Source organism: Mercenaria mercenaria, chromosome 9 (genome assembly GCF_021730395.1).
Source record: "Mercenaria mercenaria strain notata chromosome 9, MADL_Memer_1, whole genome shotgun sequence".
Classification (NCBI taxonomy): Eukaryota; Metazoa; Mollusca; class Bivalvia; order Venerida; family Veneridae; genus Mercenaria; species Mercenaria mercenaria.
The window spans coordinates 32,684,715-32,756,803 of record NC_069369.1 but is presented as its reverse complement, the minus strand read 5'-3'; the positions used below and the strand labels follow the sequence as shown (position 1 = coordinate 32,756,803).

At 35.8% G+C, this 72,089-nt stretch overlaps 1 protein-coding gene and 1 long non-coding RNA gene across 2 annotated transcripts; both read right to left on the bottom strand.

Annotated features, from left to right (window-relative positions):
* Positions 1-18,803: 18,803 nt before the first annotated feature.
* Positions 18,804-66,055, bottom strand: LOC123546867 (CDK2-associated and cullin domain-containing protein 1-like). Its single transcript, XM_053551170.1, has 9 exons — positions 65,851-66,055; positions 59,915-60,041; positions 59,218-59,326; positions 58,355-58,450; positions 56,598-56,700; positions 53,513-53,602; positions 42,304-42,445; positions 33,562-33,650; positions 18,804-25,669 (listed from the first exon to the last, which is right to left on the bottom strand). Exons 1-8 carry the CDS (start codon positions 65,960-65,962, stop codon positions 33,599-33,601), a joined length of 831 nt encoding a protein of 276 aa, XP_053407145.1. The 5' UTR covers positions 65,963-66,055; the 3' UTR covers positions 18,804-25,669; positions 33,562-33,598.
* On the bottom strand, positions 63,712-65,339 carry LOC123546868 (uncharacterized). Its single transcript, XR_008372378.1, has 3 exons — positions 64,985-65,339; positions 64,201-64,392; positions 63,712-63,940 (listed from the first exon to the last, which is right to left on the bottom strand). It is a non-coding gene; the product is annotated as an uncharacterized LOC123546868 (long non-coding RNA).
* Positions 66,056-72,089: the final 6,034 nt, after the last annotated feature.

Sequence of the window (72,089 nt, the reverse complement as noted above, 5' to 3'; positions counted from 1 at the left end):
TGAAGAATATCAGAATAATAATTTCATATCACTTAAGTCTCCACATTTTCATTCATATAATTTTGTTAAGCAGCATTACTGTCTTCTAAGTAAATTACATGCAAGAAAATGATTTAATTCACCACATGAAAGAATTTGTTGTCTGAAGATAATTATTTGTGGCATATTCTTTGTGTAGAAGACCGCCATGAAAGCCTGAAATATATTAATTTATTTTCACGTATAGAAAACTAAATAAATATGAAACAAATTAATAGAAACATGCGGCTTTGCATTATCATGTCTGTGATGATTAATAACAAAACATGTTGTTTTTTTGTTAAAACTGATACCACTATACAGTGGAAGTCCGCTATTCATATGTAAATATGACTGTTTGAAAAAGTGTCTCATGGTAAATTTCCACTGTTCTCCTAAAATGAAGTTTTGGATTTCACATAGGTAGTAATAATAAGCAGTCTGAATCTGACTAAACCAAATCATTCCTGCTATTATTTCACTTGTTTGCATTATAGGCGTCAAAACGGCTAAAACAGATGTATAACAATAAGCCAAGTAACGGTAAATTGAATTTTCCGTATGTCTCGAAGTAACGGTAAATTGAATTTTCCGTATGTCTCGAAGTAACCGGTAAATTGCATTTTCCGTGTGTCTCGAAGTAACGGTAAATTGAATTTCCTGTGTATCTCAGTCTTAATTAAAGTTTCAGGTTTAGTGCTAATAAACTTGCTATAACTCTTCAGTGTTGGTTTTACTTCTGACACCCCAACGCAGAGCTCCTCATGTGTGTTCGTTTCTGTTTATTATATATTTGTTTTGTATACAGTCTGTACGTACGTGTTTTATTACTATTTATACTAAGGTATACAAAATCATTTTATCATTTGATATTTTATCAATAAAAGTAGGGCATGGAGATGCTATTTTGATGTCTGTTGTCCTCTAGCTGTTTTGTCTACATGTGGTTCTGGGGCGATCTGTATATGAAAAGAATTGGAACCACTGCCTTACCCTTGCATGATCGTAAGAGGCGACTAATAGGGTCTTAACACTTGGTTTTGCAGTAACTCTGTGGTTCCAGCAGGTATGCAAATTTTGATTCCATACCTCATGTTTTTATTTCGATGTTAATGAGATGTGGAACCAACATTTGTGGTCCTGATTGGCGTCATATAACCTATACTGTGTTGGTGCGCCGTAAAACCCAAATAAATAAATAAACAAAGTGTCCACACTATGTATGTTCACGTAGATAATTTTGGCATATTCATTATTCTAACACGATCAGCAAATAGCCTATATACACATAGGAGAAAATCAATCAACGGTTATTTTGCGATAACCCATATGTGTGCAAAGTATAGAATGACCCAGGTGCGTAGCACGAAGTGTAGTTCATGTCGTAAAAAGTAGTTACCAGTTGATACTAGTATGTAGTTAGAATAGAAATAACGGGTTCCCAAGTGTGATTTATCGCAGAATAACCAGAGTTTTTCGTTCTTATGCGAAACAATATATCACTCAGACCTACGACCTTCGTGTTGTATTCTTGCGCAAAAAAAAAAAACTCAAAACACGGGTTATTCTACGATAAACCACGCTTAGGAACTTATTTCTTAAATATTCGTGTGTTTTTTTTTTTATATTTGGATGATATCCAGACAAAAACTTACCTGATTTTGATTTCGGGTCTCATAATTCAACATTCAATTGGCCTACGATTTATAAGCAATGTCTGAAAAACCGTCATAGCTAGTAGTGCTCCACGATGAATAAAAATGACATAAAACTAGTGAAACAAAACAATGTATACAATTTTGTTTCAGCTTAAGTTCCGAACGCGCCGACCATCATTTTTGTTTATTTCTAATATTTATATTCTCGTGTTTGATATGAACCAGCGTTTGCCTTAATATATGCTCCATAGCAGACAATGTTAGCATTATTTATATATTTAAACTATGTTTTTTTTTTCGGAGTCACATATTGCAAACGACACTTTGTACAGCAAACATGAATATTTCGTAGACAATTAAGTTCGCGCCAAAGGTTAATTTCTTCTTAATAACGCGTTGCCTTCTATCTAATGAAAGATGTAGTAATAAAATCACATGCGTTTCTCTACATCGACAAAAGATATGCAAAATTTCATAAATGGTAAAAAAATGACGTAGCATTTAACGGACTAGAATAGGTCAAAATACAACACTAAATAACGGTCAATTTTGGTGAGTGGATTTTACAGTCAGCAATTACTGGCTACTTATACGGAGCCTGTAACTCCCAGATAGACAATATATAGTTATCGAAGTAGACTTAATTATAATGATATTGACGATAATTGGGAAAAAAAATGAATATTAATAGTATTTCCTCGTATAATATGTACCAAACAATAACTGAACCAACCCATTTTACCGAATATTCAAGCTCTTTATTTGACTTCTGCATTGTTAAAACATTAGCAGTTAAATATGTAGTTTTGTAGCTGACCCGTTTAAACCTGATTTTAGTAAGATTTCATTACCCAGCCGTTCTTGTTCCTTTAATACATACGCGCACGCAACTTGTTAGAGAATCAATTTTTCCTTCCGTCATCCGCGATTGGAAAGCGCTACCCGAGCATCTCATTTTTTCTCTCCATTTATTCTGAATGATTTCAAGCGTAAACTTGATACGAACTGCCATAGAGTATATGGCAAATCCTTAATGGCCGTCTTTGTCTAGAATGCAGCTCCTTGAAATATGATCTGTTCAGATAGCCCGCATTGCGTATGTGGAGAGATTGAAACAGTGAACCATTTTCTACTAGCATGTCTTCTTTATAACGCACATAAACAAACATTCTTTTCAAATTCACCGTGCCCCACAACCTTTCAAAATTTCATTCATGGTTCCAAAAACTTAAGCCAATCTGAAAAACAATGCCGTGTTTTGGCGCGTCCAATCACATCGTTGTCATACCACATTTCACGACATGATTGCTTATTGTAATTTTAGGATTGTCGAATCGGCCTTAGGATGATTGTTGATTGCAACAAATTTCATTTCCTTTGTTCTCTTTGTTCATTTCTTTTCTTTTACCTTTATTACTTCGAAAATCTCATATTATGGTACCTTATAAATACATACACATATTACGTCAATTTCAGATCAACGCCATTCAGCTTTACAATCTCAAGGAAACAAATTCATATTAGTCTTTTTCGAAGACTTGTTTTCAAATCATATGCTCATATGAAGTTCATTTGTATGTATGTATGCATGTATGTATGTAGTATGTATGAATGTATGTATGTATTGAATTTAAAATAAATACTGTTTAAACCAAATGAAATATTGATTGAAATTCATAAACATCATTAAAATTGTTCTTAGCATATTGTTCTAAAAGTCTGTAAAAGGATCCTTTCAAAACTGTACATCAGAATTTAATTTGTTTTGGAAAATATTAAACGTTGTTAGAAGATTTATTAAGTTTATATTATATTATTTCAAAGATTGTAACAACGTTGTGCTCACCTTTTGCTCACACTGAGTTTTTATTTCAATATTATGATAATAATGAATTGTAAGCTGAATGCATGAGATGCTAAAAAATCCAATGCCGTGTCAAAAAGAGATAATGTTTTCATAAGTGAAAACTATGGGTGGAAAACGTACTTTTGACATCATTAAACTTTTTTTTAATTTGATAAAACTTTGTCCGAAATTGTGAAAATAATTATTTTTTGAAGATTTTTGCAATTTAGGCAGGATTTTTTTTAGAAATGGTCATCACAGAAAACTTCAAATATTACAAAAACTATTTTTTACTAGCTACATGATAAATGTCTTAATATAAGAATAAATCATGTAAATTTATTATCATAACTGTGTAAAAAAGACATTATTTTTACCTGAACTTAGCAAAAATAGCTATTTTTTGTTGCAAAATGTTGTATGCTTATATAGACAGCATGTTTCTTGTTTATGTATTTTGTATTTTGGCAAAAGTATAGATTATGGGAAATAATATTTGGATTTGGGTGACAGTTCTCTAAAATGGCCGACAAGTCTGTCGTCTTGGATATTACAGTAACTTCCTTTTGTTTTCATTTTCTGAAAAATAGAACCTATTAATATTTGTACCAAGTTTCATGTTTTTCTCACAAATGGATCACTTTTATGCAACTCAGTCACCATATGACAACACTATAATATCCTCTTTGTCTTGTAGGCGCCTCCGTGGCCGAGTGGTTATGGTCACTTCCTTCGAATCATTTGCCCCTCATCGATGTGGGTTCGAACCTCGCTTGGGAAGCTATCCAGCTGGCTTACGGAAGGTCGGTTGTTCTACCCAGGTGCCCGCTCGTGATGAAATACTGCATGAAAGGGGCACCTGGGGTCTTCCTGCACCACTAAAAGCTGAAAAGTCGCCATATAACCTATATTTGTGTCGACATGACGTTGAACCCAACAAAATGAATCTATGAATTGTGCTAAATAACTTCATTCTTATAATTCAGCCTTTCATTTCAAGTGCAGATTCCCATTTAATTGTAAAAACAATTCAAACTACTTATTGCTTGTAGTTAAATCTTAACGCATCCAAAGTTATTTTGATTTATATTGGTTAGACATTTAACGAAATCTCCAGAAATATCAACACGCATACATAAACTCCTCAAAATGGCAAAATATGTTTCCTCTCTCACAGTGGTTAGTATATTATTTGAGTTATGTTGGGCTGCAGTTCGCAGTTCGCGAATCGAATTGCGAACTGCAAACTGGTCTGAAGTTCTCGATTCAAATTTCAAAGTGCAGTCTGATCAGCACTGCCCTTCGAACTACGGACTAGAATGCATTTCACTATTCGAAGGTCATAGCTTTGGAATCAAATTGCAAACTGCAGAACAATTTAACTCAAAGTTGCATTGCTCAGAGCGGACGCAGTGCTTCAGCGGTATCACTGTTGGACTGTGGAACCGGGGTCAGTCCGTCCACCCTCTCATCTATCTAAACTATCTGATGATTAATAATATCGGGATACGGGTCCTGTAATCTTCTCCTGCTTGGTAGACAGGACAGTAAAGCTCGATTATGCGCTAAACATCCTTTCCTGCTTGGCAGACAGGAATGGTACAGCTCGATGATGCGGTGATAATCTTTTCCTGCTTTGTAGACTGAAGTAGCTGGGTTCATTCACGCGATGATAATCCTTTCCTACTTGGTAGATAGGAGTAGTAGTGCTCGATAATGCGTTGATAATCTTTTCCTGCTTGGTAGATAGTAGTAGTGGTTGATCATGGGCTTAATGTTTTCTTTTATTTATTATGCTACTTCGAGCACTTTTAAAAATACAGTGTCTATAAAGTTTAAACTTATTATTCGGAAGCATCTCCGTTTAAAAAGCCTGGTTTTATATTCAGGTATCAGCAGTGCTAGTTTATGCGTTGATAATCTTTTCCTGCTTGATAGACAGGTGTAGTAGTGCTCTTGCATGCGCTAATAATCTTCTTCTGCTTCGAAGACAGAAGAAGCACTGTTCGAGTATGCGGTGCTATTTTTTTCCTGCTTGGTAGACATGAATAGTACGTGCTAATTTATGCGCTGATAACCTTTTACCTGCTTCGTAGACAGGAGGAGTAGCACAGCTAGATTATGCGGTGATATGTTTTTCCTGCAGCGCTCGATTATGCGGTGATCTTATAATGCGGTAATCTTGTCCTGCTTGGTAGACAGGAAAAACAATACTAGAGTATGCGGTGATAATCTTTTCCTTCATGGTAGACAGGAATATTAGTGCTTGATCATTTATTTATTATGCTACTTCGAGCACTTTCAAAAATACAGTGTATAAAGTTTAAACTTTTTATTCGGAAGCATCTCCGTTTAAAAAACCTAGGTTTACATCCAAGTACGTTATTGTTGAAACAAATATTTTCGTATCCATGTCGTTTGTGTATGCAATTGGGAATTCGCAATGCTGAAGTTCACATTCCTATGGTTTTAGTTTCACTAATCTATTTGATGCTCAGTTTACCGTTATCATATTTCACAAATAAGACGAAATGTCTTGATATTGTATGAACTTTACCATACTGTCCTAATATTTTAGAAGTGAGCTTCATCACCTCTTACAAACACATGTCAGCAAAATATACATCCACACACTTTTGACACTTTTTCTGCTCGCCAGAGCCTCGTTACCGCCAAAAGAGTTACCCTCGAACAGGATATTCCCATCTGCATCTTCAGCTAGTGACAGGGCATTATATTCTGTTGCATCTCCCGTTGATGCAAAATCATTAACATATTCCCTGAGATATTAGGGGATGAAAATCCCCGAGACGGTAACGTCCGTATATAGTTATTCGTCTTTGTTGTCTGCATATACTGAGGCAAATTTTTCGATGTTTTCCGGTTCCGGTTTATGTACACACCGCAGACTGGTTGTCTGCATGAACATCCGAGCACCCCGAATCAGTCACAGAAATTCGTAATCCGCGCCAATATGATTCTTTTACTTCTTTTTCGTAATGAAAACTGTACATGCAACTGAAAAACACTTTTTAAAACAGGCCGTCAAGTTTCTGCGTGGAGTGCAAACAACCAAAGGAAAATCCTAAAGCCAGTGCGAGAACGCCACCGTCACGGCTTCCCGTAAATTTTGCCAAGTATGATACTCGCTGTAAGAGGTATGATGACACTAAATGTAAACTTCACTGTTTATAGAGAAGTTTCACTTTCTTTTGAGTGTTGAATATTATTTTGTAAGTGGATATATAAAAGATAAATCCCAATGCTAGGCGGTGCCTTAATTCATATTACCTTTAATTTGGTATAAAATAAGTGTTCTAATGATCATTCAACAAATTAAAGGGCAAGCAAAGCTTGACAATAAGCAAATTTTACATGAAAGCCATCCTTTAAACCTTTCATAATGCTGAAGGAATTTTTAAAATCGGACCACTACTGAAAAAGATATAGCAGTTTGAAATTTTAAAACATGGCTGATCATGGAGGCGGCCATTTTAGTGTGTTTATAACGTCATTTACACACTGCTGAATTCTTTATTTAGCAAATAACCTTTTAAATATATTAATTTCATGTTTCTTAAGTGTAAGATGTAAAACATGGTAATTTCTTTCATTATTGCTGGAAAAAGTAGATATTTTTTTTTGACAGAAATAAGTAAATACAGTTCAAATATGTATTTTGAAATTTAATAAATCCGCAATTTTGTTTTGTGTTGCCATGGAAATAAAATGACCGCAATTTTGATAAAATATAAAAATGCTCATAACTTTCTCATTCTTAAACCGATTTTGAAAATTCTTTCACTTCTTTAAATGATTTAAGTAATTCTAGCAGAGGATTTAACATGTGAACAGCATTGCCATTCCCTTTTTAGCTCACCGTAGCAATGCTCAGATGAGTTTTTGTATTTCTGAATCTTCCATGGCAACATTTTCCAATTACAGTTAACTTTATTAAGATGTTTTATTGGAATCCTTCAAACCATGGCCCAGATATAACTTCAAACGGGCAGAAAATGGAATTAAAACACTAATGTATTTATGTAATATGTAATATATAATTATATAAAGTACAAGGGGCAATAAATTTTATTTTCTTCAAGTAATCTGCCTGAAATTTGCGATTCAGAGCAGCAAATATTTCTACTACTATTGGTCCGAGAGCTCACCGACTTTTATTGCAACGATTGTTTATTTATTTATTTATTTGGGTTTTACGGCGCACCAACACAGTATAGGTTATATGTCGCCAAACAGGACTACAAATTTTGGGTCCACATCTCATTTACATCGAAATAAAAACATGAGGTATGGAATCAAGATTTGTATACCTGCTGGAATCACAGAGTTACTGCCAAACCAAGTGTTAAGACCCTATTAGTCGCCTCTTACGATCATGCAAGGGTAAGACAGTGGTTCCAATTATTTTCATACACAGATCGTCCCAGAACCACATGGGGCTTGCAACGATTGAGGCCAAAAGAAGTTTATACTTTTGTTTGAAACAATATGTCATATTATCCATGAAAACCCATTTCTTAAGAGTCAAAGCCGTGCCTATCTATATTTTGTTCACTTATGTTTGTGATAGGGGAGATAAAATTCACTTGTAAAAAATATTACGGGGTAGAGTAAAGTTTACGTCTACCAGTTTTTTCACTGTTTAATTACAGTAACTATCTGATTGTCAATAAATGTATATATGTCAAACAATGACAGCAATAAGAAATTCATCAAAAAGGAATGAAGGGCAAACTGGATATTCAAGGTCAAATTTATGTAAAAATCACAAAAATTGCCATTTTTGAAATTTATTTTTATTCTTAAAAAATAGTTTGTTATCATAAGTGACTCGTCTTTATTTATGTAATGTGTATATATCAGCCAAAATCAGAAATACAAATATTATTCAAAGAAAGTCAGGGTCAACCCTAATAATTGAAGGTCAACGTTCATTTTCATGCAAAAATGTGAAAAATGTTACCTTTATATTTTCTAATCTGCTTAAAATACCTTCACATTATTAGTCGCTGAAGTTAATTCGTTTTAATGTTTGCATGTCAGGCAAAGTTAGTGCAGGTGTAACCCCAAAACTGCCCAGGGTAAAGCTAATAGCAACGGACAAAGGTCAAATTTGTGTGAAAAATCGCATGAATAGCTTCCTGAGTGAAATATAACAGATACCTTTTTTCCTTATAAGAAACTGCTCGTGATTTATTTTAATGTATGTATGTCCCACAATGTCAGTTATAAAATATAGTCTGGAATGAGTCAAGTTCGAATGTGATATTAAGGATCAAAGGTCATTTTCAAGTAAAATAATGAAAAAAAATGCTCTTTAACTTTTCTCTTTGTTGATAATAATGTGTCGATATTAGTCAATGATATCAGTTCATTTTAATGTATAAATGTTAGGCAATGTCTGGTATGCACATATAATTTCAAAACATTCAAGGTCAACCATAATATCAAAGGTCAGAAGTCAAAAAAGTGAGTAAAATGTTGCAATAATATTACCTATTTGTAATAATTTTTATTGTTTAAAAGTATTTGTTTTGTCATTTTAGTAGCTGATCGTTGTTCATTTTACTGTATATATGTCAGCCGATGTCATGGAAGAGAAAATAAGTCAAGGTCAAACCTGGCTTTGGAGGTCAGGGGTCATTTTTGTATAAAAATCACAAAATGTAGCATTCTTACTCATTACTTTGTTCAAAAATAGCTTGTTGTTATAATTCACTGTTACCAATTTACTTTAATGTATACATGTCAGTCAAGGTCAGCAACGTAGGTGTTATCCCGAAAGGTCAAAGGCAAACCTATTATCAAAGGTCAAATTTATGTACAATTCGCTAAAAAAGCATTTTTGCAATGATTTTCTTTATTGTTTTATGGTAATTTTGTCACTACTTGTAAAACTGATCATTATTCATTTTAAAGTATCTATAACAGACAATATCACTGTTGAAATAATATGACAAAATAGTCAAGGTCAAACTTGACATTAAAGGTCAAAGGTCATTTTCATGTAAAAATTCAAAATACAGCGTAGATCTATTTAAATTTTTCTTCGTTAAAAATTATCTTGTCATTTTTTTTCATTGAAAATAATTCTTTCTTATGTATATTTGTAAGGCAATGTCAGCAATGCAGATCTAATATCAAAATCTGTGATTGTTAAAGCTTATATCAAAGGTAAAGGGTCAAATCTGTGTCAACAATGAAGATATTATCAGACATGTGTCAAGATCAGCCCTGATGTTAAAGGTTAAAATACATTTTCGGGTATTTTTTTTCTTTGTTCAAAAATATCTTGTCGTTATAACTTGATGTTAATTCATTTTAACGTTAACCTTTACTAACTCACTTACTGCGTTCCATCTTTTTATGGCCGTTTTATATCTTAAGATTAGATGCGGCAATGAACTGCACCGTACTCTTCTCCCCACAGCTTGGTCTCAAATGAGATGTCTGTGGGCCAAATTTTCTGGTGTGCTTCTTCCTGATATAAAAATAGCTCTGCAGGATGTGGAATGGTGTGTGTTCCTCTGATCCGCACTGACATTTAGCTGTCTCTGCAACACCCAGAATCTTCATATGTTTTCTCAGGCCACAGTGTCCAGTGCGCTGACGGAGGATAGTTGTTTGGCTGTGCCTGATTAGCTTGTGTAGACTGTCATGATCGGGCAGGTAGTCTCCGTTCATGTTCTTTCAGTCTGACGCAAAGCTGTTCTTCAGCAGAGTCTGAGATTCTCTGTATGAAGTTGGAAGATGGGGTTGTATTTGCTTGGTTGCTTCCTTTGCAAGTTTGTCCACAGCTTCATTTCCGCCTATACCCTCATTTCCAGCAGCTGTCTCGTTAAGATATCTGATTGACCTGTTGAGAGAGCCTGTAGAGCAGACTTGGAGTCTGTTAGGAAAACAATATTTTGTCCCTTTTCTCCTCGCTCATACAGTTGGAGTGTCGCGGATGCGAGAGCATGCATCTCGGCTCTTAAGTTGGGGCATCTCTTGCCGACTGGATGAGTGTGAGAGTAGAGCTGTCTGGAAATTTGATGTAGGCACCACTCCCAGCATTCTGAACTGCTTTTTCCACTGATCCATCAGTATATGCTTGGATCCAAGAATGTTCTGAAAAGTGGTCATTGACCATTTCTAGCGTAAAAGATTGTTGGTGAGCCTGATGTTGTTTTCCCTTTTCATCTACTCCTGGCACCTCCAATCTTGGGAGCACATTGTCTAGGAACCCATTCATCGGGCACAAGAGGCGGCTCTGCCTCTGTGTCCAGTGCTGCTGCTCTCCCTTTCTGCAGTTCTTTGACGATATGGTTGAGACTCAGTCGTTTCAGTCTGTTTCTGGCTCTGCTCTCGAGTTTTGAGTGGAGTGGGTGTAATGGTAGTCTCTTTGCCTTCTCTGCCTGCACATGGGCTTTGCACTCTCGTCTTGTCTCTAATGGCTCAAGGTGGGCTGTCTTTTCCATTTCTTTTATTGGAGTTGTTTTCATTGCTCCGAGAATTATCCTCCGGCCAGAATTTTGAACCTCGTCCAGTTTATCTTTACTGGTTTTGGAAGCAGTCACCCACGAGGTGGATGCGTACTCTGCTATGGGCCGAACGGTGCCTGTGTAAACTTGCCGTTGGGTGTTTTCATTTGCTCTCTAACTTGTTCAAGCCAGTTTTTTTCATAATGGCGAGTTTCTTGAAGACCCTCTCTTTTGACCTTTAAAGTTAGGTTTGACCTTGACTAATTTTTCATAATTAAGGAAGAAAGATATCATCTGTTAAGGTGGTATCACATTTTGAATTTCCGGTGAATAACAAAAAAAAAAAAACCCAAAGAATATTCAGTTCTTTCCAAAAAACCGTTATGTTAGTATTCAACCAAATAGTTTCCTTTGTCTACCAAAAAGGAACAATTCTTATATCTTATATTGAGGTTTGGTACCTTTATAACAGACAATAAACTACAACAATAGAAATTCTTACGTGACTTCGGTGAGCTCAACAAAGCAATTTCAAGCACAAATATTAATGTGGAATGTAAAGTAAGTTACACACTACAATATCCTACCAAGATACTTACAAAAACAATGCATTTGCAGAATGGAGAGATAAAAATAATTTTGACAGTTCGTGAAAACTAATGACAAATTTTGACAGGTATATGATGACTCATGACCTAATTAATTTTTTTCCCGTTATTTCTAACTTCCAGTTTGATTTTCTTAAAAATGGGTCTTCGATATTGTAGCTTACAACTCGTGAATTAACACAATATAAGAATATATTGTTACTTTACTGTCGTTTTGTCTATCCAAGTCACGTACGAATTCCTATTGTTTCAGTCATTTGTCACTACTTAGAGCAACTCACAGTGTTGCAATCATAAAAAACACACCCCTTATTTTCACATAGATATTGAGGTTTTATCTAATGAGCACATGTATTAGAAACACAATTTTAATACATATTGTGTATTGCAATAATGCTAAACTATCTCAGCCGTGACGTGTCCTTAAATATACTTTAAAATGAATAATGCTCAGATACTAGTTTTGAAAAATACCCTAAAACAATAAAGAAAAAGAGGGCCATGAAGGCCCTGTATCGCTCACCTGACCTATTGACCTAAAGATCATCAAGATCAACATTCTGACCAAGTTTCATTAAGTTATGGTCATAAATGTAGCCTCTAAAGTGTTAACTAGCTGTTCCTTTGATTTGACCCGGTGACGTAGTTTTTGACCCCACACGACCCAGATTCAAACTCGACCTAAAGATCATCAAGATTAACATTCTGATTAAGTTTCATGAAGATACAGTCATAAATGTGGCCTCTAGAGTGTTAACAAGCTTTTCCTTTGATTTGACCTAGTGACCTAGTTTTTGACCCCCACCTGACCCAGATTTGAAAGTTGACCTATAGATCATCAAGATTAACATTCTGACCAAGTTTCATTAACATATGGTCATAAATGTGGCCACTACAGTGTTAACAAGCTTATCCTTTGATTTGACCTGGTGACCTAGTTTTTGACCCCAGATGACCCAATATCAAAAGGGTAACATTCTGATCAAGATTCATTAAGACTGGGCCAAAATTGTGACCTCTAAAGTGTTAACAAGCTTTTCCTTTGATTTACCCTGGTGACCTAGTTTTGACCCCACCGACCCAGATTTGAACTTGACCTATAAATCATCAAGACTAACATTCTGACCAAGTTTCATTAAGATTGGGCCAAAATTGTGATCTCTAGAGTGTTAACAAGCTTTTCCCTTGATTTAACCTGGTAACCTAGTTTTTGATCCCACCTGACCCAGATTTGAAGAATCTGAAATATGGATCATCAAGATTACCATTCTGACCAAGTTTCATTTAGATTTGGTCTTAAATGTGGCCTCTAGAGTGTTAACTAGCTTTTCCTTTGATTTGACCTGGTGACCTAGTTTTTGACCCTACATGACCCAGATTCAAACTGGACCTTTCGATCATCAAGATTATCAAGTTTCATGAAGATATTGTCAGAAAGGTGACCTCTACAGTGTTAACAAGCTTTTCCTTTGATTTGACCTGGTGACCTAGTTTTTGACCCCAGATGACCCAATATCAAATTCATCCAAGATTTTATTAAGGGTAACATTCTGACCAAGTTTCATTAAGATTGGGGCAAAATTGTGACCTCTAGAGTGTTAACAAGCTTTTCCTTTGATTTAACCTGGTGACCTAGTTTTTGACCCCAGATAACCCAATATCGAAGTCGTCCAATATTTTATTGAAGGTAACATTCTGACCAAGTTTCATTAAGATTGGGCCAAAATTGTTACCTCTAGAGTGTTAACAAGCTTTTCCTTTGATCTGACCTAGTTTTTGACCCCAGATGACCCAATATCGAACTCGTCCAAGATTTTATTAAAGGTAACATTCTGACCAAGTTTCATTAAGATTAGGTCAAAATTGTGACCTCTAGAGTGTTAACAGTCGATTGTTGATGACGGACGGACGACGGACACAGGGCAATCACAAAAGCTCACCTTGAGCACTTCGTGCTCAGGTGAGCTAAAAATCATTGCAAAGATGCTATTTTTGCGACTTTTCACACAAACTTGACCCTTGACCTTTGATAATAGGTTTAGCTTTGACTTATTGGGGCTTATTGGGATAAAACCTACATTGCTGACCTTGCTTGACATGTATACATTAAAATAAATTGCTAACAGTGAATTATAACACCAAGCTATTTTTGAACATAGTGATGAGTAAGTATGCTACATTTTGATCTTTTACACAAAAATGACCCCTGACCTTTAATACCAGGTCTGACCTTTACTTATTTTCTCTTCTATGACATCGTCTAACATATTATACAGTGAGTTGGGTTTTACGGCGAATCGACACAAAATGGTCATATATCGCCGTGTTATATATACAGTAAAATGAACAACGATCAGTTACTAAAATGACGAAATAAATACTTTTAAACAATAAAAATATTTCAAATAGGTAATATTATTGCAACATCTTACTCACTTTTTGACCTTTGACCTTTGATATTATGGCTGACCGTGAATGTTTTGAAATTATATGTGCATACCAGACATCGCCTAACATTTATACATTAAAATGAACTGATATCATTGACTAATATCGACAAGATATTATTAACAAAGAGAAAAATCAAAGAGCTATTTTTTTTTTTTACTTGAAAATGACCTTTGACCCTTAATATCACATTTGAACGTGTCTGAATTCAGACGATATTTTTATTACTGACATTGTGAGACATATATACATTAAAATAAATCAAGAGCGATTACTAATAATGATTAAAAAATATATGTTATATTTCAAACAGGAAGCTAATCATGCGATTTTTCCACGCAAATTTGACCTTTGATATTAGCTTTACCCATGGCAGTTTTGGGGTTACATCTGCACTGCTGACTTTGCCTGACATACAAACATTAAAACGAATTTACTTCAGTGACTAATAATGTGAAGACATATTAAGCAGATTAGAAAAAGTAAAGGTAACATTTTTGCATGAAAATGAACTTAGACCTTCAATTATCAGGGTTGACCATGACTTTTTGCAATAAGATTTGCATTTCTGACTTTGACTGATATATGCATATTACACATAAAAACCAGTGACTTGAGATGAAAAACTATTTTTAAGAATAAAAATAAATTTCAAGTACGTCAATTTTTGTAATTTTTACATGCATTTGACCTTTGACCTTGAATATCCAGTTTGTCCTTCATTCCTTTTTGATGAATTTCTTATTGCTGTCATTGTTTGACATATATACATTTATTGACAATCAGATAGTTACTGTAATCAAACAGTGAAAAAACTGGTCGACGTAAACTTTACCCTACAACCTAATATTTTTACAAGTGAGTTTTACCTCCCCTATCACAAACATAAGTGAACAAAATATAGATAGGCACGGCTTTGACACTTAAGAAATGGGTTTTCATGGAGGATATGAAATATTGTTTCCAAAAATGTATAAACTTCTTTTGGCCTCAATTGCTGCAATAAAAGTCCGCGAGCTCTCAGACCATATGTATTATTGAAATTCATACAACCATGTCTGAGATATGACTACGAACAATGGACTATTTGTGTACTGTAAGTACAAAAGGCCATAAATTTTGTCTTCCTCAAGCAATCCAACTAAAACTTGCAGGGCCTCATTCCATTTCTTTATAGCTGTTAACTTTTCTACCATGTTTTATTGAACTAATTCCGAGATATGACACCAGACAGACAAACAAGAGGGCCAAGATGGCCCTAGGTCGCTCACCTAAGAAACACACCATAACAGTGTAAAACATGTCTGACCTAGTGATTTCATGGAAACAAATATTCTGACCAATTTTCAATAAGATTGGACCAAAAAATTGGTCTCTTGCGATAAAACAAGCATTTTCTTAGATATGACCTAGTTTTTGACCCTAGATGACCCATGTTCAAACTCGACCTAGATTTTATCAAGGCAATCATTCTGACCAAAATTCATGAAGATCAATTGAAAAATACAGCCTCTATCACATACACAAGTTTTTTCTTTGATCTGACCAAGTGACCTAGTTTTTGACCTCAGATGACCCATATTCAAATTCGACCTACATTTCATCAAGGCAATCATTCTGACCAAAATTCATGAAGATCAATTGAAAAATACAGTCTCTATCGCATACACAAGATTTTTCTTTAATTTGACCTAGTGACCTAGTTTTTGACCTCAGATAACCCATATTCAAACTCGACCTAGATTTCATCAAGGCAATCACTCTGACCAGATTTCATGAAGATCAATTGAAAAATACATCCTATATTGCATACACAATGTTTTTCTTCGATTTGACCTAGTGACCTAGTTTTTGACCTGAGATGACCCATTTTCGAACTCGGCCTAGATTTCATCAAGGCAATCATTCTGACCAATATTCATGAAGATCAATTGAAAAATACAGCCTCTAGCGCATACACAAGGTTTTTCTTTGATTTGACCTAGTGACCTAGTTTTTAACCCGAGATGACCCATTTTCGAAATCGGCCTAGATTTCATCAAGGTTATCATTCTGACCAAAATTCATTAAGAATAACTGAAAAATACAGCCTCTAGCGCATACACAAGGTTTTTCTTTGATTTGACCTAGTGACCTAGTTTTTGACCCGAGATGACCCATTTTCGAACTCGGCTTAGATTTCATCAAGGTTATCATTCTGACCAATATTCATGAAGATTAACTGAAAAATACAGCCTCTATCGCATACACAAGGTTTTTCTTTGATTTGTCCTAGTGACCTAGTTTTTGACCCGAAATGACCCATTTTCGAACTCGGCCTAGATTTCATCAAGGCAATCATTCTGACCAATATTCATGAAGATCAATTGAAAAATACAGCCTCTATCGCATACACAAGGTTTTTCTTTGATTTGACCTAGTGACCTAGTTTTTGACCCGAGATGACCCATTTCGAACTCGGCCTAGATTTCATCAAGGTTATCATTCTGACCAATATTCATGAAGATTAATTGAAAAATACAGCCTCTATCGCATACACAAGGTTTTTCTTTGATTTGACCTAGTGACCTAGTTTTTGACCCGAGATGACCCATTTTCGAACTCGGCCTAGATTTCATCAAGGTTATCATTCTGACCAAAATTCATGAAGATTAATTGAAAAATACAGCCTCTATCGCATACACAAGCTAAATGTTGACAGACGACAGACGACGGACGACAGACGCCGGACATCGAGCGATCAGAAAAACTCACCTGAGCATTGCTCAGGTGAGCTAAAAATTGAATGAAAACACTATATAATGCATTATATATACATGTATAATTGCAAAGGACCATATATCTTGTCTTCCTCAACTAACCTAAATGAAACATGCAGGGCGGCATTGCTCCATAGCAGTTATTATTTCTACCATGTTTTATTTATGTCCGAGAATTGACTCCGAATGAACAGGAAATGGAATAAAACATTATATTTTTATATGTACAAAGGCCCATAAATCTTCTCATGCAATCTGACCCAAACTTGCAGGGTGGAATTTCCCCAGAGCATTTAACATTTCTACCTGGTTTTATTAAAATACTCCATACCATGATCGCTCAAGCTGTTCACGAACTGAAGTTATTTAAAGGTTTTTGTATATTTAAATCTTATGGCCCCTAGAAGGGGTCAAGTGGCACCATTTGACCAAACTTGAGAGAGGACCTTGACAGGATGTTACAGACCAAGCAGTACTGTAGTTTCAAGGAGAAGATGTTTTAAATTACGTAAAATTGAGAAGAAACAACAATGGACAAGGGAGCCAGACCATCCGCCTATAATAATAGCTCATTCTGACCCCTTCAGGTTGGTGGGCTAAAATAAACAAGAGGACCATGATGGTCCTGAATCGCTCACCTCTTCCCACATGACCAAGTTGATAAACATTCAGACCAACTTTCATACAGATCCCATGAAAAATATGGCCTCTAGAGAGGTCACGTTTTTTCATTATTTGACCTACTGACCTACTTTTTGAAGGCACGTGACCCACTTTCGAACTTGACCTAGATATCATCAAGATGAACATTCTGACCAATTTTCATGAAGATCTCTTCACAAATACGGCCTCTAGAGATGTCACAAGGTTTTTCTATTTTTAGACCTACTGACCTAGTTTTTGATGGCACATGACCCTGTTTCGAACTTGACCTAGATATCATCAAGATGAACAATCAGACCAACTTTCATACAGATCCCATAAAAAATATGGCCTCTAGAGAGGTCACAAGGTTTTTCTATTATTTGACCTACTGACCTAGTTTTTGACGGCACGTGACCCACTTTCGAACTTGACCTAGATATCATCAAGATGAACATTCAGACCAACTTTCATACAGATCCCATGAAAAATATAGCCTCTAGAGAGGTCCAAAGGTTTTTCTATTATTTGACCTACTGACCTAGTTTTTGAAGGCACGTGACCCACTTTCGAACTTGACCTAGATATCATCAAGGTGAACATTCTGACCAATTTTCATGAAGATCTTGTGAAATATATGGCCTCTAGAGAGTCACAAGGTTTTCTATTTTAGACCTACTGACCTAGTTTTTGATGGCACGTGACCCAGTTTCGAACTTGACCTAGATATCATCAAGGTGAACATTCTGACCAATTTTCATGAAGATCTTGTGAAATATATGGCCTCTAGAGATATCACAAGGTTTTTCTATTTTTAGACCTACTGACCTAGTTTTTGAACGCACGTGACCCAGTTTCAAACTTGACCTAGATATCATCAAGATGAACATTCAGACCAACTTTCATACAGATCCCATGAAAAATATGGCCTTTAGAGAGGTCACAAGGTTTTTCTATTATTTGACCTACTGACCTAGTTTTTGAAGGCACATGACCCAGTTTCGAACTTGACCTAGATATCATCAATGTGAACATTCTGACCAATTTTCATGAAGATCTTGTGAAAGATATGGACTCTAGAGAGGTCACAAGTTTTTTCTGTTTTTAGACCTACTGACCTAGTTTTTGATGGCACGTGACCCAGTTTCGAACTTGACCTAGATATCATCAAGATGAACATTCTGACCAATTTTCATAAAGATCCCACAAAAAATGTGACCTCTAGAGATGTCACAAGGAAAAGTTTACGCACGGACGCACAGACGACGGACGCTGCATGATCACAAAAGCTCACCTTGTCACTATGTGACAGGTGAGCTAAAAAATTCATAGTAAAACCATAGCATTCTTATACTTTATTTCAATTCATATATAATATGTACAAAAATGCACATTGAAGTAATTTAATGCAATATACATTGTAACAGAGAAATAATAAACAACTGTTCTTGCATCATAGCACTTTTTCAGCAAGATGAAATAAACCAAATACATGAATATATAATAAACATGTTAATACAGTCAAAAACCAAAATATTTTAAACTTCACTGAACAATTTTCCCATAAACTTAATGAATTTCCAATCCTTTTTTACAACTGTCTTACCTTATAGCATTGTAACATGTGCTTAAATTAATGATAATCATACCTATTAAAGTGTTACAGATAGTTCATGAAATATACTTTCTTGTTGTATACCCTTGTGTCACTTTTTGCGACTTCTGCTTAATATCAAAGACAGTAGTAGTTTTAAAAACTATATGAACTTTACACTATACATACACTTTGCATTGAAATGCTGCAAATTAATAAAAATAATTTAAGTTTTAGAAATTTTTTTCAGTTTATCACTGACATTGGATGATTTGAAATACCAACACTGATTTTTACACACATACCTTTGTACATTATTTAATTACAGTTGTTACGGCTGAAAAATGAATTATACTGACAAAAAAAAGTATAAATATGCAAAGTGCTATAAAATATGATAAATAGGTTGAAGTTTATAGGTAAATTGTTTTGCGAACTTAACATTAAATGGCACCAGACAACTGAACATACATATCTGTCCCATAAAAAAAGCATAAAAAATTTAGTGCCCACATTTCATACAATAACATAAATAAAACACCATAAACATCAAAACCAACTGTTGATTTTCAATGTTTAACTTCACCTATATATATTATGTCCGAGATATGAAAGTTTCCTTTTCAATTAGCTATTAAGTGCAGGCATCATCCATCTTTCAACACTACAATGGAAGGTAACAACAAAATCTGTAAAAAGATCCTTTGGAAGCAAAGATTGCAAACAGGCAAAATAATAGCAGACTCGGTTTGACTGAGTCTGTTCATGAGACGTTATAAATTCTGCAATGAAAAACCTTCTGATGCCCCAATAAGACACTTGAGTTATTGACAACACAAGTTCAAGCATTTTAATTTTAAAGTAGAAGAATACACCCACCATAAAGAATGAATAAGCTACAAAATGCAGATCAAAGGCTTGGTTCTGTCTATTTTCAAAGTTTGAATTTCTTAGATTCTCCTTAAAATTTATACAGTCAAACATGTGTTACTCAGCCAGCCAAGTGAACAAGCTACTCTCACTGTTTAAGGCAAGTGGCTGCTTAAGACAAGTTGAAATTAGAACAGAATGACAATCTGGGAAGATAGCTGAATGACAGCTTAACCCATACCCTGCTAAATTTCTGTAATGAACTTGTCCATCTTTCAATTTGGACAATACCATTAACTGTTAAAAGGGGTGCTTACCAAACAGATACTGACTGAATGGCGAACAGTGAAGATCTTGATCAGACTGCACGGATGTGCCAGGTTATCATGATCTGCACTGGTCACAAACGCTGAATCCACTGTTTCCAGCTTGAAGGGTTAAGGCAAGTGGCTGCTTAAAAGAGATGACCATTTATTAATTGGTAGATTCAACCGTACTTTTGCTGTAAAAGAAACTTAGGACTTAGTTTACTTTTAAGTTCAGAAAGTAACTATGAGAAATAATCAGCTGAACCCAACACCAGACACATTTAGTAGTAAAACACCAAAATACTGATCTGTTTGTAAGAATCTTAACTACCATCTTTTTTTTGTTTATAAAACCCATTTCTTTGGGTCATATTTCCAGGTCAACAAGAGGGATGTGTCTTATAAGCACATACGGCAAGAAAATTAAAGAATTCTTTTTAAAAATCTCGAGTTTGGAGTGCCAGAAAGGCAGTAGCATAAATTCACTTTGTCACAGCTAAGCAGGCAAACAGATAAGACAAAGTCAGTATGACTCTCCCTTAATTAAGTATCACTTTCTCCTATGATAACAAGTTTCATACTGATAAAATGAAGTAGCCGAACCATCCTAATCCTCCAGCTAATGTTGGCATACATGGTTTTCAACCAATAAAACATGATATGAGCCGTGCCATGAGAAAACCAACATAGTGGGTTTGCGACCAGCATGGATCCAGACCAGCCAGCGCATCCGCGCAGTCTGGTCAGGATCCATGCTGTTCGCTAACAGTGTCTCCAATTTCATTAGGCTTTAAAAGCGAACAGCATGGATCCTGACCAGACTGCGCGGATGCGCAGTCTGGTCTGGATCCATGCTGGTCGCACACCCACTATGTTGGTTTTCCCATGGCACGGCTCATATAAGCAATTATAACAATTTACAAGATGGTAGTGATAAAAACCAGTGTATAACAATATCTCAAACAGTAATGTTAACAATGTGCATATCAGTTAAAGATATACTATGCTCGCATATTTCATAAGATATTAACCCTTAGCCTGCTAAATTTCTATAATGAACTTGTCCACCTTTCAGTTTGGACAGTACAATTAACTGTTTAAAGGGGTGCTTACCAAAAAGATACTGACTGAATGCCAAACAGTGCAGATCATGATCAGACTGCATGGACGTGCAGGCTGATCATGATCTACACTGGTTGCAAAGGCAGAATCAATCTTGTCCAGCATGATAAGGGTTATTATAAATCTAGAAAATCCTAGAAAATATAGTCCCTATATTTAACTGGGATAACTATATCACTGCACATGTAGTGCTACAACCATAATTAAATGTTATCTAGTAACAGCTATTTTCTAAAACACTTTTTAGATTACATATTCATACTGCATTAACGTATACATGTGTAGTATTTTAAACCAAACATACTGAGTGTACTCTTTATTCATATAAACATGTTTATTCTATATTTATATAGATTTTCATATTCTTAAATATAAAATTTCAGAATAATATATCTTTAAGACATAGCAAGTCTGTAAAAATATTGACACTAAAGTAATGATGCACATAGTTACAGACTGGTCTACCAAGTCTTTATTTATATACCAGCTGGTAATGTAACCACAAATATAGGTCAGATTCCCCTAAAACCAACAGAAACTATCACAATATTTATGCCACTGCAGAAGGAAACACTTTTCTGATTTGGCTGTTGTCCCATATCCCAAAACATGAGCTTTATGCACTGAAAACATTGCCTATTAAACCAGAGGCTTGCCCTGATACAGAAAATTGTTTCAATGTTACCAGTTCTGAAATAACCCATCTTAAACAAAATGCGTTTTAGTGATAATAGAGCCAAACTGTCACAATATATCCTGGTAGCAGCAAACTACTTTTGGAATTTACTTATTGAGCAGAGTCTTAGACCAATTGTCCATTTTGTCAATTTCAACTAATTCAAGGGCCATAACTCCAGTGTGGCAGAGACTATCCAGGTGGTTATGAAACCTCGCGAAGATAATATGCTCATAAACATTTAAAGTTTGGCAAACATTGGATAAGAACTGCTTAAGTTATTAAGAGCACATTGTAAATTTTTGAAATTGCAAGTAATTCAAGGGGTAAAGGGTCATAAAACATGAGTGACTGGGACCATTCAGCTGGTTATCAAACTTGTCTGAGTTATTACACCCCTAGACATTGAGACCAAAACTAAGGGAACACTGGGTAAGAACTACTGAAGTTAAACAGTGGACACTGTCAATTTTATTTCTTTTAATAATTCAAGGGCTGTAACTCCACAGCCAACAGAACAATCCAGACAGTTCTCATACTTGGACAAGATATTATGGCCATGAACAGTTACCCAGTTTGGTTTCATTGGATAAGAATTGCTCAAGTTGGTGGGTGGAAACTGTCAATTTTCACAATTGTGAGTAGTTCAAAGGCCATAACTACATAGAGACTGGAGGATCCAGCTTGTTATATAACTGGTTGACAAGTTATGCCCATGAACACTGTGACAAAGTTTGGTGAATATTAGGTAAGAACTGCTCAAATTATCATATTCTGAGATTTTTTAGTAGTAAATGGGTCGTAACTCCATAGCGACTTGGAGAATCCAGCTGGTTATCGAAATGGGTTGACATTATATGCCCATAAACATTGTGGGTTTCTATGGATGCCACTGCAGGTGTTTTCATAAGATGTCCCATTTCAGGTGTGTTTAAAAACGCAACCAGTCTGTTAGGATGATATAGCAACTAACAACAAGAGGACCATGATGGTCCTGAATCGCTCACCTCTTCCCACATGACCCAGTTTTGAGTATGACAGCCTTTTTTCTATTATTTGACATAGTGACCTAGTTTTTGAGCTCATGTGACCCAGTTTTGAACTTGACCTAGATATTATCAAGATAAAAATTCTGACCAATTTTCATGAAGATCCATTGAAAAATATGGTCTCTAGAGAGGTCACAAGGTTTTTCTATTATTTGACCTATTGACCTAGTTTTCGAAGGTACGTGACCCTGTTTTGAACTTTATATAGATATCATCAAGGTGAACATTCTCACTAATTTTCATGAAGATCTCATGAAAAATATGGCCTCTAGAGAGGTCACAAGGTTTTTCTATTTTTATACCTACTGGCCTAGTTTTTGACCGCACGTGACCCAGTTTTGAAACTGACCTAGATATCATCAAGGTGAATATTCAGATCAATTTTCATGAAGATCCATTGAAGAATATGGCCTCTAGAGAGGTCAAAAGATTTTAATAATTTTAGACTTACTGACCTAGTTTTTGATAGCAGTTGACCCAGTTTCAAATTTGACCTACATATCATAAAGATGAACATTCAGACCAACTTTCATACAGATCCCATGAAAAGTATGGCCTCTAGAGAGGTCACAAGGTTTTTCTATTATTTGACCTACTGACCTAGTTTTTTACGGCACATGACCCAGTTTCAAACTTGACCTAGATATCATCAAGATGAACATTCTGACCAATTTTTAGGGAGATCCATTCACAAGTATGGCCTCTAGAGAGGTCACAAGGTTTTTCTATTTTTAGACCTACTGACCTAGTTTTGACCGCACATGACCCTGTTTCGAACTTGACCTAGATATCATCAAGATGAACATTCAGACCAATTTTCATATAGATCCCATGAAAAATATGGCCTTTAGAGAGGTCATAAGGTCTTTCTATTATTTGACCTACTGACCTAGTTTTTGATGGCATGTGACCCACTTTCGAACTTGACCTAGATATCATCAAGGTGAACATTCTGACCAACTTTCATACAGATCCCATGAAAAATATGGCCTCTAGAGAGGTCACAAGGTTTTTTCTATTATTTGACCTACTGACCTAGTTTTTGATGGCACGTGACCCAGTTTCAAACTTGACCTAGATATCATCAAGATGAACATTCTGACCAATTTTCAAGAAGATCTCATGAAATATATGGCCTCTAGAGTGGTCACAAGGTTTTTCTATTTTTAGCCCTACTGACCTAGTTTTTGACCGCAGGTGACCCAGTTTCGAACTTGACCTAGATATCATCAAGATGAACATTCTGAGCAACTTTCATACAGATCCCATGAAAAATATGGCCTTTAGAGAGTTCATAAGGTTTTTCTATTATTTGACCTACTGACCTAGTTTTTATCGGCACGTGACCCAGTTTCGAACTTGACCTAGATATCATCAGGTGAACATTCTGACCAATTTTCATGAAGATCTTGTGAAATATTTGGCCTCTAGAGAGGTCACAAGGTTTTTCTATTTTTAGACCTACTGACCTAGTTTTTGAAGGAACGTGACCCAGTTTCGAACTTGACCTAGATATCATCAAGATGAACATTCTGACCAATTTTCATGAAGATCTTGTGAAATATATGGCCTCTAGAGAGGTCACAAGGTTTTCTATTATTTGACCTACTGACCTAGTTTTTGACGGCACGTGACCCACTTTCGAACTTGACCTTGATACCATCAAGATGAACATTCTGACCAATTTTCATGAAGATCTCATGAAATATATGGCCTCTAGAGAGGTCACAAGGTTTTTCTATTTTTAGACCTACTGACCTAGTTTTTGATCACACATGACCCAGTTTCGAACTTGACCTAGATATCATCAAGATGAACATTCAGACCAACTTTCATACAGATCCAATGAAAAATATGGCCTTTAGAGAGGTCACAAGGTTTTTCTAATATTTGACCTACTGACCTAGTTTTTGACGGCACATGACCCAGTTTCGAACTTGACCTAGATATCATCAAGGTGAACATTCTGACCAATTTTCATGAAGATCTTGTGAAATATATGGCCTCTAGAGAGGTCACAAGGTTTTTCTATTTTTAGACCTACTGACCTAGTTTTGGATGGAACGTGACCCAGTTTCGAACTTGACCTAGATATCATCAAGGTGAACATTCTGACCAATTTTCATGAAGATCTTGTGAAATATATGGCCTCTAGAGAGGTCACAATGATTTTCTATTTTTAGACCTACTGACCTAGTTTTTGATGGCACGTGACCCAGTTTCGAACTTGACCTGGATATCATCAAGATGAACATTCTGACCAACTTTCATAAAGATCCCATGAAAAATGTGACCTCTAGAGTGGTCACAAGCAAAAGTTTACGGACGGACGGACGCACGGACGGACGGACGACGGACACCGCACGATCACAAAAGCTCACCTTGTCACTTTGTGACAGGTGAGCTAATGATGTAAAGCAGCCTGTATCATTATAAAAGCTGGTAAAAACTGAACCAGCCGAAAACGGAAGCTTGTCATGATGTTACCACTGTGACATTGTTATGACATAACTGCTGTCTATATTTGTTATGATGGATTGCCTATTACCACTGATGTAGCCGAGCCCGTCACTGTATAACAAGTAACCTGAAAATTAAAAAATACAAAAATATATTCATAACTTATCATGACATCATGAGTTCTAACTGACCAATCAGACAACTGTATTTTCAAGTACTTACCAGTTTCCACTTGGTTAAAACGATGAACATATAGTGACTTTAGAAATAATATCACACTATTTCAGAAAGCAAATTAGATTTTTGACTGCAAATGCCCAAGAGAATGCTATAAACTGCAAAACTTTGAAGTTTCACTGAAATACTACATGATCTAATATCTTTATTTTAGTTTAAAGTTTGAGATTTTACACACAGAGACTATGCTAATGTCAAAGTAAAATGTACTAATCATTACACAAGTGAAATTAGTATCATTCCACAATGTTTCGGACATGTTAAAATTATGAATGAACGCTTATCATCTAATAACAGAGGAGCTAGGAGATCTCGTCTATATACTGTCAAACAAGCAGCCAGCCCAAGGAGCAGCAATATCTAGCTTCTATTTCACATATTTTTAATACAGTTTTTTCTTCTTTTAAAACACCATAAAGATTTGGTTTGTCGAAAGCAACCAGTTGTACAAACTTCTTGAAATACAAATTTTGTAAGGTATCTTCATAAACAAGCAAACTGAATAAATTTTTTATCTCCCGCCGAATATGTTGTTTTGTGAATGAGGGTACTACATCTTGAAAGATATTTAATTTCCAGATATACATAATTTTATGCACAAAAAAATACCAATAATGTTTCTTCGGAAAAGACGGGGGACAAAAATTCCATAAAGGGGAAGTAACCAGATCATAACATATGCTTATTGGTATTTTATTCCAACATGGCTCAATTTATTTTTCTGTTAAAAAAATAAGACTGAAACTGTGTGTAATTATGGAACAAAATCATCTTTAATTTGTAAGTCACAATTAATAAATCATAGTACCAAATTCACAGCCACACCCTGGAAAAAAACCCAAACATATGGTAAATATTTTCAAGGATGCAGTTAATAAACCTTGATGTTGTGTTAGAATCGACTTATGACTATGTTTTCCTCAAGTCATCTGGATATAAAAAAAAATCATATTCACAAATAAATTGCATAAAAAAGAATGAATATAAATGTCACTAACAACTTTTTTTGCAATTCTTTAAGCTGTGTTTCTGAATAAGAGGAGTTTCTTTCTAATGACAAATTTGTTGTCAAAATATGACAAGATTTTCAGAATGATGAATTCAGCAAACCAAACTAAATAGTTCTTCCTTGTTTGCAAATCTGGGATGGTTTTCCTTCTTAAAAACATGAAACCAGACTATTAATCTTGACTGACTGACTCTCGGCTATATTTGAACCTGACCAGTAAAAAAACATTCCTATTGTGGTATATAATTTAAGGACCAAGAATTATAATCCAAGAAACAAGACCATGCCTTTCAAATAAATCTTGTTTTACAGAGTTAATAACAGAAATGTGGTCATCTCTAATCTGTACAATTTAATTTGTCTTGACAATACAAACAAGAGCTGTCGGAAGACAGCAACGCTTGACTATTCAACAGCCTTGTCAACTGAATGAATACAGAAGTCAAAAAAGAGGCATAATTTTGTAAAAATGCAACAGGGTTATGGAACCTGCACAGTACTTATCAGCTCATGACAGTGGACAAGTGTGTGAAGTTTCAATGCCTTCCCATTAGCGGATACTGAGATACCAGCTTACATACAAAAACTTAACCAAAAACTGCTAAGTTGAAAAAGGGGCATAATTTTGTGAAAATGCAAAGTAGAGTTATGGGACCTATGCATTGCATGTCATATTATGACAGTGAACAAGTATGTGAAGTTTCAATCCATTCAAATTAGTGTATACTGAGATACCAGCTTACATACAAACAACAAAAACTGTTAGTCGAAAAAGGGGCATAATTTTGTAACAAGAGATCACAGAGTGATCTTGGCGCCCACCAATGTGCCATTTTTGAGTGTTCCAAATTTCAAGACTTACTGACTAGCTCAAGGTCAAATTTCATTTCCGTACACAACACTGTGCAATGGTCCAAATTCGAAAGCTGTAGCCAGAGTAATGTGAAAGTAGGTCACTAGATCAATTTCAAGGACAAAGTTCTTTGCACACAAAACTTTGCATGTGCAACAAGTTTGAAGGCTGTAGTTTGAGAAATTTGGAAGTAGGTCACTAGGTCAATCTTAAGGTCAAAGTTTATTTCGGTACACAAAACTATGCAAGTGGTCCATTTGAAGGCTGTAGCTTGAGAAATGTGAAAGTTGGTCACTAGGTCAAAATCAAGGTCAAATTACACTTCAGAACACAAATCTATGCATGTGGTCCAAATCTAAAGCCTGTACCTTCAAAAATGTGAAAGTAGGTCAATGTCAAGGTCAAAGTTTGTTTCGTTACACAATCCTATGCATGTGGTCTAAATTTGAAGCCTGTAGCTACAGAAATGTGAAAGTAGGTTACTAGGTCAATCTTAAGGTCAAAGTTCATTTCGGTACACAAAACTATGCAAGTTGTCCAAATTTGAAGGCTGTAGCTTGAGAAATGTGAAAGTAGGTCACTAGGTCAAAATCAAGGTCAAATTTTATTTCGGAACACAGAACTATGCATGTGGTCCAAATTTGAAGCCTGTACCTTCAAAAATGTGAAAGTAGGTCACTAGGTCAATGTAAAGGTCAATGTTTGTTTCGGTATACAAAACTATGCATGTGGTCCAAATTTGAAGGCTATAGCTTGAGAAATGTGAAAGTAGGTCACTAGGTCAAAATCAAGGTCAAATTTCATTTCAGAACATGAAACTATGCATGTGGTCCAAATTTGAAGCCTGTACCTTCAAAAATGTGAAAGTAGGTCACTAGGTCAATGTCAAGGTCAAAGTTTTTTTCAGTGCACAAAACTATGCACGTGGTCCAAATTTGAAGGCTGTAGCTACAGAAATGTGAAAGTAGGTCACTAGGTCAAAATCAAGGTCAACTCATGTAAAGGTTCATCTTGCCACTCAAAACCATACTTGTGGTCAAATCTGAATGTTGTAGGTTATTGACAAGAAGATTTTAAAAGCTTTTCCCTATACAAGTCTATATGAACCATGTGACCCCCAGGGCGGGGCCATTTTTGACCCTAAGGGGATAATTTGAACAAACTTGGTAGAGAACCACTACATTAAAAATGCCAAAGCCCTAGTCTTTGTGGTTTGGACCAGAAAATTTTCAAAGTTTTTCCCTATATAAGTCTATGTAAACCATGTGACCCCCGGGGCGGGGTCATATTTGACCCTAGGGGGATAATTTGAACAATCTTAGCAGAAGACCACTAAATGATGTCACAAACAAAATATCAAAGCCCTAGGCCCTGTGGTTTTGAACAAGAGGTTTTTCAAAGTTTTTCCCTATACAAGTCTATATAAACCATGTGACCCCCGGGGCATGGCCATATTACACCCAAGGGAAAAAATTTGAATCATCTTGGTAGAGGACCACTAGATGATGCTTCATACCAAATATCAAAGCCCTAGGCTCTGTGGTTTTGGACAAGAATATTTTCAAAGTTTTTCCCTATATAAATCTATGTAAATTATAGAAATAAACAAAGGGCCATAACTCATTCAAAAATTGTTGAACCAGTCTGATTTTCAGGGGGACACAACTAGGGTACCAATACATCATTCTGACAAAGTTTGGTCAAAATCCCCCTGGTAGTTTCTGAGGAGATGCGATAACGAGAAATTGTTAACGGAAGGACGGACGGAATGACGGACGGACGGACGGACGGAAGGACGACGGACCACGGACGCAGAGTGATTTGAATAGCCCACCATCTCATGATGGTGGGCTAAAAATGCAAACTAGACTTATGGAACCTGTGTAGTGTAAGTCAGTTTATCACAGTAAATAAATGTGTGAAGTTTCAATCCATTCCCACAAGAGGCTACTGAGATACCAGCTTACATACAAAAACTTAACCAAATCGGGACGCGGATGCCGACGCAAGGGCGAGTCCATTAGCTCTACCTATTCTTTGAATAGTCGAGCTAAAAACTAATTGAAATACGAATCCAAGAAATAACAAGTGGAAATTTTTTGATAGCTAAATGAAAGCAATTATCAATATATCAATTTCTCACAGAAACATTAAAATTTTTCCCTTAAAGCTGATTTCTCTTTTGTAAATAAATCCTTATGATAATTAAAGGGTCATTAATGTGACTGCCACGGTTTTTGCTATGAACATAAAACATACATGTATCTATTTTATTGTTATTTCCTGCTTTCAGTAATTGTCACCTATATTTGTTACAGGTGTGAATATCTGATAAACAGTAGAAAGTATTATACAATTAAATCTTTTTTTAATTACCTCCCTTTATGTCTCAGACACTAAGTTCATTTGCTACATTGAAAGTAGTGCTTTTTTTGCCATGTTAATTATGCATATTCTCCTTTTACTAATTTTTTTTTTTTTTTTTTTTTTGACCGACACATGATAGTTCATATGGCGACTTTCCAGCTTTTAATGGTGGAGGAAGACCCCAGGTGCCCCTCCGTGCATTATTTCATCACGAGCGGGCACCTGGGTAGAACCACCGACCTTCCGTCAGCCAGCTGGATGGCTTCCTCACATGAAGAATTCAACGCCCCGAGTGAGGCTCGAACCCGCATCGATGAGAGGCAAGTGATTTGAAGTCAGTGACCTTAACCACTCGACCACGGAGGCCCCCATTTTACCAATAGACAACTGGTTTTTAACATTAAGCTTAAAGCTCTAGGTCTCTAAACTAGTTACAACAACATTTAAACAATGGTTTTCGAGACCTTTTATCATATATACACATATGTATGCTGATATAACGTCTTAGTGTTATCTAAAAGAAAATATTCACCCTTCTGGCATGTCACAACGCAATTTAAATGACCTTCAGATAGAAGATCTGCAAGCATAAGAAATACCAATATTTCTCTCATAGGCCTATTTTAACTTATTCATTTTTTCGTAAAGCTTTTAAACATTTAAATTATTTGAAGATTACATTTTCAAACACTCAGCACAGTTTTCCAGCCTTTGACAGTGGAGGAAGACCCAAGGTGTCCGTCTCTGAACCCACATCTGCATGGGGCATGTGACCTGAAGTCAACGATTTTAACCTATTAACCTATTTACCACAGACATCTCCAATGTATGGATCTAAACATAAATATTTTTAGAAAATCAGACTGGGAAATAAAACCATTTATAAAACAAACAAGAGGGCCATGATGGCCCTGTATATCGCTCACCAGAGCTGATCTGGCCTACTGACCTAGTTTTTGACCCCACATGACCAAAAGTTGAACTTGACCTAAAAATCATCAAGACAAACATTCTGACTAAATTTCATAAAGATTTTGTTACAACTGTGGCCTCCAGAGTGTTCACAACCTTTTCCTTTGACTAGACCAGGTGACCTAGTTTCTGACCCCACATGACCCAGATTCGAACTTGACCTATAGATTACCAAAACAAACATTCTGACTAATTCTCATGAGTTTCAAACTTAAATTGTGGTCTCTAGTGAGTTGAAAAGATTTTCCTTTGATCTGGCCTAGTTTTTAACCCTACATGACCCAGATTCAAACTAGACCAAGAAATGATTAAGAAAAACATTCTGACCCAGTTTCATAAAGATTGAGTCACAAATGTGGCCTCTGAAGTGTTCACAAGCTTTTCCTTTGATTTGACCAGGTGACCTAGTTTTTGACCCAACATGTCCCAGATTAAAACTTGACCTAGCGATCATCAAGACTAACATTCTGACTAAGTTTCATAAATATTGAGTCACAACTGTGGCCTCTAGAGTGTTCACAAACTTTTCCTTTGATTTGACCAGGTGACCTAGTTTTTAATCCCACATGACCCAGTTTCGAACTTGACCTAGAGATCATCAAGACTTACATTCTGACCAAGTTTCAATAAGAGTGGGTCACAAATGGGGGCTCTAGAGTGTTCACAAGCTTTTCTAATGATCTGACCTACTGACCTAGTTTTTGACCCATCGTGACCCAGATTCAAACCTGACCTAGCGATCATCAAGACTAACATTCTGACCAAGTTTCATAAAGATTGGGTCACAAATGTGATCTCTAGACTGTTCACAAGCTTTTCCTTTAATCTGACCTACTGACCTAGTTATTGATCCCACATGACCCAGTTTCGAACTTTACCTAGACATCATTAAGACTTACATTCTGACCAAGTTTCATAAAGATTGGGTCAAAAATGTGGTCTCTACAGTGTTCACAAGCTTTTCCTTTGATCTGACCTACTGACCTAGTTTTTGACCCCATGTGACCCAGTTTCAAATTCAACATAGAGATCACCAAGACTAACATTCTGACCAAGCTTCATAAAGATTGGGTCACAATTGTTGCCTCTAGAGTGTTCACAAACTTTTCCTTTGATTTGACCAGGTGACCTAGTTTTTCATCCCACATGACCCAGTTTCGAACTTGACCTAGAGATCATCAAGACTTACATTCTGACCAAGTTTCAATAAGAGTGGGTCACAAATGGGGGCTCTAGAGTGTTCACAAGCTTTTCTAATGATCTGACCTACTGACCTAGTTTTTGACCCAACATGACCAAGATTCAAACCTGACCTAGCGATCATCAAGACTAACATTCTGACCAAGTTTCATAAAGATTGGGTCACAAATGTGATCTCTAGACTGTTCACAAGCTTTTCCTTTAATCTGACCTACTGACCTAGTTTTTAACCCCACATGACCCAGTTTTGAACTTGACCTAGAGATTATCAATACTTACATTCTGACCAAGTTTCATAAAGATTGGGTCAAAAATGTGGTCTCTAGAGTGTTCACAAACTTTTCCTTTGATCTGACCTACTGACCTAGTTTTTGACCTCACATGACCCAGTTTCAAACTGCCCTAGAGATCATCAAGACTAACATTCTGACCAAGTTTCATAAAAATTGGGTCACAAATGTGGTCTCTAGAGCGTTCACAAGGCAAATGTTGACGCAAGACGGACAATGACTTGCATGCAAAACTTTAACCAAGGTGAGTCGTCAACGCCAACAACCACGCCAGGGTGAGTAGAATAGCTAGACTATTCATCGGATAGTCAAGCTTAAAAGGGACATAAGTTTGAGAATATGCAAACCAGTTCGAAAACCAGCTCTGCATTATCATCTTCATGACACTGAAGATTTCTGATGAATCTGAAAGCACTCAGTCTAGTAGTTTCTGGGAAACATGTTTTATATGCAACACTTTACAAAATGTCTATATTAAAAAGGGGCATAATTTTAACAAATTAAAAGCTAGAGTTATAAAACCTGCTCTGTGACAGCATCGCATGATGGCAAAGACTTCTGTGCAGCTGGAGAGCAACTGGCATTTAGAGTTTCTGAGAAACATGCTTACATACACAAATTCCTCTATACTAATTGTGAGAAATGCAGTGATTTATGTAAATTTCTCACAAGCAATGATTTTATTCAAGAGCAAATCACTAAATGAGACATATTATTTTGATTCTAACATGTTTCCAATGATTCTTAAGTACATCCTTGACGACATCCATAAAATATTTGCCTCTTTTCTGTTGGTTTATTTTCCAGCACGCCGATATGCCATTTGATGCTATGACGTAATAATTATGACGTCAAAAAAATGAATTCTTATATAATAACACACAATTTTCAGCCTTCTTTGTTTAATAAGAAAATGAATCGGGTCGTGTTAGAATATATATTTCAGCCAGTGTCTGAAAATCTTGATTTCTAACAGTGGTACATATTGTGCTGGGTGACAGCCTTAAAAATTCTACTTTCGCTTACATTAGTGTAATTATCGATACACGCCTGTCAACAGTATTGTAAGTAAAATCTTGTTTGGAACATACCCATTCACTGAAAGCCACTGTAACAAAACACTGTCAGCTATTTTACATCCTCCTCGTTTGGTCTCTTTCTATATGTTGAACTATCACAGCTGTAATATGAACATAATAACAGTTTAATATAAATACATTGATCAAGTTACCTGTAATGATAATAACTTAACAAGTGATTATGTAGAATACTTGTCGATTGCAATGCACATTACATTAAGTCCCATACAATGCCTATGGAGGCACCTAATTTTCTCTACTGCAGTATAACATAATGAACTGATATCTGTCAATGACGTATAAACAATATTGTACTATATATACAATATAATATAACAAAGCACTTGGATTAAAATTTGCATATATAAAAACGTACAGTTGTTTTCATTTGCAATTCTTTTTGGCCGATTATATAAAAAGTTATCATAAAAGTTATTTATAGTAACTACAAAGTGAAATTAACCCTAAAAAAAAAAAATCAAAGGTCTGAAGGGCCTGAGAGTCGGCTAATGATTGATGTACTGATAGTATAGTCTACCAGTTTCAGTTTGTTTTTATTTTTTTTCCCAACAGAACAGAGATTTTCTTACAATAGATGAAATGGACATTCAATCGATGCCTAGTAAAACTTTGATTGACATTATACAAGTATTTAAACCCAATATATTTCTCTAAAATTGAATAGTGGTTCGCAAAAATAAAAATGTTGAAAGTACAAACTTTAATTTGACAGCTGACATTAAGATACTGCCCATGACTATATATATGTTTCCAGTAGACATTTGCCTCTGGTATTACCCAAAACAGGCAATTATCGGCTGGTATATATTCGCACATGATAAAATTTGAATATGACAATTTATATATTGAATTTTTATAGCGCGGATTGCCAAATACAATTTGTAACGGATGGACAAAAGAACTGTTCAGATATTTTACAGATAACGGGCCTAGCGATAACCGTGTCATACATTAAGTATTGTTCAATCATATCATAAGTGATGTGAATTTAAAGTATACTTACTTTTGCGTTTAAAGATAGGTAAATGTTGCTGAGTGTCAATATATAGTGTCATGAATGTTTACACTGACAGGAAAATTGCGCATTCGAAACTAAGGGAAGTTACTCGGACTATAGCTACCAATTTCGGAAAAGAAAACCGATATTAATAAATGCAGTTCTTTTTTAGTTAAAACCATCATTCATTCTATTTCAGACCTGTTAACCCCTTCAAAACCATGTCAGTAGTCCCCAAGTCCATGCACTTTTAGTTATCCATTTTGATTCATGTAGACAAACAGGCCCAGACTGGGCTGAAAAATGTTTGAGCCATTTTTACGTGGTCAGAAGCAGGGTGGGTGTGGGGAGGGGTGTTCCTTTAAACTGCAGTAAGATTTTGAAAAGAGCATTGTGGCAGGTGGTAAAAGGGCAAATGTATCAAACTGTAAAGTTGCAATATGGGGGGAGGGTGTGGGAGGATACCCCCTCCTGCAAGTAGGGTTTGGGGTATCACCACAAGAAAATTTTGAAAATGTACACCCTTGATACAGCCTTTGGTGCGATTTTTAACTGAAAATTTTTGTTTCAATTTCTAAATATTACCTACATTCTTTTTAGTATTACAATATCCAAAGTATGAATGACTGTCACTTCATATTTTTACTTTCAGGTCATGCCTCAGGACTAGAAAATAAGTCTGATATAGATTCTATGTATGTGTTATAAAAATAATTTCTAGAATCATTTCTGTTACAATAATATCTATCATGTCTGTTACTTGAATGTTAAAATTGCATAACACAGCTCGATATTTACTAAAAATATTATATCCGGATACAATTACACTTTTCTTAATACCGCCAAAATCTCCAGTTTCAACAATATGTTTTACAAATTGTGATGATACGAAGACAGTTTAGCAGCAATTGGCAGTATCTGACATTGAAGTTTATGGTGAAATTACCTCTTATTTATTTAATAATTCATTTCATAAAAAAAGTTGTTTCGTTTCCTCAAAAGCAGTTTAACATAGATGATCTACTTTCGATTTCAAAAACTACAAAAAAAATACAATTTAATGTTTCGCCGATTGTTTATTTCTCGAAAAATAAGAAATAAATTCAGTTTTAAAATCAGTAGTAATTAAACAAACCAGTAAGAGCTTCTTCTCCCGATAATTTATCTGCTTATGACTGCAAAATTCAACCCATGTGTCATCATGAATGGTGGAAGTTTAAATTTTTTTGCGACTGAATGTAAGTAATTATCGAACAGTAAAAATTTCTGAAAGGTTACATTATATAACGAAAGTTTATGCAAGATTTGCATTTTCGTCATGCGATTTGCACATTCTTTTTGGCCGATCTTCGAGTAATTTTCGTAAACGAGTCTATTTTCAAACACAAAGTGCAGAGCATTACCTATAAAAAAATCAAGGTCTGAGTGTTCGCCGAAGTGCGTAATGTGTTAGGATTATCCACGAGTTTCAGTTTAGATTTTCAATGATTTTTTTCGGGCATTTAAAAGAAGTTGTCTTAAATATAATTTCATCGATGCTGGTAAATCTTTGATAGTGACATTCAATGCTTTAAGACCACAAATTTAAATTAATAGGTATTCTGGAACTAATTTTGTCTTTAAGTACCAAGCTTGGTAATCTGCGCAATTCATGAATGCCAGCGCAATAATTTGTTTTGCGCATAAATTTTAGACTTATTTTTACAAGGGACAGGGAACAATTATGATATTTGCATAATAAATTTGAATATGCATTTTTATTTGAATTTTGAACATTCCATATTGCTATTTTAGTGACAAAAGAGCAATAATTAGTCACATGAACATAATGCGTCAAATGTTTACAATATCCCGCGATAACGTGTATCTAGGTATTGTTATGCTTAATGAGTTACCGGGAAGAAAATACGTCTGCTTTAAAGTCGAGTAATGCACATTAATTCATATATTTGACATGATTTACATCGTAATAATTGGTCATTGAAATGGGATCTGACATAGTGAAATTCAACCGATCAAGACCTTTGAAATAAAGCATTCATTTAGTAAACATCATTCCTTTATTAGCCGTTTATTGACCTTAGAAACATGGCGATAGCAAGTCACTCGCTCAGTTATCATTTAGCGTATCAAAACAATCTAAAAATTTAAGTCCATAAGAATCTTGTACAGGTGGTGATGATCTAAATTCACATAAAAATTGGATGTACATGCATGTATCAATTGTACCACGGAAAGTGGTGATTTTTCTAGGCAGTAATACAAGAAGTGGTTCAATAACCCCTGATGCACGTGTGGCTCTGGTCATACAAGAAAATGTCATTCGAAGGTATGTTCAAGGTCAAACTTGGTCAGGTGATGTTTGAATGAGAAATGTGTTCATCGTAACAATTCTACATTCTGTATTAAGTCATTTAATAAGGTAATATGTAGAAACGGTCCTCATTTGGTTTACTCAGGATGGCCTCAGAAGAAATAAGTCAAAATAGGTGTTTAAAAACTGAGATCAATTCGGTTCAATAATGATTATCAGTGTTGTTCTGAAGTTGAATGCATGACACAAGTTCATCTGCAAAATATTAAGTCATTCTGTATAGGTTATTGTTGCTAGAACGCCAAAACGTCCCATGGTTCAACTTAAGGAGGTGTTGTACAAATTGAAGGATACGGAAGGACATTTATGCTCGCATCAGTAGATGCGAATGGCAATTAAGTTAAATTAATCTATTTATTTAACAACAAGGGACTTATTCTAAAATAAGTTGTTACTTTCCTCAAGCGTGTAACATATGTGCCACGTTACATCAAAATACAAAAACATTACCATTGATTCCGAAGAAGAAATAACTCGGGTTTAAAATCATCTTGAATTGACCTTGACCTTAAGTATGACTTGCCTTCGACTAATTGGATCTGGTTCTGGTGCATGACAATTCATCCCATGTGGTCACATATGTGCAGTTTCATTTTAACCGATGAAGACATTGATGGTCCAGCAAGTAACTCTTAACTTACATTTGACAAAGTTTTGATGTTAGACGTTTGCTTTTCCTCTATTTTGATCATTTTTATCTGGCTCATCTTGAAGTTTTGGAACGAATCCGTATATTTCAACGAAAAGTCGGAGCAATTTTAAAACAGTCATGATATGTCTCGCGACAAGTCTCATAATGTAGTTGGGATTATCGGAAGTTTCGCAAAGTAGGAACTGTTTTGATTTTATTATAATAATGAACTGTCATAATTTTTCATCGATGTTCTCTTTGATAAAATATGCTTTCAGAGGTCCACAAATTATATCTACAGTTATATTCTGGACTAGTTTTTTAGCACGTTACCAGTTTCAATTCATGAATGCACGAGCATCAATTTGAATTGCGCTATTTGACAGATTTTTTTGAACGCAGGTACAAAGGGATATTGGCTATAGAGAGTTAATATGGTTTTTATTTGATTTTGACATCATGATCTGTTTTGTGACCAAATGCCCGTTTGAAATTGATAGATAATCATTCAAGATGACATTCAAATCCCAATTTTCTTTACAAGATTCCGTGAAAAAATAGGGGCTTTTATGAGGGTACATGGCACAAATTTTCATATTTGATTACTACATATTTGTCATAGGCATGGGACCGCATTAATGAATTTGACAGATAATCTTCAATAGAGACATTATGACTAATTTTTTTGTGAGGTCCGTTCAAGTATGGAATGGGTAGCAAGATGTCACAAGGCTTTTCATTTAGGACTCGAAATATTTTTAGTCCATGAACTGTTTCGACATTGACTAGTCTATCACTAAGATGAAACTTTTCAGAAAATTTCTCGATTTCCCATGCATAATAACAGGCCTCTAAAGTGTCACACGGTATCTTTCTATCAAATTTAGATCTTACCTGACCGTATGTTTGAAGGCAGATGGATCACAGTTCAACTTGACTTAGTATCATCATAGTAAGGTATTCTGACCAAATCTTTTGAGTTCTGAAATAATGGCCTCTAAGCAATGGTCCAAAGGGTGAGTTTCTTTTAGGACTAACTGAGTCAGTTTTGACGCAGTGAACCACAGTTAATTGACTTAGTATATCATTCTAGTAAGGATTCAGACAAACGTCCATTTGTAACAGGATCCCATTGAAATAGGTAGGCCTTTCAAAGAGGGGTCAAGTGAGAATGGTGTTTCTATTAGTTACTCATTCTGAGTAGGGGTATTGATGCATGTGAACACCATTTGGAATCTAGGACGGATAATCAAGATGACGGAGTACGGACAATTCATGAATCCTCGCAATAGATGCGGGCATAAGAGACGTTACAATTATTCTATTTATTAGACTACTGGACGTTATTTATGATAAGTGACCCAGGGTTGAGACTAGATGTCCAAGTTGACATCGAACCAACCTTTGCATGAAAGAATGCTCCATGAAATATAATTTGACCTTGACCTCAAGTAAAATTGACCTAGGACTAGGACCGGTTCTGGCGATCACAACGTCACTTCATTTGTGAATAGTGAGTTAAAAACCCTCCATGCATAAAGAAGAAATGCTCCAGACAAAGTCATTCTTGAATTTGACCTCTGACCTCTATGTATGACCTTGACCTTAGACCTAGGACCGGGGCTTTGCGCACAACATGTTGTCTCATCCTGGGGAATGTTTGTGCCAACTTATATTTAAATCCTGTTTTGCATGACAAAGTTATAGACCGGACAGGAAAAAAATCCTATTGACCTTTGATCTCAAAGTGTGACCTTGACCTTTAAGCTAGGGTTCTGGGTGTTGCGCATGACACATCGTCTCATCATGGGGAACATTTATGTCAAGTAATACTGTAATCCCTTGATGGATGACAGAGTTCTGGACCGGAGAGGAAAAAAACCCTATTGACCTTTGGCCTCCAATTGTGACCTTGACCTTTGAGCTAGGGGTCAGGGTTTTGTGCATGACAAGTTGTCTCATCATGGGGAACATTGGTGCCAAGTAATATCAAAATCCCTTCATGGATGGCAGAGTAATGGACCGTACAGGAAAAAAGCCCTCTAGACCTTTGACCCCCGATGGTGACCTTGACCTTTGAGCAAGGGCTCCGGGATTTGCGCATGACAAATCTTCTCATCATGGGGAACACCTGTGCCAAGTAATATTGAAATCCCTTAAAGGTGGTCAATCACATTTAAACAACATTTAATGACATTTTTTACTTTTTGTATATTATGGTAGAGAATTATTTAAGGAACAAAAAGACCGATTACATAGAGTTAGATTCCTATTTGAAATGTATATTTTATTATTTTTATAAAATTTTGTAATTACTCCCCTTTTATATGAAAGTATATAAAAAGCTGGGTATTTCTTTTTATTTCGATACAATGTCTAGTTTTACATTTGCATTTGATAGACGTATCAACTATTGAACAATCTGAACCAAAATGCAGGTTTAAAAGCTGTGTGTAGCTTCTGAATTCATTTATTTCCAACCTATCTTGGTTGCACAACCAAGATAGGCAAAGGTAGGTAATAATAATTTTTCAAACTTGCATTTCTAATGAATTCCATCTAAATACATTATTTTTAATGCAAATATTTTACAAATATATTACAATATGTCTAATATTTATACATTTCCTTAGACAAAGTATGTTTATCAAATATATACTTATGATAAAATAACTCTATCTTGGTTGGGCAACCAGGATAGGAAAATGAAATTTTAAAAATACCTCCAGTGAAAATCTAATTTGTATTAAGTGTTAAGTGAACATAAATGAGTGTAAATGATCAGATGTTAAAGTTTCGAACAAATCCGTTACATGGCCAAAATCTGATTATCCACCTTTAATGAATGACAGAGTTCTGGACCAGACAGGAAACAGACCCTGTTCATGCCATGTTAACATTTGACTGCTAAGAGTGACCTTGACCTTTGAGCTAGGGGTCTGAAAGTTGTGCATGACACATCGTCTTATTATCAGGAACAATTGTGAAAACTAATATTAAAATCCCTTCATGGATGGGAGAGATATGAACCAAAAAGGAAAAAAGCACTGTTGACATTTGACCTCCAATTGTGACCTTGACCTTTGAGCTAGGGGTGCGGGTTTTGTGCATGACACGTCTCATCATGGGGAACATTTGTGCCAAATAATATTAAAATCCCTTCATGGATAAAAGAGTTATGGACCGGACACGAAACAGACCCTGTTCATGCCATATTAACATTTGACTGCTAAGTGTGACTCTGACCTTTGAGCTAGGGCAAGACACATCGTCTTATTATGAGGTACAATTGTGCCAAAAAATATTAAAATCCCTTCATGGATGGGAGAGTTATGGACCGGACAGAAAAAAGCCCTATTGAACTTTGACCTCCAATTGTGACCTTGACCTTTAAGCTAGGGGTCCGGGTTTTGCGCATCGTCTCATCATGGGGAACATTTGTGCCAAGTAATATTAAAATCCCTTCATGGATAAAAGAGTTATGGACCGGACAGGAAATTGCGGACGGACGGAATGACTTAAGCTCCTACATATGGATACTTATGTCGCTACTCTTTTTGTTCTCTCTATTGTTCTTTTAGCCACTAAGAGAAAAATAGCCACATAAAAGCCTTACGGAATGAATGACATCAAAGAAAAAGTACAGTTACCTATTGTTCCTATAGCCACCTACATGTAAGTATGCAAATGTGAGCTCGGACGGACAGAATGACGGAATGACAGAATGACGGAAAAGCACATTCCTATAGTCCCCAAAACTGGTTTTCAACCAGTAGGGGACTAATAATATAGAGTTTTAAGGAAAATCCACTAGGGACATATTAGATTTAAATTTTTAGAATTCACTTCTTTGATCGCGTGGCCCCAGACAGGAAAAAAATCTGGTTGACCTTTTGACTTCTAATGTGACCTTGACCTTGGGGCTTGGCGTCCTTTGTTTGAACCTGACATGTCATCTCACCAAGGGAAATATGTGTGCCAAATAATATTTAAATCCTCTTTTGCATGACAAAGTTATGGACTGAATCGAAAAAAACCTACTGACATTTGATCTCCAAGTGTGACCTTGACCTTTAAGCTAGGGTTCTGAGTGTTCCAGATGTTGCCTGAATATGGGCAACATTTATGCAAAGCCAAATGGTAATCCCTTGACACGTAAACATTTAAATGCCAAGTGTGACCTTGACCTTTTAGCTAAAGGTCTAAAAGTTGTGCTAGAGACATTGTCTTTTTATAGGGTACATTTGTGCCAAGTAATATTAAAATCCCTTCATGGACTGTCGAGTTACAGACCGTAGAGGAAAAAAACAACATGCTGACCTTTGACCTCCAAGTGTGACCTATACATTCTTTCTGCTAGCGGTCTGGTTTTTGTGCATGACATGTCGTCTCATCATGGTGAAAATTTTTACCATGTAATATAAAAATCCCTTGATGAATGACAGAGTTATGAACAGGATATGAAAATGCGTACAGCAGAACACTCAGAATCAAACAATTAGATGCCAGACTGATAGCTCTGTGAATTGCCTTCAAATCAACCAATTAGATGCCTGAGCCTTGTGAATTGCCTTCAAATCAACTAATTAGATGCCAGAGCCTTGTCAACTGCCTTCAAATCAACCAATTAGATGCCAGAGCTTTGTGAATTGCCTTCAAATCAACCCCAGAGGGGGAGAGACAGAATTTTTATTTACTGACAGCTACAATAACACAAATATACTAACTCACCCTTCAAAGCCAGGTAAACTTTGGATTTCCCGTTGTAAGAGTTTTGTTTCCTCAACATATTTGTCCAGTTCTGACACATGTGTGGGCGGATGAATATTTGGTATGTAGCGTGAAAATAAGTGTGGTTTCATTTTTGCATATTCTGAAATGGAATACCAGTAAATCAATTAAATGTCTTCACAACAAACTTTGCCTCATGAAAACATGTATGCTGTCCACTTTAGCATCAAACTGAACAACCCTCTCTCACACTTTGGTAGAGAAATGATGTTTAAAATCATTCAAATGGTTTCGTTTTTATCGTACGGTTTTTCCGTCCTTACTTCAACAGCTCTTGAATTTATATGAAATATATACAATAAGTTAGCAGACACAAAATGGCTGTTAGCAATTTCTGTGCAATAACATATTCTTGAATCCAATTTTGAAATTCGCCAGCTGGGTAATGCCAACATTGCATACAGTAAATACATTATCAATTGGAAAAAGGCGATAGCCATTTAGGGGTCATTACCTCAAAGCAACTTGTTCACATATTTTTGGCAACAAATTTGTCCTCTCTATAAAAATGTGGATAACATGGAAATGCAGTGGTACACACTTACTGACATGATTTTTGCAAAATAGGCTAATCCATAACCAACACAGCTGTGCAGAAGGAAGTAAACTATCGCAATACTTTTGAAATAATCTAGAAAATCAACATCCTTCATGCTTTTTGCACCACCCAAAAAATGGGGCACTTAAGTTAGGGTTAGAGTTGCCCTTGTCCACCCGTCCTTCCATCTGAATTTGTGTCATGACTGTATACCTCAAAAAGTATTTGAACATGAATCACCAAATCTCACAGGTTTGTTATTCAACAAATAATAAGAGCACCGCAATGCTGGAGCAATATAAGCTCGAAAGTATGACCTTTGACCTCTAAGTGTGACCTTGACCTTGAAGCAAGGCATCCGAAACATGTGCTCTTCAACTTGTCTCGATGTGGAGAACATTTGTGCCAAGTTAAGCAGTTCAAGAGTTACAGAGCTGACACAAAACAAAGTCATATGACCTTTGACCCCTAAGTGTGACCCTGACCTTGAAGCAAGCCATCCAAAACATGCGCTCTCAATGTGGTGAAGAATTTTGCAAATTTCTTAGAAATCCTTCAAGGGGTTCAAGAGTTACAAAGTGTACACAAAATTGCTAACTAGGCGGACGCACACACGGATGGACAGATGGACACCGGTGCCATAACAGAATACGTCCCTTTGGGCGTATAAAAATTCTGTTTATATAAAACTGACAAATTGGGACACTGAACTTTGATGCACCAATCCATATGACAGAGTTCTTTAATTCTCAAAATGTGCCTGGATATTATTGTTTTCTGACATATGAATCCTCAGTCATCAGCAATACTTTTTCTTTCAACATTTAAACTTTTCATTACATTGACAAAATGTTGTTGTTTTTTCTTTCAGAGTATGGTCCCTTTAACCTTATGCTACATGCAATTGTCCCTTTCCTTAATTTTCAAATTCAAAACACAAGGTGTTATTGCTTATCTGTTGAACAATGATTATCAGGCAATGAACAACTCTATATGCCTGTTACACCTTTTAAAGAATGTTACATATATAATTTGACATAACTGGGGTGTCCCCCATGATGTTTACATTTCACATGAATATCATTTCACATAAATATTCAACCAATTTAGAAAACAAGAGGGTCATGATGACCCTGGATCACTCGTCCGAGTAATATGAGCTACATGTTTCAAATGTCAAACTGATGATTTTTAGAAATTTTTTGGAAGATTTTCCGATGTACAATCAAGTAACCCCTGGGGCGGGGCCAATTTTACCCCGGGGGTCATGATATGAAAAAAGTTTGTAGAAGTCTACCAGGCAATGTAACAGATCAAATATCTAAGATCTAGGCCTTCTGGTTTATTTTTAGCAAATTTATGAAGATTTCCCTATGTACAATCAAGTAACCCCTGGGCCTGGGTCAATTTGACAGTGGGGTCTCAAGATTTGAACAAACTTTGTAGAGGTCCACTAGGCTATGCTACATGTCAAATATCTAAGCTCTAGGCCTTCTGGTTTATTTTTAGAAAAATTGGAAGATTTTTCTATGTACAATCATGTAACCCTATGGGGCGGGGCCAATTTGACCCCAGGGGGTCATGATTTGAAACAATTTTGTAGAAGTCTTCTAGGCAATGCTACATGTCAAATATCTAAGATCTAGGCCTTCTGGTTTATTTTTGGAAAATTTTGAAGATTTTTCTATGTACAATCAAGTAACCCCATGGAGCGAGGTCAATTTCACCCCGGGGGTCAAGATTTGAACAATTTTGTAGAGGTCCACTAGGCAATGCTACATGTCAAATATCTAAGCTCTAGGCCTTCTGGTTTATTTTTAGAATTTTTTGAAGATTTCCCTATGTAAACTCAAGTGACCCCTGGGGCGGGGGTCAATTTTGACCCCAGGGGTCATGATTTGAACAAATTTTGTAGAGGTCCTCTAGGCAATGCTACAGGTCAAATATCTAAGCTCTAGGCCTTCTAGTTTATTTTTAGAAAATTTTTTGAAGATTATTCTATAGAAATCTATGTAAAATCAAGTGACCCCTGGGGTGGGGTCAATTTTGACCTCGGGGTCATGATTTGAACAACTTTAGTAGAGGTCCATTAGGCAATGCTACATGTCAAATATCTAAGCTCTAAGGCTTCTGGTTTTTGAGAAGATTTTTTAAGATTTTCCTATGTAAAATCAAGTGACCCCTGGGGCGGGGTCAATTTTGAACCCGGGGTCATGATTTGAACAAAATTGGTACAGGTCCAATAGGCAATGCTTCACACCAAATATCTAAGCTCTAGGGCTTCTGGTTTTTGAGAAGAAGATTTTTAAAGTTTAAAGAGTTCTGCATGGAATTCAATTCTTTGAACAATTTTTAAAGAAGACCATCCAAGGAACATCCCTGTGAAGTTTCATCAAAATTGGCCTGTTGGTTTAGGAGGAGATGTTGTTGAAAGGAAAGTGTGGACTGACAACGGACGGACGGACGGACGGACGCCGGACGGTGAGCGATCACAATACCTCACCCTGAGCACTTTGTGCTCAGGTGAGCTAAAAACATTAAATGGCAAGTATCATTTCAGTGAAAGCAAAATGGGAAATGGGACAAAATTGGGCTGAATGACATCATAGCACACTGGCATGGGAACAAGTATTTACTTATTATTTGGGACAAAATTTGGCTGGATGACATCACAGAACATGTATTAACTTAATATTTGTCTATCAAAAAAATGTTTTTGACATATCAACTAAACAGTCCCTTACCTACATTATATGATACTTTCATCAATTGTTTAATATATGTAAAGAAATGAGAGCATATTTCTGGGCATTTATAGAACAATCTTCTTATAATATTATGTAAAGTTAACTAAAATCCCTGTCTCTATTTTTTTCGAAACAATTACAGACTTCTCTAATATCTGACATTTTTAACATGGTATCAGTTAAGTCAGCAGAATTCTCCAGACATTTAAAAAAAAAAATGAGAGAAAAAAACTATGACATACAGCAAAAATATGTTTATACCATTTTGTATGAATACCGGAACTATTATCTTTAACAGAAACTGTTAGTAGACATGTGACATGATACCTAACCCATTCATATTACTCTAACAATGTTTCTTTTGGGCTTAATACTAGTTTTCAACAGTATTTCTGTTATGTAATGGCGGGCAGTCAACCTAACTAGTGTTCCTGGATTCTGTACCCGTACAAACCTTTTTCTCGCAAGTAACTGCCAACTTCCCCACATGAATCAGAAGTGGCAGACAAATGTCTTTGATCAAACTGTCACGGAAAACAGACATCTCGCCCAGGGATTGAACTCGTGATCCCATGATCCATAGATCTGTGCTCTCCCTAATGAGTTAAGTGGGCGGGTCTAACACCAGGCTGACCAGTCCTTGAACTACTTCCTTAATACAGAGCGCCAAGCAAGAAGGCTACCAGTACCATTTTTCATGTCTTGGTATGACACAGCCAAGAAGGAACCTAAGACCTCCTACACTCAAAGCAGGCATTCTACCACAAAGCTACCAAGGCATTATTTCAACACTAAAACAAATATTTACTTCTTTTCATCAGATCTCATCTAAATTCATTACTGCTCATGTTCATAATTATACTCCCACCTGCAACCAATATAGTCTCCTAGTGTCTATATGTGAACAATTAACACAATTGAAATAAAGCACTAAATAATACACATGCAGGTGGTTAAAGGCAGAATAAGCCTTATTTATAACAGGATCAGATTCCTTTTCTGGAAAAATGTGCGTAGGCTTATGTATTATGTCTAAGAACAATCACTAAAATAGCACCATTTTTAAACCTATCCCAATTGTTTGAACAGCATATAATTAATGCAAGTTTCAGTAATTCCTTAACCTTTAGCCTGATTCTTCCTTTGCGACCAGTGCAGACCAAGATTACGTTCTGCACTGTTCACTATGCAGTCAGTAAATTTTCAGTGAACATCCCTTCGAATAACAAGAGGGCCATGATGGCCCTATATCGCTCACCTGTTATCAGTGCACTTGAGGACAAGAAGGCCCTCAGAAAAAATATTTTAAGGAACAACAAAGGGAAGAAATTTAACCAAAAAGAAAAAAAATTCTTACAAGGTATAGATATGTCAAAATACACCTAAAAATTGGAGTTACCATCCATGCTGTACCACAGAAAAATGGTCTCTGTTTTTCCCTATGGCCAATAATAAAAAAGTTACTAAAAATAAGCTATTTATAGTAACGTAAAAGGGAAGTAATTAAAATAGAACTGTAAGTGAACAAAAGAAGGATCTGCCAAATAAATCTGTTGACATAAATGAAATTTCAGATCAGTATCTTCATTAGTTACGGAAATATACCCATTTTAATTTGAAATAAAGGGAGATAATTAGAAATAAAATCAGTCCATAGTTATCTACCTTGATTGTCTCAGTCCAACTATTAACAATAATGAAATTTCAAATAAGTCCTATAAGTACTTACTGATATAAATCCATTTTGATTACAATCAGGGGAAGTAATCAGATATAAAATAACTCTGGAACCTACGATTGGATCTGATTTGTCATGGAATCCAAGATCTATTGTTGCTGAAGATATTTTTGAAGTTTGTATCAAATTAAACCATAAATGAAGTCTCTATATGGCTGCAAAAGCCAAAATAGCCAATTTTGGACCTTTAAGGGGCCATAACTCTGGAACCCATAAAGGAATCTGGCCAGTTCAAGAAAGGAAGCAAGATCTTGTGGTGATACAAGTTGTGTGCAAGTCTGGTTAAAATCAAACCATAAATGAAGCTGCTATTGTGCAGACAAGGTCAAAATACAGTCGACATTGTATTAAGAGACCACTCAAGGGACTGCTAAGAAGTGGTCTCTTAATGGAATGGTCTCTTAATGAATTTCAGTCAGATGGAAAAAAAAGTTATTTTTAACTGTTAATGTAACTGTTTTTATTATGAACGTACATGTATGGTTTAAAAATCTGTTTTAACATCGTGAACACTTTTCTAAGTCCATAAGCCTTGAAAATTATGGCTAGATTGTTTGTCAGTTCGACTGATACAAAGGTTAATTGCATTCAGTCACGTACAAAACGTACTCGCTAATTACACAGATGAAGAAATGCCCGGTAGGATTTTGGTACCCGGTCGCTTAATAGATACTTTTGTCGAATATTTTACCTGTCGGGACTACATTAATGTGGTCGCTAGTCGTTTATTAAAAAACTCATTTAATGGAATGAATTTATGTACTGAAAACGTTCGGGAGGGATTCTGACCGGTCGTTTTAGACAAAAATCGCTTAATAGAGGTGGTCGCAAGTACGATGTCGACTGTAGCTAATTTTGGCCCTTTCAGGGGCCATAACTCTGGAACCCATAATGGGATCTGGCCGGTTCAAGAAAGGAACCGAAATCTTATGGTGACACAAGTTGTGTGCAAGTTTGATTAAATTCAAATCATAAATGAAGCTGCTATTGTGCAGACAAGGTCAAAATAGCTAATTCTGGCCCTTTCAGGGGCCATAACTCTGGAACCCATAATGGAATCTGGCCAATTCAAAAAAGGAATCAAGATCTTATGGTGATACAAGTTGTGTGCCAGTTCGGTAAAAATCAAATCATAAATAAAGCTGCTATTATGCAGACAAGGTCAAAATAGCTATTTTTGGTCCTTTCAGGGGCCATAACTCTGGAACCCATAATGGGATCTGGCCACAGTTCAAGAAAGGAACCGTTATGTTATGGTGATACAAGTTGTGTGCTAGTTTGGTTAAAATAAAATCATAAATGAAACCACTATCGTGCAGACAAGTAACTGTTGACGCAGGCACGGACGCATGACGGACGACAGACGAAGGGTGATCACAAAAGCTCACCTTGTCACTATGTGACAGGTAAGCTAATAAATGGTATTGCCCAAATTGAATGATGGATCAGTCCATTTTAGAAATTTAGCAGGCTAAATGTTAAAAATTACTTTACCTTGGTGAAGAGACGGTAAATTCTGTTTTAAACTTGACATCACACATGAAGGTTTACCTTGGTTTGCAGAATGTTTATCCTTTATCAAACATGGCATCACATGTGGAGACTTACCTTGGTTTGCAAAGTGTAAATCCTTCATCAAACATGATATCCCATGTGGAGACCTACCTTGGTTTGCAAAATGTAAATCCTTTATCAAACATGGCATCACAGCTGGAGACCTACCTTGGTTTGCAAAATGTAAATCCATTATCAAATATGGCATCACATGTGGAGACCTACCTTGGTTTGCAAAATGTAAATACTTTATCATATATGGCATCACATGTAGAGACCTACCTTGGTTTGCAAAATGTAAATTCTTTATCAAAAATGGCATCACATGTGGAGACCTACCTTGGTTTGCAAAATGTAAATACTTTATCAAATATGGCATCACATGTGGAGACCTACCTTGGTTTGCAAAATGTAAATCCTTTATCAAATGTGGCATCACATGTGGAGACCCACCTTCGTTTGCAAAATGTAAATCCTTTATCAAATATGGCATCGCATGTGGAGACCTACCTTTGTTTGCAAAATGTAAATCCTTTATCAAATATGGCATCACATATGGAGACCTACCTTGGTTTGCAAAATGTAAATCCTTTATCAAATATGGCATCACATGTGGATACCTACCTTGGTTTGCAAAATGTAAATCCCCTATCAAACATGACATCACAGCTGGAGACCTACCTTGGTTTTCAGAATGTAAATCTTTTATTAAACATAAAATCATAAAGAAAACTTACCTTGGTTTAGAGAAGGTAGGTTTATTAGATTTTAAGTCAGTCCAACATAACTGTAGGTCATATGGTAATTTTCCAACTTTGATTGTAAAGGGCATTAATCCAGGCACAGACTGAGACAACCTTGGTAGAACCACTGACCTTCCATCAGCTAGCTTTATGACTTTCTCAAAACAAAGAGCTCTACAACCCAAGCAAGGGGTTTTGAACCCATAGCACCCTTAAATTCTATCAAACATGACATCACAGATGGTTTAGCAAGAGTCAATTCTTTATTAAACATAGCATCACGGGTAGAACATCACATGTAGAAACTTACCTTGGTCTAGAGAATGTAAATTCTTCATCTAATATGACATCAACGTTGAAGACTTATTTTGAAAGTCTACATCATTTATTAAACATGACATTGCAGGACAAGACTGATCATGAGTCAGGGAATTTAAATTCTTTATCATCATGACATCACAGATGGAGAACTAGCTCTGCTAAGAGAATGTAAATTCTTTATTAAACTTGATATCACTGGCCTGGACATATCTTGGTTTTTAGAATTTAAATTCGTTATCAAACATGACATCACAGATGGAGACCTACCTTGGTTATGGAAAGATAGTAATGTTATGTCATTCCAGCATATATATAAGTCATATGGCAATGTTCCAACTTCGAACGGTGGAAGAAGACCAAGACACCCCTCCATGCATTAATTCAGGCACAGACAAGAATAACCTGGGAAGAACCACTGACCTTCCATTAACCAGCTGGATGACTTTCTCACATGAAAGAGTTCTTTTGTTTTGTTTGTTTTGGGTTTAACGCTGTTTTTCAACAGTATTTCAGTCATGTAACGGCGGGCAGTTAACCTAACCAGTATTCCTGGATTCTGTACCAGTACAAACCTGTTCTCCGCGAGTAACTGCCAACTTCCCCACATAAATCAGAGGTGGAGGACTAATGATTTCAGATACAATGTCGTTATCAAATAGTCACTGAAAACATACACCCCTCCCGAGGATCGAACTCGCGACCCCGAGATCCGTAGACCAACGCTCCTACCTGCTGAGCTAAGTGGGCGGGCTTTGAAAGAGTTCTACATACCAACCAAGCAAATTGTCAAACCCACAGCACCCTTAACTACTAATTTTTTACCGAACATGACATCACAGGTGGAGACTCACCTTGGTTTAGAGAATGCAAACTCTTTATTAAACATGACATCACAAATGTTTGATAAAGAATTTAAATTTTCAAAACCAAGGTAAGTCCAGGTATAATTGGATTAGAGAAAGTAAATTCTTTTATCAAACATGACATCAGAGGTGAAGACTTACCTTGGTTTAGAAAATGTAAATCTTTTATTAAACATGATATCAGAGGTGGAGACTTACCTTGGTTTAGAAAATGTAAATCTTTTATTAAACATGATATCAGAGGCGGAGTCTTACCTTGGTTTAGAAAACCTAAATCTTTTATTAAACATGATATCAGAGGTGGAGACTTACCTTGGTTTAGAAAATGTAAATCTTTTATTAAACATGACATCAGAGGCGGAGTCTTACCTTGGTTTAGAAAATGTAAATCTTTTATTAAACATGACATCAGAGGCGGAGTCTTACCTTGGTTTAGAAAACGTAAATCTTTTATTAAACATGATATCAGAGGTGGAGACTTACCTTGGTTTAGAAAATGTAAATCTTTTATTAAACATGACATCAGAGGTGGAGTCTTACCTTGGTTTAGAAAATGTAAATCTTTTATTAAACATGACATCAGAGGTGGAGTCTTACCTTGGTTTAGAAAACGTAAATCTTTTATTAAACATGATATCAGAGGTGGAGTCTTACCTTGGTTTAGAAAACGTAAATCTTTTATTAAACATGATATCAGAGGTGGAGACTTACCTTGGTTTAGAAAATGTAAATCTTTTATTAAACATGACATCAGAGGTGGAGACTTACCTTGGTTTAGAAAATGTAAATCTTTTATTAAACATGACATCAGAGGCGGAGTCTTACCTTGGTTTAGAAAATGTAAATCTTTTATTAAACACGACATCAGAGGTGGAGACTTACCTTGGTTAAGAAAACGTAAATCTTTTATTAAACATGACATCAGAGGTGGAGTCTTACCTTGGTTTAGAAAACGTAAATCTTTTATTAAACATGACATCAGAGGTGGAGACTTACCTTGGTTTAGAAAATGTAAATCTTTTATTAAACATGACATCAGAGGTGGAGACTTACCTTGGTTTAGAAAATGTAAATCTTTTATTAAACATGACATCAGAGGCGGAGTCTTACCTTGGTTTAGAAAATGTAAATCTTTTATTAAACACGACATCAGAGGTGGAGACTTACCTTGGTTAAGAAAATGTAAATCTTTTATTAAACACGATATCAGAGGTGAAGTCTTACCTTGGTTTAGAAAACGTAAATCTTTTATTAAACATGACATCAGAGGCAGAGTCTTACCTTGGTTTAGAAAATGTAAATCTTTTATTAAACATGACATCAGAGGTGGAGACTTACAGGGCCTCCTCTGGGTTTTTCATACTTGTCGCCAACCTTTTCGCCAATTTGAAAAAGTTGGAGCCACTTTAGTGCCATTTTTGAGCCAAAGTTCTGAGCCACTTTTATTTCTCTTAGTTGGCTGTCAAATTGTGCATAGAGAAATAAAATATAGTAAATAATTTCTTTTGAAGATGTATTAGTTCATTGTAGAATTAAATTCAATTTGTAGTTGGATACAAATGACACAAATCATTTCCTTAGTTTAAGAATCATATCTATCCATGAATTACCAATATTCCAGGGCTCATTTATTTTCGGAAAGGAAAATTCGGAATTTTTTCTATTTTAGAAGGTCGAGTTGAACACTCATCTGATGGTTTAAAAGAAGCCATGGTAGCAAGTGATATCTTCCAGTTTCTGAACATTTCAAAGAAATTTAATTTACCAGGTCCAGGATACAAATTGAGGCTGTTGTGTTTTTGTTTTCAGATTCATCGTTAAAATCTTTTATGAAAACTGAGGAATTACAAAATTATCTAATATATTTGCAAAAAGTAACAAATTAAATGTATCTTTCGTACTTATTAAAAATTCGTCAGTCATACAACTGCATGCCACAAACATGTTGATCTTTTTTGTAAAAATCACAACACATAAAGTACACCGTGATCGGCCTTAATTTTGGTGAATTCTCGGCAGAGTTCAAACATACAAGCTGGCAGATATTTTGATTACTGATTAACCATCAGTTCACACATTATTACGCAATTATATTCTCAAGGTGTCAACAAACTTCAACAGTCGAATTGTCAAATTACACCGCCTAGAATGGTTATCGATTTTATTCACTACTAGCGCATAGGTAAACACGTGTATCGGGAACCAATTATTGGGCCGCTTATATCACTACGGAAAAAAACAAATGATGAGAAAAAAAACTATGTGCCACTTATTTTCGCCAGTTTGCAAAATTCAGCGCCAAATTCTTAAAATTATCACAAATGGCGACATTGGCGATCGACAGCGAAGGCCCTGACTTACCTTGGTTTAGAAAATGTAAATCTTTTATTAAACATGATATCAGAGGCGGAGACTTACCTTGGTTTAGAAAACGTAAATCTTTTATTAAACATGACATCAGAGGCGGACTCTTACCTTGGTTTAGAAAACGTAAATCTTTTATTAAACATGATATCAGAGGTGGAGACTTACCTTGGTTTAGAAAATGTAAATCTTTTATTAAACATGATATCCGAAGTGAGACTAACCTTGGTTTAGAGAATGTAATTTTTTTTTTTAACACGACATCATAGATTGAGACTTACCTTGGTTTAGAGAATGTAAATTCTTTATTAAACATGACATCACAGGTGGAGACACTGTAAATGGTTTTGCATTTGCTTCTTCTAATAATGCTGCAAGAAAGAGAACCGAAACTACGGCTTGTTTTGTAATAAAATAAATAATGTCTCTCTCTCCTCCATTGACCAGAAGTACAATTTGGGAATAAAAATATTTGGTAAGGAAACTTAAACACAATGTTCACAGACACTGAACAACTTGACCTAGTTGTCCGAAACTTCAAACAGTCAATTTACTTTTAGAATTTTATTTCGACATTTTAGAAGATTTAGTAAAGAAAAATGTTTAAGAACTATGAACTAAAGTTAAATCTAAACATCATAGCAGTGTTCCCCCTGAAGACTAACATCATTAATCAAAATTTAACCATCTCTAAGTTTAACAGCCGTTTAAAGTTTCGAACAACTGGGCTCTGATTATGAATTTAATCCCAAGTCTTCACAAGTCTTAAGAAGAACAGGCTACTGTCTTTTGATATCAATATTTTCAGGGCTCAGTTGTTCGAACGTTTAACAGGTGATTAAGTTAACGGTTGATTAACTTTCAGAGTTATATTTCGGCATGTTAGAAAACTTAGTAAAACAAATTCTGGAGTTAAGGATGTTGACAACTTAAAGTCTTTACAATTAAATTAAAACATCATACTAGTGTTTCCCGCCAATACTAATATTCTGAATCAAAATTTAACCGACCATTAGTTTAACAGCCGCTTAAAGTTATGAACAACTGGGCCCTGGTCGAGGTTGACATGGGCTAGAAGGGGTGAGGTTCACCAAACCCCTTCTGCCCATATCTGCCAAAAAGTTGTGCAACATTAAATATGGACTCTTAATAAAATTCAATCTGGGAGGAAACTGACGCAAAAACTAGTCAGTCAAAATGGGAGGAGCTTAATTTTGATACTAGATGCCCATGGGCAACATGTCGACCCCGCCAGCTGTCAAAAGGACTGGGAGTTGCACATGATACTCCTTGTCTTCACTGCGGCAAACATTTATGCCAAATAAAAAAAAGATTGCAAAAAGTAACAATATAAGTTATTTAAAGTAACAACAAAGGGATGTAAATCTTAAAAAAAAAAAAAAAAACAAGAGCTGTCTCCATAGGATGACACATGGCCCATATGGCACTTTGAATGAATAGTTATGGCTGATGTTAGAGTTTAGGACCTTTGACCTACGGAGCTGGGTCTTGCGCGCGACACGTCGTCTTACTGTGTCACACATTCATGCGTAGTTATTTTAAAATCCATGCATGAATGACAATGATATGGACCGGACACGCCCATCAATGCACTATCATGAAAAATGACCTTTAATGTCATAAGTGTGACCTTGACCTTTGAGCTACGGACCTGGGTCTTGCGTGTGACACGTCGTCTTACTGTGGTACACATTCATGCCAAGTTATTTGAAAATCCCTCCATCGATGACAAAGATATGGACCGGACACGCCCATCAATGCACTATCCTTTAACGTCTAAGTGTGACATTGACCTTTGAGCTACGGACCTGGGTCTTGCGTGCGACACGTCCTCTTACTGTGGTACACATTCATGCCATGTTATTTGAAAATCCATCCATCGATGACAAAGATATGGACCGGACACGCCCATCAATGCACTATGCTTTAACATCTAAGTGTGACCTTGACCTTTGAGCTACGGACCTGGGTCTTGCGCGCAACACGTCGTCTTACTGTGGTACACATTCATGCCAAGTTATTTGAAAATCCATCCATCGATGACAAAGATATGGACCGGACACACCCATCAATGCACTATCCTTTAATGTCTAAGTGTGACCTTGACCTTTGAGCTACGGACCTGGATCTTGCGCGCAACACGTCGTCTTACTGTGGTACACATTCATGCCAAGTTATTTGAAAATCCATCCATCGATGACAAAGATATGTACCGTACACGAAAATTGCGGACAGACTGACAGACCAACAGACCGACAGACAGACTGACAGACCGACAGACGGTTCAAAAACTATATGCCTCCCTTCGGGGGCATAAAAATTCTAAGTCCACACAAAAATCCTCACCAGTAGAGATAGGTCAAAATACCCCTGAAAACTGGATGTAACATGCATGTTGTACTACAGAAAAGTGGTCTTGATTTTTTGCTACGACCAGTAATAAAAAATTTACGAATATAAGCTATTTATAGTAACAACAAAGGGAAGTAATTATAGGATCTTGCGCATGACACTCCGTCTCATGATGATGAACAATTGTGCCAAGCTACATCAAAATCCCTCTATGCATCAAAAAGAAATGCTCCAGACAATGTCAATCTTTTGACCTCTAAGTGTGACCTTGACCTCAGACCTAGGGACCTGGTTCTTGTGCATGACACTCCGTCTTATGGTGGTGAACATTTGTACCTAGTTACATCAAAATCCCTCCATGCATGAAGAAGAAATGCTCTGGACAAAGTTGTCATTCTTGTATCCTTTGACCTCTAAGTGTGACCTTGACCTTAGTCCTAGGGACCTGGTTCTTGCACACACTCCGTCCCATGATGGTGAACAATTGTGCCAAGTTACATCAAAATCCCTCCATGCATGAAGAAAATGCTCCGGACAGTCATTTTTGAATTTGACCTTTGACCTGTGTGACCTTGACCTTTGAGATAGGAACCTGGGGTTTGCGCATGACACTCCGTCTCATTGAGGTTAACATTCATGCCAAATATAAACAAGATTGCTCCATGCATGTCAAAGTTATGGTCCGGACAAACAAATCTGGACGGACGCACGCACAGATATACACCGAACAGCCATTTGGACAACTATGTCTTCGCTTCCGCAAGCGGGCTCGACAATAAAAAAATCAGGCAAGTGATATCAGGCACTTTGCATAGTAGTTGCATGATAAAATCAATCAAATAGTACATACAACTTTTTTGACATGATACTTTTTATTCCTATGAAGTTTGACTAAAATCTTACCAAAACTGTGAAAAAGTTATGTTAACTTTTTGGCTCCGTAATGTTTGCTCCATATTACGCTATTTGCTATTTGTAAAACCAATTACTTACACAATAAAAACGTAATATGTGTGTCCACAACATTGGTCCGAAACAACTTCAGCAATTCTTCATTCAGGTCTGTTTTTAATTTTGTTTCAACATAAAATCTGTTCTGTAAATAAAACAAGAAAGACACTGACATGAAATTAACCTTTAGCGTGCCGGTGGCAAGTGATTCTGCATTTACAACCGGTGCAGACCAAGACCTGCCTGCACATCTGTGCAGGCTGATCATGGTCTGCACTGTTTGCTATCCAGTCAGTAAATTTTCAGTGAACACCCCTTTCAATAATGTGTGGTTCTGCCCGAAATGAATGATGGACCAATCTATTTTAGAAATTTAGCAGGGTAAAGGTTGAAGAGACAAATTACTTGACTTCTGGTATCTGTAAAGCTGCTGTTGTTCCTACTACTACTGTTACTACAAAAATAATGTTGTTTTTCTGAAGTATTTCAGTTACATGGCTTTCAAATAAACAAGATTCCTAGACTTTGTACCAGTAATCAGTAGATCTGCGCCCATCCTATTGAGCTAAGTGGGTGAACGGGGTGTTGGTAGCAGACCCCAGGTACAACTCTGGGCATTATTTCTGGCGTGAGTGGTTGCCTGAGCAGAACAACCAATCATCAGAAACACAACTCGATGTCTTGCTCCCAATGAAAACATGAGCAGAGTTCCAAGCAACTGATGATTTGAAGTCAGTGGTCGTAAGTTACTTGCCTGGCGTCCCCATGTATGTAACAGAGGTAGAGGATACATGATTTTACATGTACTGTCAATCTTTCATGGCCAGTTCTTCACCTAATTATTATTGGTAATCAAACTGACCACCTCCTGGTTGTCAGTGCAAAGGTGTTCCCACTGTGCAAGACTAGTTGAGGTACAGAACTGCATATAAGACTATATCTAATTTCATTCTGATATCAAGGCAAGGGAGATTACTACAGATCTGCCAGTTATTAAAAGTACAGATGACTTAATTTAATCTTACCACTAAACATTGGTAATTTTGTAAGAAGACAATGCAACTGTAAAAGATTTAAAGCCCTAAACACAGAATTTATACTTGCTAAAACATTATTTGGATTTCTGTTTTTAACAATATCAAACATAAGTTTATAAAGATTTATACACATTAACGTCAATGACTTAAAATCTCCGACCTGACGTTGTTAGTTCAAAACTCACCAACATCAAACTTTCATGGCACAACTCAGCTTGCTTAATCATTAATGGCTCCTGGTTCTACTTAGATAATTGTACGTGCCCGAGAGGTGTCTGGGTTCTTCTATCAGATTGATAATCTTCATATCACTTTAGTAGTTAGTGTTACTTTAAAACTTGAGAGCTGTTTTAACACTGATTAGGAAACATGAGGTTGTGAGTTTTAGTCCCCACTCCTGTTACTAAAACTCACATACATTGGGATAAGTGTGCCTTGTATGGGTCTTTTACAGCTGTCACTCTAAAGAAGAAGGGAAGCTTCTGGAATTTAAGACTCTCCTGTATTTTACACTAACCTCCCATGAAAACAACAATCATTTTAACCCTTATCTTGCTGGACATGACTGATTCTGCCTTTGCGACCAGTGTAGATCATGATCAGCACATTTGTGCAGTCTGATCATGACCTGCACTGTTCGCCATTCAGTCAGTATCTTTTTGGTATGCACCCTTTTTAACAGTTAATGGTACTGTCCAAATTGAAAGATGGACAAGTTCATTATAGAAATTTAGCAGGGTAAGGTTTAAAACTTATACATACCATGTAATTAAAAATTGGTACTATTCCACCCAATGCTTGAATATACTGGTTTAATATATATGAGAACTTTTCTATAAACACATTTGGAGACTGAACCTGAAAGTACACATAAAACATCTTTGAGATGAAGCTGATAATATGAAATATTGCATTCATAATTATATTCAAAATATCTAAACCAAACTAAGCAAAATTTGCTATTCATTTCTTAGCCTACTTACTCATCTAATTATACTAAACAAGAGTGCAAAGTTTCAAATCTATAGCTGTTATAGACTTTTGAGCAAAAGTGGCTTTAAACAATAATTTTAACCAACATCAACACAGAAGTTTAAGTGATGGCAATACCTCGTAGTTTTTTCTCAAAAATCCCATGAGGTGAAAACTGAAGCTGAAGTTACCCTACAAGATAATATCATTACATGCACACTGTTTTCTTGCTGACTTGATACAGGAAAGTTCAAAGCTATTGCTCTGATAGTATTCAAATTTAAATCAAGAAACATAGGAAGTTTTAATTGTATGACTTGCTACAGGAAGTACAGAAAGTGGCTATAACAGAAATCAATATCAGACTGGTATGATATGGATATACATGTCAAGAGGTGAGCACATTTGTATACCCCGATTTCGCCCAGCACACCGATTTGGCCCCATATTTACTTGTTTCAGTTAGGCTGGTTGCAAGCGCATCAATTCAATACAGGACTGAAACATCACAGCGCATTTCAGCGTACCAATCTGACGTGTGGTCTGTATAGTCTGTGTGATATGAATCAAGTCTACATAGTTTATATCCTGTCTCTAGTCACTGGCAAATTATGTAACCAATAATACAGCAACCTGAACTTATATATACATACCAGGCTCTGCAGCTCATGTGATATGGAAGCTAGATGATTTGACATATATGTTAGAAGATCTTGGTACAATCTCTCGGAAAACTGCTTACATACACACTTGTAAACACAACTGCAATTATACATATGCATATCAAAACACACAGAATCAGAAACACTTCTACGTGTTAACAAATAGCAAAATCCACAATAAAACTGTAGAGCAAAAGTATGACTTTGTGAAACTTGATAATTACTATTACATGTAGCCAAAAAAGAAGCTGTTTCATGACAGCACACATGGTTATTTGAAAATATTATCACACCCTTCTACATAACACTAGTAAGCCAGGATTGTGAAGTCAGAGACTTGTGTAGAGTTTAATAGTATTTGTTCCAACTTGCTTACATGCAAAACTTCTGTGACATGGAAGCCAGCAAAATGTTAACAACAATTATTAATTTGAACAATTTCTAATAACATTTCAATGAAGTTCTTAACTCTTATGCTGGACACAATTGATTCTGCCTTTGCCACCAGTGCAGTCTGATCATGATCTGCACTGTTCACCATTCAGTCAGTATCTTTTTGGCAAGCACCCCTTCTAACAGTTAATGGTACTGTCCAAATTAAAAGACTGGCAAGTTCATTATAGAAATTTAGCAGGGTAAGAGTTAATACAGAACATATTGTCATAATGAAGATGGATATTATAGTTACCTGTACATCTGTTCATAAGAAATAGGAATATATTGTCCTGGCGTCATGGTAAGCAGCTGGTTTATGGCTTGTTCCAACTTGGGCCAGTACATTGTCTCATAGTCTTCTACTGTGATTGTCATCATTACTGTGAATACATCAAAAGGAAATATAAGTATTAAAAGTGTCAAAAAGTATATTAACTACCAGGTAACCCTGACATGAATTGCAATGCAATACAAAGTCCCCTACTAGAAGGAAGCTGATTTTCTCTACTGCAATATAATATTATGATCTGATATCTTCCAATGATGTATAAACAATACAGCTATCAATATAAAAAAAGTATCTGAAAATAAGAGAAACAAGAGCTGTCTGTTGACAGCGCGCTCGACTACTCAACGCATTGATAGAAGTAAAGGGTCAAAATAATACCTGAGATTTTCAGACAAAAGAAAAGGCACAGATAAGACAAACAATGTACCTGCATCTGTGGATTTGGATAAGTTTTGCACTATAATGCAATGCGTGACCATGTTGGTAAGCAAGTGTTCAAAGTGTCAAAGCCATATATCAAACAGTTGATAGACAAAATATCGAATGGTATGTGAAACCTAACTAATTTCTACGTCCAGAAAAAGGCCATATCCGATCTCAAGTCCTTGTCCTAGGTAAGTAAACTATGAAGGTAAACAAGTGGTCCAAGTTTCAAAGCCATATGACAAACAGGTTAGGCATGATATAGACTGGTACGAAAAACTTCACTGATTTCCAAGTCCAAAAAGGGCCATAATTTAGTCAAAATAGTTGACAGAGTTATGTACTCTTGCCTACAGATGGAAATCATGATGATAAACAAGTGTTGAAAGTTTCAAAGCCACATGTCAAATAGCTTTGACAAAACATTGACTTGTATGAAAACTGAACCAATTTCCAAGTCAAAAAAGGACCATAACTCAGCCAAAATCCTTGATAGAGTTATGTACTCTTGCCTACAACTGGACATGGTGATGGTAAACAAGTGTTGAAAGTTTCAAAGCTTTATCTCAAAAGACTTTGTCAAAAAGTGGACTGGTACAAAAAACTTAACGTGTGGCGCCAACGCCATGGTGAGTAGGATAACTCTACTTATTCTTCGAATAGTCGAGCTAAAAATGTAAGAAATCATCATATTAAAGGACAGTAATTCTGAAAAAATACACCAACATTTTATTTAATTGGGTCCATTTGACACATAAGCTAATAAATATCAAAATATTTTATAGACTGGACAGGAAAAGATTAATGTTGACTTTTGACCTGAAAGCTGGGGTCCAATGAAATCACTCAATACACTGTTTTCAACAGTGAACTGGATTATAAAGTTCTCAGGGTAACATTTTTTCTCTCTACTCTTTGTGTTTATTTGTTAGATTTAATGTCACACTGGACATTATTTCTGGCAAAAGGAACCACCAACCTTCTGTAAGTCAACTGTATGGCTTCCACAAATGAAAGAATGCTACAGACCAAGTGAGGTTCCAAACCAACAGCAGTGATTCAAAGCCTTTAATTACAACACATCAGTGACAGTAACTGCTTGCAGTTTACAGAACATCACTTAACACTTAATGGAAATGACATCAAAAGACAATGTCAGTGTCCCCATGTTTTCAAATGATGTCAGTTACATGTAGCATTTTACTGGAAATCCTTTAAATCACAGCCATATTGATATCAACCTCCTTTTTTATTTTGAGAGCTTTGCATTTCTTAGCTTTTGCCTATTATTTCATAATATTAACAGATTAACAGCTCACTTATTAAAAATCTAGCAGGTTCTAAGAATAAAATTTACACAACTAATTATGTTGCTGGTAAGTAACTCAATGTTAACAACACTGAACATTTAGTTTGAATACTTATCTATCAATTCTTTTTTTGTGGTTTGATGCAATTACATTGTCTAAGTCTATGGAAGGGCTTCAACATTACTGAAAGTTTGAAACTTTGATAGATAATGCCAATGGTGTGTAGGTAGAAGATATACTTTGTCCCCCTACCCCCACCCCTGCCTTGCCACCATTTAAATTTCTGACATCTAGCACCTTTATTATCTAAAGAAACCTTGGTAAATACTTCCAGTGTAGTTTAAGTAAGGCAATCCCAGTATTCCCAGAACTCATCCTGGTCACAGGTATGCCTCATCACTAGTGTTGTATCTAGAGATATTTAGAAGAGCAAAGCGCCCCGCCCTTTTTCTTGCGCCCTCCTGCCCTATTTAGCGCCATTCCATCTGTATCTGCGCCACTCTAAATGCCCGCCATGAAGCCCAGCCTTATTCCACAAATCACGCGCCGAAACTGCGATTGATTGACAAGCAATTAACGTTTCAGCTACCGCTACTGAATAAACACAAAGTTATATCACGTAATCAAGGTGGCATGTGTCTGTGTGTATTTACCCGCTATGTACAATATTAAACAGGTGTGAGATTAACGAGTCATTTATGTATAATGCCGCGTGTTTTCAAAATTGACTGGGTTAATTGTTGTTTTTCGCAGTGACTGGAAGAATTTTAAATTAAGGATTGTTTCTGTCACGTCAGCAAGCACCCAGCTAAAAATGTCAAAATACAAACTGTAATGTACACATCTTATCACCTGTAAAAATAACCAACCGATAATTAAGTGAGTCTGGGATGCGTTACAAACCATCGGCTGCTGTTAAACTGTACTTTCGTTTTCGTGAACATTTTTTTTTTGCAAACATCATTTTATTTTCACCGGAAATACATCGGGTTAAAAAAACGTGTGTACAAACAAATTTTTATATTGCATGTAATCAATTTTGGCATTGATAAAAACGAATTTCAAATCGGTCGGCAGAAAATTATTGACGAACCTGTTCAGTTGAAACCAAGTAAAATGGACGTTGGTAGATGTTGAACCATTAATAGCGAGCTCAAGAATCGAGCTTTACGGTAACGCAAGTATACTTCCACACTTGGTGATGGATTTGAAAAGTTTCGTCGGAAGTTCTTGAAAAGCGCACCCTAACGGATAGGTGCTCACAGGAAGTACTTCTTTCAATTGCTAAAAAATATTCATCACCCAACAATAATGAAATAATGAAAGAATGCTTTCCAGTTGTTTGAAAAAAAAAAAAATTTCATTTAAAAGATCAAGCATCGGCCAGAAAATGGAAAAAATGTCATTAATTAGCAGAAAGAAACGGGAATGCAGTAATGACTTCATCGTGACACCGGCTTCCCATACTTTTTGCAACATATGATATTCACTGTTACTGGTATGGTGACATTAAATGTAGACTTTTTCAAGTGAATGGGTTCTCCTGAATTCTTGTGAGTAGGGAATAGTTTCTTTGTGCCAAATAAATGATGTATAATATTTTTCGCTAAATCCAATTTCTTTGAGCTCGCTTTGAGGCTTTGCCTTATTTCATATTATTGTCTGTTCCATGTATAATCCAGCAAGTAATAGCTTGGCTATTTCAGTCAAAATACTAAAATTTTTTTAAGTACAACCCAGGCCCTTCCCCAGAAATTTTTTAAGGCGCTGGGGTAAAGTTTGCGTGGCGGGATAAGGGGTGGGTGCGGGAGAGGTTTCCCCTTCCGTGATCGATTTTTTTTTAAAAATCGAACCCAAATGGTGCTTTTTTAAGTATACCATATGTAAAAAAACACAACAACATGTATTTCATTACTTTTACATTTTTACATAATCATATAACCATCAATATATCATATACACTACACAGACATGACAGCTGCCCACTTCATTTATATGTATTTTCGAACAACACATATGTCCTTCCACTTCTTTGTCTTTGTACTAACACTAACAACACATAGGCATTTTTGTTTTCATATACCGGTAAGTGTCTGTCTTTGGCTCTGTGCCATTCCTTTACGGCACCACTGAAATTAAAGCCATTCAGTTTTTGTCCCTGCATGGACACCATGAGTAAGGCATTAAGCACTTTCATGCTCACCGGTGAATGGTGGGTGGTCTTTACACATTCAACTGCTGAAACCTCTCTCACAATCTGAAAGTACAAAAAAGTATTTGTTATTTTCCCAGAGCAAGGATAACCAAGGATGGATTTATATTGTAAAAGTTCCTAAGATTTGACATTTATCTTGTGTTCTTCTGCACAATGAATTGCAACAGTATTTCTGTTAAATATTTGTGGGTGTTAACAACACCATTGCAGCTTTTATACACACAGAAGCAGGTTCTGTATTTCAAGTTTAACTATGTATTTTACTGCAAGCAGCAAGTTTCAGAAAGAACATGTATACACACCAGCTGTGGAGGTTGGTAGAAGCAGTCCCACTGTAGCGACTTTGCTCAGGTTTGGGTGAGACTCGGACAGATTACCAACAATCCACTCCATGGTGCTCAAAGTGTTCATCTGTGGTAAGGGTGGCTAAGATTCGCCTGTGCCCATTCAATAACCGCCCGGTCTTCTTCAAGGGAGAAGAGTGATGAAAGAGCCTGAAATGAAACAGAAGTTACAATGACATGTTTCAATGACTTGACAAAATGAATCATAACTTTTTTGTTGTTGATAAGTTTCTTGTTGTTTTTTTTTTTTCTTCTAAAATTCTTTGGACCATACATGATGCTGTAAATATAGTCAGTAAATAAATAAATCAATGTTTATTTAGCATAGAAATATTGACTTCCTTGAAATACAGCAGAAGAGAATTCATTCATCCCTTTTACCGACTAGCCCGGTTCTTTACGTGAGAAAGTAGGCAGTTGCTTATTTGGAACTGGTCTTTCCCAGGAACGATGGTTGGGTAACCTGCCCTAAATTTTGTTATTCCACTGAAACTTGTATCATTTGGTCTTCTCATGTTTACTTTGAGAGATACAAAAGCAAAGTGAAACAAAAATATCATAGTAGATAAAGTTTAATATTTAGAAATTAATAGCATCTTAAACAATGGTAATTAAACATCCTCGAAAAAGTTTGCTTCAGTTCATCCGGAACAATGATTTCAAACTTCAGTCAAAGAATCACTGGTCATTTTAATACAGTTGCCTTTCTGTGCTAATTATTACTCGATAACAATTAACTTACCCATGCATGCCGTCATCAGCAGTTATCCCATTTCGTTGCATAGACTAATTATAATCTTTAACTAATTATAATCCAATCACTCCTGCTCCAGTTAACTTGTGAAAACACAGACTTCCATCAACACGTGTCGTCTTTAAACCCTTATCAGTACACGGTAAACAGCTAGCTACACTGTGTATTCATAAACTTCCCCGATCGATATTAACCTGAGGTATCTCACAGGGATGAAATCGCTTACTGATTTAAGACGCTGCGCTAATAATTGAGGCACCGCGCGGGATAATTAAGCGCTGCGGGAAGCTGTATTTCGTGTTTTAAGCGCCGCGGTAGCGCGGCGCCTTATGCGGCTGGGGAAGGGCCTGCAACCGTTATGCGTGGTTACAAAACCACCATTCATCTACCAATAAATTCACAGTTTAATTTAACTGAAGTTCATTAAAATCACGGGAATGCCAATACTGTCTCATGATGCGGACGACATTTCTGATAAAATGGCGTTCCAAAAAATGCAAATTTATATCTAATTTTAATGATACTGATAAAACTTTAGAAGTAGGTAGAAACAAAACCAAACACCTCTGATTTAAAGCTCAAAGTGTTTAATTTGTCAATACAGATTGAATATGTTTTTGAGGTTTCTTTTCATAGTGCCAAAGGTTATTAAAGTGGAATTACATTCGGAGTAAAAATAGCCATTATCTGCGACAGTGGTTCATGTGGTTAAGTCTTAAGACTTCAAAAATACAGCTGTCGGAGCAAAAGCTCTGTACTCCTGCATATCTGTACAAAATTGGCATGGCTGTATCAAAGTCACAGCCACAGTCTTAGATGACCAATTTTGTCTGCTAATAACGAAAGTAAGTTACCCATACTACCAGGACGCAGCAACGGATTTGTCGGCTGAAGTTTGGGTTGCTCAAGTTCTATGTCAGGCTGAGTTGAATCAACCTCACATGTTTCCTCCATGGGTTCATCCATCAGTGCATTTAAATTGTCAGCAGTTAACTATTTGAAAGAAACAAAAACAATTTTCTGAAAATCTGTCGAAATTTCAAAACCGGAAGTAGACAGACTAACTTACGGTAACATTTTTTACGACTAACTTACGATAAACTCCGTCCAAACGTAATCCGGACAAAATTCGCGGAATTACACTGTGTTGAGAATTTAATTTGAGATTGCTTTATTATTGCTGTACGTTAAATCAAAAGGACTGTCTGTGTTAAATATAGTTTGAAATTACTACCAAAGCCATTGAACCGCTGTATCGTACAGTAGATTTCTTTCCTTGATACCCAAACTCTACAGAGTGGTCTCCATTTTATAAAAGCACGGGAAAAGGACTGTTCAATGCTTTTCAACCCAGACAAGTATGAGGTACCGAGGACAGTTCGAAAGGAAATAAACAATCATTCACAATTTTACACTCTGTTACATAATTCTATAGAGAACGGATCTCGAAGCTGTAAAATACCTAGGCGTCACTTTAAGTATAATGATCTCAGTAGGTCAAATGGTATAAATAAAATAACAACAAAAGCAAATTAATAAATCTTCAAAAGAAATGTCAAAACCGGTAATAGAAATTCAAAGGAATAGCCTACAACACATATATTTGCCCACAGCTTGAACACTGCTCCACCATCTGATATTCGATCATAGCAAAAATCCCTCACATACAAAATTGAAAGAGTAGCCTACAACGACCAGATCTACACTGATCGCAAAGGAAGAACCAATCGCGTCTAGCATGGTAAGGGTTAAGTATTTCCTTTTAAAAGTATAAGTCTTATTTCTATACTTCTTTTTCTTTAAAGCGACTGGCCTCCAAATCGTTCGACAACAAAAATACCTTTAAGATATCTTGAAAAAAAAGAGCTATATTTCATATGAAGGCTTCAAAACTTAATTACTGACAAACTTTATGTTACGGAAATACATGAGAATTTGCTGTTTTTACTAACTTTTACGATGATGATCGAAAAGTGATAGTGATTTAGAATTTTGAAAATATTTTAGAAACAAAAGCTCATATTCTAATGTTCATAATATGTGAAAGAAAGCGCGTATAGAAGAAGTATATATCCTTTCTAAAAATTTTAGATAACATATTCATATTCTTGAATATTTATTTTATTTACAGACAGTTTCTTGTGCGTAAATATTTCTTTTCTGTACATAGATATATGTTAGCATTGATGTTTCATGTATTAAAAAGAAAGTAAATCTATGTGTTCGATGTATAAAATGTAACGATTTCTAAATATTTTAGATAACATATTCATATTCTTAAATATTACTTTTATTTGACAGTTAATAAAGTATTACAATGTAAATAAATTTCTGACTTGTTCCGATTTTCACTTTAATAATTATTAAAACTTCATTCAAGTATATCGTTAAGCAAACCGCCCGCCTGTAAATTCATCAGATAATGACCAAAGCTGTTAATTATCGAATTTCCCCCGTGTTACTACAACAACAACAATCAGTACGGAAATCAACGAATCCGTCCGGTAGCGATAATATTGGATTATTGGTTTTATTGATTTTTATGATAGGTATATCATATCTGTCTGTATAGGCAGTTTGGTCAGGCTCCATGCTGTTCGCTTTTAAGCCTATTGGAATTTGAGAAACTGTTAGCGAACAGCATGGATCCTGACCAGACTGCGCGGATCCATGCTGGTCGCAAACCTACTATGTTGGTTTTCTCATGGCACGGCTCATATGTTTTACTGATTGTTGGACAATAATTATCTATTCATTTTGATTAATTTATCATTATCTACAGAAATGAAAATTAACATTATTAATACATATAGGTCTGCTCTAACGAATGTGCAAAATCTACAAAAGAAAGTCTGGTTATTCACATAGGTGCAGAAGAGAGGTAATATTTGTGCAAGAAAAATAAACGAAAACTTTTGTTTTTATCATCCAATATTATAGATAGACTACCGTTCACCCTTATCATGCTGGACAGGATTGATTCTGCCTTTAGTACATCCATCTATAACCCTAAATCTGTTTTTTTTTTATCTCTGCCAAAAGAGACAGACTAAAATGAAAAAAAAAAAATGAAACACTGTTTAATGATTATTTAAAGTATATAAAACATTACAACGCTAACGATTCTGTGTAAATTCTTAGAGCGGCGGTATCCCGAAAATAAAAAAGTCACAAAATAAGTGCAACGTTCTGCTTGCTGCTCGTCATGCGGAAAGTAGTTTCATCTTCGGGAATTAAACAATATTACGGCCGCATTTTTCTCGCTGCAAAGTTAATCATCATCATTTTGTTGCGGATTCATTCTTACTTATGAAATGAAACACATTTTGAGAATTTGAATATGAATTGCATAAATTCGATAAATTCAAAATGTACTGTTATAATGTGGGAATTACTGATAATGTGACATTTAATTTAAAGATCGTAACAGACGAAAGAATGCAATGCGATTTGTTATTGTTGTTCTGTTAATTATGATAAAACTACCATTAAAAGCGTGTACAAATTAAGCAGTGATAAAAACAAAAAGCAGGTGTGGAGTAAGAAAGACGTCGAGTATATTTCTGTCGTAGATTTGAAATGATGAGCTTTGATCTGGCATTTTATGGTCGTTTTCTTTTCTAATTGGGAAAAGATTCTGCATTTCATTTATTGATTATTCGAATGGAAGTTAGCGGGAAATAGAAGAAGTTTTAGCATTGCAAACGTTTTTCATTTAAGACATTACTATCTGTTGTAAAGAGTAGTGTTCCAGACTATATGATTAAATTCGGACTTGTTAACGCGGCATTTGCTTTATATGAAATAAGGCAAAGCGTCAAAGCGAGCTCGAGGATTTTTCTTGAATTTATACAACGAAACTATTCACTTCACTTCTACTGCGAAAAAAGTGAACATTCGCGAGTAACCATTCACTTTCTATAAAAGCTTAAATTAAGTTCCATCATGGTAACTATTTTGAGCAACCAATTGATGTTCTCCCTTCATGGTGAGCCTTGATACCTTCAAATCGGGAAGTATTAAAATCAATCACAATGTGTGACCGTATACTCTTTACCGTAAAGCTCGCTTTTCCAGCAGGCCCTACGGACCTGGCTCTTAGAGCTAACTAATATAATGATATTTATCAAATTATAGCTTTGGATATGGGAGTTAGAAAAAAATTACGGCTCATTTGCTGGAGCGCTAACGTCTTGTATTTTGAGGATAATGATGACAGTGTTTCAGTGGTAATAAAAAAATCACAATACACAACTTATAAACTTCAGTTTAAAAGACAAAGCAAAAATAATTAAGTTGGTAAAACCAAATTCTATATTGTTGCTTACTGAGTTAATTGTCTCCAGAGATGAAGTTATTTTTACAAATTAACATCCATTGACTGATATTTGATATGAAAAACAGTGAAGCATCTGTAAAAAAATGCAAGGCAAGGTCAACCGGCATAATATCGGCTACGACCCTTTACATGTTTAGTCGATAGCGTCTGTAAGTTGGCAGAATGATGCACTCCCGATGTCGGCCGAATGTTACAGCCGATATCGGGCCAATACAGCTATCCGTCTCGGCCCGACATCGAGGCAATGTAATGAATTATGTCTAGCTTTACATGTTTATGACAGTCTTTCCATAAAGCATTTATGACAAGTAATACTATTTTCACACCGTCATTTCCCACACATAATCCAGAACTATTAGAATTCCTGAACGTTTGTATTGCTTTCTTGACTTACTGTATTCACTGACGTTGTTCTAAACAATATACTTTCCTTATCGCAATAATTGTATATGATAACAGTAACACTGATTTTTTTCTTGTGACTGTGATCGAATCTAAGACCATATCCCTAACATTAAATAAAGACAGGCCTATCTGTTTAGTAGCTGATTTTGAACAGCATCTGCAAAATGCTTAAACTTACAGAACGGTTAATACTGCCCGGTTGTGACCGAGCTTGTCACTACAACTAAGTCTGAAAAATATTTTTGTTTAACAAGTAAATTTTGAACGTGTACGACTATCAGTTTAGACAATATACACTTACAAGCACGTGTTTCAGTAAGTAAGCAAACAAGCAAGGAAGGAAGTGGGGAAAGAAAGAAATAAAGGATGAAGGAAGCAAGCAGGCAAACAAGAACAGTTCATATAAAATAACATAAAAATATTAATAAGTATGAAATCGCAATGTCGCCTATGTTTCTTTTTGTGCTGCTCTTGTATTTTTTCCTCATTGTTGCACGTGAATGATTAGAAAAAAATAGTACCCTAGTGTGATTTTTGAGAGCATGTTGACATTCTACATCACATCAAATCAGTAGAAATCCTGTACACCTGGGTATATTCCATTAAACAAATCAGCAACTTTCGGCCATTTCAATGTGTTACATCTATAAGACTTTTAATGAATGGATGATAAATTAAATTTCTAACACCAAAGAAACATTCATTTTTGGAAATATGCTTGAATTTTCATTTTTCATGAATATAGACTATACTTTAGGTGCGATAACTAACAAAAAATTCCTAAATTGATAGTAATAGATAATATGGATCATATCTGGCCACACGGGCAGGCCAAAGTTCATGCTGTGCTAGACACACCATTTTATGATAGTTACATAATTTTCTGATTATCATGGCATCTGTTGCCACTCATAAGTTGGTAGGAAGATAATGTGATAATATGAGGGAACAATTATAGGTGGCCAAAATAACTGTCTCAAACACATTTCCCGTAACCAGTCAGTAACGGTCTTACTTCCCTACACATTTCTGACAGTACAAGATATTATTCACACGTCGTTCTATTAACGTCCGATATTAGCAAGAGGAAGTTTTGGTATTATAAGTTTTTTTTTACGACATTCTTCAACAATTTTGAAAAGAGCGTTATTTTAAACGTGTCTTGGAATTGTTAAAGGAAGTTTCTGTATTGCCTTGGTAAATTGGGTTGTTCCTCACTTTTAGTATTTTGAATATTTTTCTCTATATCTTACTTCACATTTTGGCTAATGAAAGTTCCATATCGAGGGTTCAACGCAATAAGGGTGTCTCTACATATAATAATTATATGTAGATATATACGCTCTTCTTGCGTTGAACCCTCGATATGTTTTTTTTTTTTTTTTTTTTTTACGATTAAGAAAATCAGGTATCAGGAAATTAATGTTATATTTCTTAAGAAATGTAATTGACACACATGAAAATTAGTTGTTTTTACTAATTATTACACTGAAAGTTTAAAAGCGTTTGTAACGCTTTACTTGAGGTAAACTGCCTTAATTATAAATATCTATATTTAAGAAACACATGTATATTCCGTAGCGGTTTTGGTAGACACAGCGAGAAAGTTTTATTGCCGTGGCGGCGCGGTTTCGATTCCCGACGCGGGCATCTTTTTTACTTGATTTGGCGTTTTTAAGATAGTTTGGAAACAAAAACTCATATTCTAATGTTCCTAATATGACCAAATTTCAATTTTAAAGACAGATCATTTTTAGCCAAAATCTCAAATGGACATGGTCTGCTATTTTTGTAATAATTTAAAATCTGTAAGGAGTATTATAAATATTTAAGAAGGTCGTGTTATCGTATTGAATTCTTAAGAAAACTGAAAATTATCAATTTTATCATGAAGCCAATGTCATGTTTATAAAAAAAATCCAGTCACCGAATTTAGGAACAAAACAGTGGTCTGCGACCGATATAATATATATGTCGAAACGGCAGAAAATAGTTTTTCCTTCCTATATCTGGACAGACTCATTCATTCTTACAGACAATCTACATCATGACTCGTCACCTTAGTGCAAAAACTGAATAAGTCCTTCTTTAAGTCAATGCAGTTATCCACTTTTTGCACTGTGGTGACGATGTATAATAATTACATATACACACACAGGTAATTGTAGTCATTCATACATAAATAAACTATATGCACTGACCCAAACTCATGTTTTTCCTGGCGGCCAAGGACTAACATTTTATAGTTAAGTAATATTGACTACTTCAGTTGGCATGGTTCTCTTTACTGGCTGTTTATATATTCTCACACATTCTGATACATTTTAATTTTGGTACAAAAAGTTTTTA

Bases quoted from the DNA above. Each gene is read 5' to 3' on its own strand.
- LOC123546867 (XM_053551170.1), bottom strand. From the start codon at position 65,962: ATGGATGAACCCATGGAGGAAACATGTGAGGTTGATTCAACTCAGCCT. The intron at 59,327-59,914 runs GTAACTATAATA...GTATAATTGCAG, and splicing joins TCTTATGAACAGATGTACAG to TTGTGTTTACAAGTGTGTAT. The intron at 33,651-42,303 runs GTGAGTTAGTAT...TTCATATTACAG, and splicing joins AGTTTACCTGGCTTTGAAGG to CTGTGATAGTTCAACATATA.